At 37.0% G+C, this 60734-nt stretch overlaps 2 protein-coding genes across 4 annotated transcripts; both read right to left on the bottom strand.

Moving 5' to 3' along the window:
* Positions 1-5697: 5697 nt before the first annotated feature.
* LOC141433821 (27 kDa glycoprotein-like) lies at positions 5698-10619 on the bottom strand. Its single transcript, XM_074095921.1, has 6 exons — positions 10482-10619; positions 10189-10292; positions 9798-9910; positions 8832-8995; positions 7983-8089; positions 5698-6155 (listed from the first exon to the last, which is right to left on the bottom strand). The coding sequence occupies exons 1-6, from the start codon at positions 10531-10533 to the stop codon at positions 5964-5966; spliced, it is 732 nt and encodes a 243-aa protein (XP_073952022.1). The 5' UTR covers positions 10534-10619; the 3' UTR covers positions 5698-5963.
* Positions 10620-13880: 3261 nt separating this feature from the next.
* Positions 13881-41399, bottom strand: LOC141433511 (protein FAM13A). Of its 3 annotated transcripts, none has more exons than XM_074095575.1 (11): positions 41268-41399; positions 29341-29999; positions 25579-25670; positions 24493-24750; positions 23132-23306; positions 21921-22078; positions 20041-20322; positions 19243-19470; positions 18599-18712; positions 18242-18424; positions 13881-17863 (listed from the first exon to the last, which is right to left on the bottom strand). In XM_074095575.1, the coding sequence occupies exons 3-11, from the start codon at positions 25600-25602 to the stop codon at positions 17684-17686; spliced, it is 1602 nt and encodes a 533-aa protein (XP_073951676.1). In that variant the 5' UTR covers positions 25603-25670; positions 29341-29999; positions 41268-41399; the 3' UTR covers positions 13881-17683. The 3 variants fall into 3 exon arrangements, with proteins under 3 accessions (XP_073951676.1, XP_073951677.1, XP_073951678.1); XM_074095576.1 differs by having other exon boundaries at positions 24493-24681; XM_074095577.1 differs by lacking the exon at positions 25579-25670 and having other exon boundaries at positions 24493-24681.
* Between the last annotated feature and the right edge of the window lie 19335 nt (positions 41400-60734).

Below are 60734 nucleotides of genomic sequence, written 5' to 3'. Positions count from 1 at the left end.
GAATGTTGAACCGCTTATTTGGGTTAATTTATTTATACCTATAGTAGGTACAACAGGCAACCCTTGCGCCGGCAGCTTTCTCGCGCAAAGAATCTCAATCGTAGTTCAACGCGGGAATGCTGCCTGCGTGATGGGCACCATGCCAAGAGGCCCACCTCTCTTTTTTAATTAAAGTTTTAGTTATTTTAATTTAATAGTAGTTTTAGTGTTATGGATATTTTGTATTTTCTTAACAAATTACAAGAATTACACTCTAGTAGGTACAATGAAGAGCTTAAATACATATACCTGTATACCAGTGGAGTAGCGTCAGATATTTCCGTAGTAAAGCCGAAGTAAAGATCGCCCACATCCTTCATAAATAATTTGCTTCCTGCTGTCGTATTTTGTAAATATTGGGCAAGCCAGTGGGATAATGGAGTTCTATGGAAACTTCGCCACTGATATGTACATAACTCGTTAATTAAACGCTTCGCTCGCTACATACAGACTTCTTTTAATACTTATTTACTTGTACTATTATCTATTCTGTGACTTATTCAAATTTCGGGTAGTAAGGAAACCGTAATGTTTGCTATTTGGATGTGTTTTATTTTTTCTAAATATAAGACAACCACGGATGAGATTTTATTCTTCCGTGTAGACCACGGAAGAATAAAAACAAGATATGATACTTGTTTTTTTTTCTTCCGTGTTGTTGTAGACAACGGAACTAAAGAGACTACGAATTTAAGAGGCTAAAAGATAATACTGGTTACAGAAAAGAAGAGCACTATTATTGATACTAATTGTTGATACATATCAATAGTATTATAGTTTTTTATTATCACTATATAAAACTATCAAATATCGATATATTTTGCAACAGTTTTTAATGTTTACAATACTATCAATAATTTAATATTTATAACACTATACCACGCGCCATTAAATCTACCTAAAACTTCATAACTTAATACTCAGTTTTGACGCATTTTTGAGATACATTTTTTATGCGACGTCTTTACGTTACTCCCGGATTGTGTTCGAATCGCGGTATAATGCCTATTCAATTATTGGAATTATACCTTTATAGTTTTTGTGGTACTAGTCGTGGCAATGAACTTTTAGGCAAAGTTAGGCGGCGGAAGGTATAGTTCCGACCTCTCACACCTTTTAGCTAAAACGTTTTTACTTTATTCTACATTTTTAGCTCACACGTGGTAGAATGGCTTTATTACACATTTTTGAATATCTTGACAAATTTGTGCGTGACACTGAATGAATACCACCCTGTCGCAGTCAGCATTTGCCGCACTTATCAAAAAAAAAACTTGATAAGGACAACAAAGACTCCTTGTGACAGGGTTCTACCGAATGTTTAATGAAATAAATACGGATAACTCACGTCTTAAATCGAGTTTAGTTCGACATGTTTCGGGGTAATTCGTAGCCCTTTCTCTTGGAGCAAATTTGAGCGTGGATAGACACGTCAAGGGGAAAATGGGTTTAACGCTCGAGTTTTACACTCTGCTTTTCATTTCGATGACGAGGAAATGAAATATCAACAGTGGAAACAATTGTTCACTTACTATGTGGGTAAGGCCGCGAATTTTAACCAATGTGACATAGAAATAACATAAAAAAATACGTGACGTTACCATAAAACGTAACGCAAATTTTTATAAAGCCTAGATCAAACTGGTAAAATTCCCATTAGATAACGTATGTATGAAAAAAAAAACATGTCATATAATAAAGTGAAGTTTTTATTTTTACTAGAACTTTCTGACGATACTGATCTTAAATCTGTCCTATATGAGATCTATAGAGCTAAACATGAGAATGTGGAAGTAGAAGTACCCTCTAGTTGACGAACATCTTTCCAAAAGTGTATCTTTACATGCCTCTCTAACACTGACAATAAGGTGCACATTTATAAGCATAACGAATTTGGATGTGGTTTTTTTTTATTCGACTGGATGGCAAACGATCAAATGAGTAAGAGATCACCACCGCCCATAAAAATCTGCAACGCCAGGGGTATTGCAGACGCGTTGCCAACCTAGAGGCCTATGATGGGATACCTCGCGTGCCAGTAATTTCACCGGCTGTCTTACTCACCAACGCCGAAACACGAGGAAGATGGTGGTAGCAATCCGGGCGGACCTTGCACAAGGTCCTACCACCTAGTTGTGAGCATGCTTGTGACTTCGACTGTACAAGCTATTAAATACCTCAAAGAAATGGCAAAACCCTAAATCACAGGTTTTACCAATTTAGGAAGTAGTATCTTAGTTAAGTGGACAATGTAAAAAGATGTTTTTGGAAATAAATTATTATGATTATTAAGTTTAGGTAACAAATGAACTAAGTAGGTAAGTGAATCTCTCCGTTTGTCTCTCACTTTAAATACGCTATGCATGTAGCAGGACGTGAACACAGAACTCGCCACAATTCTCTTGTGCCGATCCCTGCACCTACAGACTAAAATTTATTTAACTTCAAATATCCATCTAACTAACTTACTATGCGTGCAGTCATTGGAAACCTAATAATAAACTGGTGTAAGTTAGAATTTTTCTGTGTGAACTTCCCTTTACCACATTTTTTCGTTACGTTATGTACAAAATACGTAGCATTTTGTAAAAATGTAACGTAATCGTAACGAAAGTGTAACGTATTTTATACAAAAAATCGTTTATCATGGTGAATAACGACATTTTGAACATAATAACACATGCCACTTACATGGAAAAGATTACCCTATCGTATGAAAAAACAACCAGTTAAAAATAATCACTACTTACCCTTAAAATCGAACAAGCACTTTCGACGTTTTTTCGAAAAAAAACCTCCGCGTCACTTTTGATGGCTGTTTGTCAACAAACTGATGAGATTTATTTATCTCATCGGTGTTGCCCTATTAGAGTATTAGTTGCCAGTGTACAAAAACAAATTTCTACCGAAATTGGCGTTAAAGGTAGCTTAATTAAGCGTCACCTAAGTATTCGTAACGAAAACGTGGTTTTTGGCACGTGAAAAGAAATAAATATAAAACATGAAATTATTTGATTATCATGATTCCGCAATCGGTAGGACTATCGTTATATCATAAAATTTTGTTTAAACAAAATCATGATCATGAGAAGTTATATAGCATGAAAATAATAAGGTATTAAGTACTCGTGGTCAAAAAAAATAGTCAATTTTCGTTACGTTTTGGACGGTAATATATTTTTATTATTTTTTTAAAAGGGTTTAAATCATTATTATCTCATTTGCGACCTTGAGAGTTTATATCGTGTCATATAATAAAAAAAAAATTAAACCTCTAGGTGTTATCAGTTTTTTTTTATCAGCGTTCCAAATTTGAAACGTCCAAATTGGTCAAAATTCGCGGCCTTACCCATGTACCTTTTATTGTTTCGTGCATCATTAGGGTAAGGCCGCGAATTTTGACCAATTTGGACTTTTCAAATTTGGAAGGCTGATAAAAAAAAACTGATAACACCTAGAGGTTTAATTTTTTTTTATTATATGACACGATATAAATTCTCAAGGTCGCAAATGAGATAATTGATTTAAACCTTTTTAAAAAAATAATAAAAATATATTACCGTCCAAAACGTAACGAAAATTGACTATTTTTTTGACCACGAGTACTTAATACCTTATTATTTTCATGCTATTTAACTTCTCATGATCATGATTTTGTTTAAACGAAATTTTATGATATAACGATAGTCCTACCGATTGCGGAATCATGATAATCAAATAATTTTCATGTTTTATATTTATTTCTTTTCACGTGCCAAAAAACCACGTTTTCGTTACGAATACTTAGGTGACGCTTTTTTAAGCTACCTTTAACGCCAATTTCGGTAGAAATTTGTTTTTGTACACTGGCAACTAATACTCTAATAGGGCAACATCGATGAGATAAATAAATCTCATCAGTTTGTTGACAAACAGCCATCAAAAGTGACGCGGAGGTTTTTTTTCGAAAAAACGTCGAAAGTGCTTGTTCGATTTTAAGGGTAAGTAGTGATTATTTTTAACTGGTTGTTTTTTCATACGATAGGGTAATCTTTTCCATGTAAGTGGCATGTGTTATTATGTTCAAAATGTCGTTATTCACCATGATAAACGATTTTTTGTATAAAATACGTTACACTTTCGTTACGATTACGTTACATTTTTACAAAATGCTACGTATTTTGTACATAACGTAACGAAAAAATGTGGTAAAGGGAAGTTCACACAGAAAAATTCTAACTTACACCAGTTTATTATTAGGTTTCCAATGACTGCACGCACAGTAAGTTAGTTAGATGGATATTTTGAAGTTAAATAAATTTTAATCTGTAGGTGCAGGGATCGGCACAAGAGAATTGTGGCGAGTTCTGTGTTCACGTCCTGCTACATGCATAGCGTATTTAAAGTGAGAGACAAACGGAGAGATTCACTTACCTACTTAGTTCATTTGTTACCTAAACTTAATAATCATAATAATTTATTTCCAAAAACATCTTTTTACATTATCCACTTAACTAAGATACTACTTCCTAAATTGGTAAAACCTGTGATTTAGGGTTTTGGCCATTTCTTTGAGGTATTTAATAGCTAGTACAGTCGAAGTCACAAGCATGCTCACAACTAGGTGGTAGGACCTTGTGCAAGGTCCGCCCGGATTGCTACCACCATCTTCCTCGCTAATCCTGCCGTGAAGCAGCAGTGCTTGCACTGTTGTGTTTCGGCGTGGTGAGTAAGACAGCCGGTGAAATTACTGGCACGAGGTATCCCATCATAGGCCTCTAGGTTGGCAACGCGTCTGCAATACCCCTGGTGTTGCAGATTTTTATGGGCGGTGGTGATCTCTTACTCATTTGATCGTTTGCCATCCAGTCGAATAAAAAAAAAACCACATCCAAATTCGTTATGCTTATAAATGTGCACCTTATTGTCAGTGTTAGAGAGGCATGTAAAGATACACTTTTGGAAAGATGTTCGTCAACTAGAGGGTACTTCTACTTCCACATTCTCATGTTTAGCTCTATAGATCTCATATAGGACAGATTTAAGATCAGTATCGTCAGAAAGTTTCTAGTAAAATAAAAAACTTCACTTTATTATATGAGATGCATTTTTTTTCATACATACGTTATCTAATGGGAATTTTTACCAGTTTGATCTAGGCTTTATAAAATTTGCGTTACGTTTTATGGTAACGTCACGTATTTTTTTGTTATTTCTATGTCACATTGGTCAAAATTCGCGGCCTTACCTTATATAATTCATTATAAATTTTTAATTTTATTGATCTATTTTGATTGATTTTTAGTTTTATATAAATTAAAAATTATAAAAAATTATGTGCCGAAACATCTTTGTTTGTGGCTGTTTACACCTGATTGCCTTGGTCTTAAACGAAAATTTTATTTTATAAAGAGCATAAAAAGTCATTTTATGTCACCTAGATCCAGCATAAATACGAACTTTACGAGTATGAAAAGTGAAAAGTATGATTTTATGGGGTAGAAATCCACTAAAAGTTAGGAGTTGTGACAGTTCTAAGGCAATACCTTCATGGCTCATGCATTTCCTAAGCGCGTACCTAAATAGGTACTAAAAGTATAAATTGCAATATTTTTTTTACCAAAGTGATCAACTTTACTGATGTCTACTGAGTTAGGGTACAGAATAACAACACTAAAATGTTGATTGACCCAATTATATGAGTGGGTCTCACGGTAGTTTCATGTTCTTCCAAATGATAGTTACAGTCAAATACAATATATATACACATAGGTACTTATACTCTTTGATATATACGTTACCAAGGCGACAAAAACATCTATACACCTTTATGCTACCAACCAAAATAAGGTCGATGTATACATATATTTGACGCTATGGCTTTATAGTTGTTTATGCCCTCGACTGTACATGCGAACTAGTCATGGTCTAATAACTAGAAATAGTTAGTTAGAGTCGCTACGGCCTTCCAGCCACCGCTTGTACATTCGGAAGGTGTCGTCGGCGCCGGCGCAGGGCATGGCTTGGCGCACGTTCGCGAACAGCGCCTGCGTCATGTTGGCGGGGGTGGGGGGCTCGCAGCCGCTCAGGGTGGACACTATGCAGTTGGACGCGTGGTCGTACACCTTGCAACGCTCCTGTGGGAAAGATATCTTTAGTATCAACCACATTATCTTATACGTACCTTTAAACGAGCAAAATTCTTGTATATTTATTTATTTATTAGTTACGGGGACCTCGGAAACTACTCTAAAGATTTCTATAGAATCGAAGGTACGGACAATCGTTCTGGCTTGGTCTTCTTGGTCTTGGTCAGATGAAGAAAAAACCCTGATTAATTTAAAACTTTTCACACATAATAAATGCTAAAAGCTCAATTTAATACCTACTCGTAAACTGCGCTCAATAGTAAACTTATTTTGTGATGAGCTTTTACAATGCAGCGACGATAGTGGCTGTATCACACTGTTTTGCAGTATTTACATAAGTATGAACATAGAGATAAGTCATGTGTCGACTTGGGATAGGTACTTTAGATTGCGCGTGAGCATAGGTAATGATGCAATTTCAACGAACATTGCATTACGCATTATTACTTATAAATACTACAGATCAGTTATTTAATAATATTGTTTTTCATCGTATTTTGTCGAATAAGTTCGTATCGAAAATACAAACTGAGACATGGATGCACAGAAAAATCAGGAAAAGAGACCAGCGCTGGGAATCGAACCCAGGTCCTCATCATTCCGTGCCGCGTGCCGTGCCATACCCCTATACACTGCCACTGGACAGGAGTACAGACACGAATTTCTCCTACGCACACATATCTCAGGTTGCTTTTTTCTACCACGCTACTTAAGCAACAGCACTAGCGACATCTATGTTTCGCTCTCGTCGAGAGACGTAACGCCCTTTCGGAACTAACTAGATGTCGCTAGTTCTGCTGCTTAAGTAGCGTTAGCGTAGTAGATCGAGATATGTGTGCATAGGAAAAAATCGTGTCTGCACTCCTGTCCAGTGGTGGTGTAGGAGTATGGCACGCAGCACGGAATGCTGAGGAACTGGGTTCTATTCCCAGCGCTGGTCTCTTTTTCTGCTTTTCTGTGCATCCATGTCTCAGGTTGTATTTTCGATATGGTTTTACGGGATGACCGTATTTGGAGTTGAAATAAAAAAAAGACTGCAAACAACCGATCAGAATAAGTTAAGTATCTTGCTGGCACAATAAGCCTCAGTAAACTTCAGTTAAGCTAGTTGAGAAAGCAAAGATAAATTTGTTTTGCATGCCTATTATTTGTAACGTACGTTCGCTCGAGCAACAAAAAAATGTTATTTCTTTATAAGTGTAAACTGTTTTGGCTTATGTATCATCTAAATTAATTTATATTCAACTGTGTCATATATGCTGTTTGTTTCCCAAATAAATAAATACGAACTTTTCAGCGATAAAGCGCGCTTGGTAGTCAAGTTGGTTATCAACCATCGACCCTGGGGTAGAGGCGGTAGAGCAACAGGGGCGCTCGCTCTAGGCGCCATATAGCAAGCGGCGCCATCTGGTTTCCAGTGCAAAATAAAATTATGACGGCGCCGTTTGAGAGACGCGGAAGCGATCTAGGCAATCTCACTCGATGTGAATGTTCCCCGTTTGTTTGATAATTACCATTAAAAACAAATCATTTTTTTGTATTTTTACCCAAACAATAATTTTTGGATTTTTATTTGCACTTGCTATTGTTTAATTTTAATAAAAAAATAATTATTCTATACCTCCTTGAGAGTGTTGCTGATACGAAATAATGTACTTACACGATAATGTATGTAAGTATGTGAAGTGATAGACCTTTCCTTTGTCACATCGCGATCTAGTCAAATCTTTGGGAGTGGAATCGTAGCTATATATTCTGCTTGCAGTACTATTACATAGGTACTAATTTTTGCTCATAGTTCAAAAAGTGTCTTACATTAGGGGCTTGGGAGGACTCAATCTCCTCAACCACGTAGGCTGTACATTTGGCAAGGTTAGCGGCATTCTGTTGGAAGCACTGCGGACCACCTTCTTGGATAAATACTGCGAAAAAAAAAACATTTATACAACTACATTTATATACAGAAGTAATAATACTAACTTTAAATCTGATTCAGAATAATAGCCTGCTAACTAGTACCCCGACTCATGTAGTATCCAATTTTTTTTTACTTAGCTTACAAGCTGTCCCACTGCTGGGCAAAAGCCTCCCCTTCTTTCTTCCACTCGTCCCTGCTTGCAAAGTCAAAGTCAAAACATCTTTATTCAATTTAGGCTATGACAAGCACTTATGAATGTCAAAAAAATCTACCACCGGTTCGGAAAAACCTCTGTTTAGTAGAATCCGGCAAGAAACTCAACGAGGTTTATATGTATAACATATTTTTGTACAGATTTACAATATTGTTTAAAGATTACAAGTATTTAGCAGAATTACATTTTTTAACACAGTAGATTCGCTATTTGAAGTAAGTGATCGCCTATGCGGGTCGGATTCATTTCTAAATATTCCTGTCCATGATATACCTAATCATTAATTTTATAATACGCCTTAGATACTAACGTATTCTTGACAATAGTTTTAACTCTTAAATTTTGTATCTGTTTGATCAGTTATATTTTTTAGAATTTTATTTATTAGTTTTGACTGTTTGGGTTCCCTGTGACGGGCACCGGAGCAGAGGCAGACCTAGGAGGCGATGGCGGGACGATTTGAACCGTTACCAGCCACACTGGCAAGATGTACTCCAATATTCTTTAAAAAATAATATTTATTGGTGCTTACAAGCAATGCGTTCACCGTCGTTGTGGCAGATGAAGCCAAGCAGCTGGTCAACCACGTTCCGAGCAGCCGGCAGGTTGGTGATGGCGGCGTTGCCCCCACACAACGCTATGCTGTCCAACAGCGTGAACGAACAATTAGCCAGCTGCGGCGCCCGGGAACAATACCTGCGCAAGCAATGAGGGTAGGCTTGAGTAGCTTAGAGACTAAGAAGTATCAGGAATGAATTCCCTACACTGGCCGAAAGGAACTAGGTAGTTCAATTGCGCGATCTGAAAAATCGATCGATCGTTTAGGTAGTTCACTAAGATCTGTAAATCGTTTGGACGAGTCATTGAGGCGGTACAGCTTGTATTTTATTTTACTACTTTGTCGGCATAACTGCTACATATATCCATGCAAATTTATAGCTTTACAGCACTAGTCTCTAAGCTAAGTGGACGGACGGACGAACAGACAGACATGGCGAAACTTTAAGGATTCCGATTTTGTAATTGTGGCTACGGAACCCTAAAAATGGCATAACATCCATCAGATTTGTATATCACTACCTAAAACCAACATGCAAGAGGACACTGCTCATAATATGCGTCGATTCGATAACGATGGCGGTAGATATCATAGCAGTCGAGTTCCTAAACTTGTGTGCAAAAATTTGATCAAAAATATCTGAACACGCTTCTACGTTGTAGAGTCGTGTTCAGATAGGTATTTTTGATCAAAATTTTGCTCACAAGTTTATGAACTCGACTGTACGACAGCTCTCGACAACTTTAAACTTCGTTGATGTTGAAAAGTTTCTAACTTGTGATAAGCTACAAGTTTGGCCGACATAAACTGTCATAGCAGCTGGTTTATTATCTCTCAGCAGAAAAAAATCCAAAAAAAGCAACAAACACTTTTGCAGCGATATTTAACCAGCACGCCACTGAAAATCACAAACGCCAAAATATTTGAAGACTGACTAACTTTTTATAGACACCGTTGAGGTCACCGTTACGGATGGCTGCAGCGACTTCTTGCAGTAGGGTTTCATCTTTGAACAAGCCTATGACACATCTCTCGTAGTTCTCAACTGCATCCTATAAATTGAAATCGTTGAAAATAAATAGGTACAAAATGGATCACGTCATCTTCAGCCTACATAATAAATGCCGGCCCTAATGTTGCCTCCTTTCGGAGCAGCTGGGGCTATAGTTCCTCCGTGGACACAGTGCAGTTTTGGAACTTCGGACATAACACAGGTGCGAAGTTTACTAGCCATCTTTTCCTTCGCTGAACAGCTCATAGTAAATTTCTGCATGTACCTTACAATTTTTTCTATTACCTTAATTAGCTCATCAAAGGTCACTTCACTTACCAAAACTTTTGGCACCTTATCTTCAGCACCATTCAAAGTGCACATTCTCGTGACCAGCTCGGTGACCTTTACGTCTTCCACCACCTCATACGTCCCCCACGCTCCTGGAATTATGTTTCCAAATAAACCGGGACGTCAATTTCAATTCAGACGACAATCACTAAATTGTTGGTCACAAGACTCACAAGACTTTCAGAGCACTGATTTGTTTAGGACGGCCTTTGTCAAGTATTTTTCCTTAACTTCATAAAAAAACTACTTAGGAAGTATTTAAGGATTCCAAAGTTACGTACCCAAAGCCATAGCTGGTATGATAGTCGCAACTAACGCAAATATCCAAACCATTTTGATTGTCAATGGACGGGAATCGTGGTTCACTACAGGAAGACGAGCGTCAACTGAGTCCTGTTGTTACTGGGCCACTTAATATACCAATGTCATTATAGTTGTGTGTTTGGGATATTCCTTGAACAGGCTAAATGTCGGCCTGAGTTTAGCCTAAACGCTGGGATAACCCCTGTGACATTAGGTAAAATTGCTATTAGGGGAAGAATATTTTATTCATAAATCGGTCTAGCAGTGTTGCCAATTTAACTGTTGGTACAGTGATCATTTTTCAGGGGAGAAATGCAGTTAGAGGTAACCTAGTCTAAACAACTACTAGTCTAAACCACTGCATAGTTATAGTTCATACGTATGTTACATGTAAACGTTATTTTTCGTTGCGACAAAGCCCTTTGAATTTTGTGGTGTAAAATAAACAAGTGATAGGAATCAGACCTGTTCCAATTAAAAGCTAGGCAGTAGGGGAGTGGGTAGGGATGCTAAAGTGACTGTACAGGTTTGACCCGAGAAAATCCGTGATTGATAGTTTTAGTGGTCTCTGGCGGTTAATAGAGCATAGAGGGATTTGAGCGACAATTCGAGCGGATATTGCAATAAAAATTGGCAACACTGGTTTAGTGGCTGGAGTTAAGATGAAAACAACTGAATGATGACAGATAGATCGAAATAATGATAGACTAAGAGATTCGATTTGTAGCATTCGAACATGGCGGGTGCAGACAATATCTAATTTTGCTATTTCTGTTTCTTTGGCTAGTTGAAGTATAATTTTGATAGTGTTTTATGCGGCGATTTACCTTAATAGTGAACAGTGATCACAAAAATCTATATTTCTCTCGTGTCTGACATTTTTTAATGCGCAAGTTGTGTCCACGTGGTTTCTGGAATTTTACTATCAAGTGGCAAAAACTAAAACCACCGTACAACGTCCCTCTCAAAGAGAGTAAACTTTGACACTGGCGAAATTGTCCTATTTATTAGGACAGAAAAGCCATATTTTAAAAGAGAAGAAGAAGAAGATAGACTAAGAGTGTCATCACATCACTATGGTTGCTTACCAAAGCTGCTTACATAGATTTGCAGCGATGAAGTGTACGTGTGGTCGACAGGAGAATATTTGCTAGTAAAAAATCGACTAAAATATTGGTGTAAGACGGTAGCGTATACTATAAAGATAGGTATACCTATTTACGATTTAGTTTTTTTTTTCATTCTTTTGTACAGTAGGTATTTATCATTGTAGTTTTCCTGAATTTAATTGAAACCGGCTCTTACTTACTGCTTGTTTTTAGGGAACTTGCGTCTAAATAAAAAAAACGGCGCCACTATACAGACCCCTATATCATACGATCACTTTTGTGTCAGTCTGTCTGAAAATGTCTGTCACAACAAATTTGCTTAGAATCTACTGGATCAATATGTTGAAGTGTGGTACTGGTTGCGGTTGTATTTGAGTGTCTTTTTTTGGAAGTGAATAAATGTCTTCCTTTTTTTTTTAGGTACTTACTTTTAACTTATTGATGACCAGACAGGATGAAGAACGGCGAGTTTCGATAACGTTCTGCAACAAGAGGACATGGCCCGTACCGCATTGGGTGCCTGATTGATGCAAGTAGGTACTAACTTTGTTTCGTCACACAGATTAACAAACCCTGTAATTTAAGACAACATCGTATAAAGTAGAGTACCTTATTTTAATTTGGTTGTTTTACTACGAGTACTAATCTGTGTCTATTTTATAACTTGGCCAATCTACATATATAATAGTTGTCTTTAAAAATTCACTAGTATTTGCATAAATTGACGACCAGATGGCCTAGTGGTTAGATAACCTGGCTACGAAGCTTGAGGTCCCGGGTTCGATTCCCGTGTCGGGGCAGATATTTGTATGAAAATGCGAATGTTTGTTCTCGGGTCTTGGGTGTTTAATATGTATTTAAGTATGTATCTGTCTATATAATTATAATTTATCCGTTGCTTAGTACCCATAACACAAGCTTTGCTAAGCTTACTTTGGGACTAGGTCAATTGGTGTGAATTGTCCCGTGATATTTATATATTTATTTATATATATATTTTTATAAATGCCCTGATTTTTTTGAAGTAATATTTTGTGAGTTAGGCTGCTATTTATTCCTAAATTACTAATAAATTTTCAAGCAAACTTAGCCATAATAGTTTTTCTTTATTGTATATGATACCGAGGTAAACTTCCATCATGTTTTGTTTTATTTTTCAAACCAATCTGGGGGCACGGTAGTGCCCCCGCCAAGACGAAAAAAAGAAGGCGTGGCACTAGTACCTACCATTTCGTCGTATTTTCAAATACACATCACTTCGTCCCAGTTGACACCAGAGAGCCCAAATTCACAGCACAAGATGTAGTTTGGAACTAAAGATATATAAAAAAACAGCAAAATTAAGAAATTTTATAATTTTCACCCTCCAACCCCTTTTAATGGGGGTGCAGGCTTGCTTTCAAAGTAGTAAAGTTATGTTATAGGTTAAGTATAAACTTCCCAAACTACAATAATATTTGCTACGCGAACTATCAAGGGCACCTTACAAAAATAAATGAGATTCCACCAAAAACGTTTAATGTAGAAATGGCGGCCAAGACTCAAGCTCAAAACTCTTTCGCTGTAAAAAGATATCAGATCCAAGGAAAAAAACAAGCTCCTTAACGCTGGCTTTCCTTACCCTACACCTTGGTTTTAAAGTGTGATCAGGCAGTTTCGTAGCTCTATTGCATACCTATCATAAAATTGAAGACCTGTGACATAATTTTCTACCTATGAACGGTATAAACTATCCCACCAAAAACATTTAATGTAATAACCTAACCTAACCAACAAAAAGTTGTATACCCCGACATTGTCACTTCAAAGTTCAATATCTCAAAAACGGCTGAACCGATCAGCATTCAAATCGGTCCACCCGTTTAAGAGCTACAGTGCCACAGACAGACACACATAGCGGTCAAACTTATAACACCCCTCTTTTTGCGTGTCGAGGGTTAAAAATAAAAATGTATTAGGATGTAAAATTGTATGAGATACATTCACGAAGTTTCAATAATCGAATTTGCAATTTTATATGAACTTTGGAGCACCTGAATGAGTGTATATATGCTAGTATACAAACGTGCTCCATCTTAACTGGTGTTCAATAAAGAGCTATTTGTGTTCATCGCGGTTGTCGTACTGACCTTCTTCTCTTTTTGCAGTGCCATATTCTACAGTAAATTAGGTAATTAAGTGAAAAAAATAACGAAATATGATTAACAAGTTAGGGTAGGTAAGGGGAGTAAGGTAGGGTTAGGTTGGAATACATTAAAACAAAGTACGTTAGATCAGTATTTTATTTTTAAACATATATGAATAATTATGGCAATTTACAGAAACCTACTTAATTACTGGCTGAATTATTATTTTGCACAATAATATTAGGCAAATTACACCGCGTTACAATGTCTCATTCACTTTTCCGGCATTTAATCTGCTATATTATTCTGGAAGGAGTATTATTTTCTGGTTATTATTACAACATAAAATACTTCGCCTACCAGTGGACGATTTACAGAGTCATATAATTTTTCATTTATAAATAGATATGTACATGTACAAACTTCACTCGTACTCCAAATACCTTGCAGGTACCACAAGCTACGCATTTATATATACTCGATATATAGATACAAAATCGCAGTCAGCATAAATTTTTATGTATAAACAGGCATAAGCCCGAAACAATTCTGTTGACTTCTTTAATTTTAACTGCAAATATTAAATTAACATATAAATCTTACAATAAAATACAATTGTCGACATCAACGACGAAGTGCAACATACGTTACTATTTTAGTCTTCAAAAGTTAAAAACAAATTTCAGGTCACGCTTTGACGTTTAAAATATAAGTCACATGTAAATTAAAATATAAAACGACAAAATAAAACATCTAATAACAACAAACTTAAACACCGATTATAAAGACACGTAATCTCTTGTCACACAAGAACGTTTGTAATAAAAATCACAGGTAAGTAGTTTATCACTAGACACTTATTAATCTTACAAGTTAATTATTATTTTTCAAGTTTCTCTTTTAGAGAAGATGCTTGGAAATATCTAGTGGTCTGACCTACGGTTAATGACCTGCACCGTGAACAATCAAATTTAAAAACTACACTTTCTGGAACTACATGACTAAAGTGACTAAGCGTGTCGCCCTACTGTCACTCTATATCTTGTATTGATTCAAAACGCATTTTGCATTCTTGCACGCACGTTTCCGCATCAAGTCCAACCCTTAAGTAAAACACCTTTCCACTTGTCAAGTCATTTTAAAATCACTTCAATTTACTTATTTTTCAAGAAATCATACCAATTGTCAGGTTTCGTACGAGATTCATATTAAAATTTTATATATTAAAGCAACATGCTTTCTGTCTAATATCCTAAAATGTGAGTCATATCAGAGGCCATATTGTGCAATGCAATTTGAATCACAATCTTTCGCTTTCACCACTTATTTTCATGAAACGGTACAGAATGAAGGTATAAAGAAATGGTGAATTTGAGCACTCCACATTAGACAATACAGCCTCAGGATTGTAAAAGTCTCTGTAAATTCTCGAGACCCAAAAAAACACATGTTGGCGAACCCGTATTACCTACCGCTATCAATAAATTTAACGGTCACTTAAGTACATGGCCCGATTTAAAAATAAGTAGTTGGCTTTTTTCTTAGAAATAGCTCTATAGGTACGTCATTAGTTAAAGTTTTAGAACACAGAACAATATTGTTTCAAATAACGTGCTACTCATATAAGTATCTATTTTGATCTATTTACAGCGCATTTATAACAATGTTAATATCTCAATAAAATTAATAAACTCTGCGCTTTTATGTTGTTAAGATCTTAATGTATTAAAAGTAGAAAATCTACCTTCGCAGTCTGAAAGTCGGTTAATTCAGGTACATAATAAATATCCGAGTAAATATTTAATTTTTCTTCGCCCTGGACCATTTAGCATAACAAAATGTTTCAATTTCACAAAAGGCTTTTGTGTGTAAAACTGAACGCCACTAAGCACCGTTATGGCTACTTTTTAAATACTTTCTTAAATTCTCGCTAAATGGTCGTTTTTTTATTACGTTGTTTTGCCGTGGTTTTTTATTAAGATGATGAATAACACTCTCTCAATGAGCATTAGGTATTATAGTTTTATTCGCCTTTAAGAGGCATAGGTATGCCCACTGTAACTTTAGAATCTATCTCATTCCAAATTTATCATTATAAGTTTGTCTAATTTTAGAAATTAGGGCCCTCGACTTCTTTTGTTACACGCAATTTTCTTTATTATTCACGGATTATTCCCAAATTTTTACAATTGCTGCCTAAATTCATGTCACCTATCTCAATACAAATGTTCGCATAACATTACATTTAGTATAGCTGGAATTAACCGATATACTACAACTAACTGAGTAAATCTTCGAACATGCGGTGTCGTCACCTTTAATTATATCAGACATATATTTGAACGGTACCGAGACTGCAAGCAGTCGATGCACAAAATACCATCAACCCGTGATAAATAGTTGCGTCGGGGTGGAATATCGGGAGTTCATTTTAGGTAACCATGGTCTACATCTTGTAGAAAATATTAGGTACGATTATTTCCTGTCCTTGAGGTAATCGAGGTAATAAGCTTTAGAATACTATGATTCATCCCGCATCCGACGTACGAATTAAGTATGATAATAATTTCTAATAACTCCAATCCCTTTAATTTTTAACCGAATTAGGTTACGCCAAATTTAAGTCTATAAAACCTAGGTTATGAGACGCGCGAACCTAGAAATATCTAGCGACACTTTACACGCTATTTATCAATACCCAGTTAAGCAGGTAATAGAGACATTAAAATAGTCGGCGCGTTATACTTAGAAGTTTTGATGTAAAATTTTATGAGTTGTAAATAATACGTAAGCTTTCAACGCATTGCCATAGGCTTTTATTAAAGGTAGGTTTAGCCTACTTTTGTGAGCCAGTAATTTTTCTGAAAGTAAAGTGTAAACTCGCTCAAGTCTCGAGCAAATAGTTCTAAGCTCCTATTACGTCTTTACATTGAAATTGACAGACTTTACCTACACTTTTTCCCGCTCTTCAAATCGTTGACAAATCGTCACTAGAAACAAATTCATTTCTGTGATTCCTAATTAATATTGCTTCCGTAAGTGACCTTTAGAGGATTTTATATTTGATGTTGACAACCATTAATCGATTTTAAAGCTAAATTTTATAGAAGCCTAAACGATATTTTGAACCTCGAAATACAGTCATGTTAGAGTGGCTTTTTTACGATTACCCTTATAATACTATTGCTAAAGTATTATTTGGCAGTCAGACAGTACAAAATGTCGTAAACAGATTAGCAAGCTATTTAAGGCAAGTTAATGTTCTAGCTTATGAGTAGATCAAGTGGGTATGACACAAAACGTACTCACTCTAAGACTCGACCGTATTCGAATTCTATTACAAGGAAATCATTCAAAATTCCAGTGTTACCACATTCAGCAAACTTGGGCCGCCAGTGTACTCGCGTATTGTACAAATTTTAAAATTAAAACCTTGCAGCAGAAGTTGTCACGATGTTTAGCTATGGCTAATCCTTTTGATGCTTTAAAAACTAGGCAATCCGGTTTACCATTAAGTACCTTTTTGCTTATATCATGAGTAACAAGCAAGGCGGAATTATTCAATAACTCTGATGCAACCCAGACAGCTCTACAAAAATGACGGACTAGTTTGTTACAGGCTCATAGCCGCAGGCGCATAGGAAAATATTGTCGTCTATCCATTTCATACTAACATACGTGGTAACTAACGCTCTTTCCCTCCTCTTTCCCCCGTCTATCTGTGATCATTGTGCATGCAACAGTGTTGACATATCTGGAGAATTAAAAATAATCTCGGTCTTTATACTGTAGCAAAGTTTCAACGCTCTTTTTCTTGAATAGCCGGTTTATTATGGTCGTATATTTTAAGTTTGCTTCGTAATTCTACATCGTAATAGGCCTCTGGCGTTAGAATTAACAGCAGCAGCTCGGTAATGTTATTTGAAAAGTAGGATTGAAAGTACTTTAGGGTTTGTTCAAAGCTTTCTGCTTGTTGATGAGAGCGTTCAATAGTTTGATCCTTGCCTTGACAGACTTGTAGCGGAGGTATTCTTCCTCGTGGCATTTCTTGTCGTCACGTTGTACCTTCCGACTGTTCTGAAGCTCGAAGCTCAGTTCGTACTCTTTGATGCTCCGACGAAGTAGCTGAATCAGATGAAAGGATTTCTTAAGTAATTGAGATATTTAATCTAGAACTACCTAGGCACTACAGATATGTGACCTATCGAAATCGTCTCCAAACACAAAACATACAATATAGAGATACATAGCAGCGTGGCCCTGTAAACACTCGATTCCTAAAGGATTGCTGTTATCTACGAGGTGTTGCATCCAAAAAAATCACTGCAAGCTATTTATAGAAACGGTGCATTATATTGCTCATTTATCCATTCCTAAATGGTTTGGAAGTGCTGTAATTTCAAATATAATTCTATATGCATTTTTGTTCTAAAAAGCAGATTCAAAATCTGCTGGAAAAGGTCACTTTTATTTTTGACTAGACTACTAGTCTCTAACACTTACACATTTCTGCAGCTTGGCCTCTCCAAGCGCCCTAGCCAGATCTTCCAGGCCCAGGCAGTGCAGCCCCTCGTTGGCGGGTGGTGCTTCTTCGCTGGTTGTCCCCGACTTGGCAGACGACGTGGAGGATGGCGGTTCTTCAACGTCGCGGGTCGGTGGTGACTGAAGGGGAGTCTCTGTTGTTTCCTGAAACGGGAAGTGTATCAGGTTATTTTTGTCATTATGTTCCAGCATCCTTAGACTCTGCTATAGTATAGTATCCAATCTTCATTGAATCTAAGTAAATACAAATTGGTATATTTTTACTTACTTTACAATAAAAGAGATAATTGCGAGATAGTAAAAGAAGTAAGTACCTACCTGTGAAGAATCGGATGGCTTTTCCTGGCTGTCACTAGAGCTGTCAACGCTGTTGAATAGCATAGCCTCGTGCTCATGGATGGTTGCAAGTTCACCGTTCGTACCGCCGATTGCCTGCAAACATTAATAATATTGGTCTTACATCAACACAAACATTTATTCGCTTTCGCTTTCGCTCTCAGGTCTGAAAATGGCCAGTATTCTCTTCAAAGAGTTTTAATCCTTGTTCAGAAAATGGTAGGCTAAAACATTGAGCGAGACAACACTGGGAAGATATAAATAATCTACTCATTGTCAGGCCTAGGCATAGCGCTTCCATCACTGTTCTGTATCTCTCGTACTTCTATATATTAGAAGTACGAGTATGTATAGGAGTACGAGATAGCGGTATACCGCTATCTGACTCTAGCAGCCTCTGGGTTAATCATTATCATCGTACCAGCCGCAGGTAGGACGCTTAGTTGGACATAGGCCTACCCCAGTTCCATTTCATTGCTTCGGTTTGAAGAGACCTGCATCCACCGTGAACCCGCGGCTTTAACCAGGAACGTCCATCTCGTTGGTGAACGTCCTACGCTGCGCTTGCCGATCCACGAGCCTCTAGGTTGAGTTAGATAATATAAAGACACGTAAAGTCAGCTTACAGCGTCAGATCTGGACATAGCAAGTGCTCTCTTCACTGCCCGGTATCTCTCATACAAATGTCTGGCGGCGCCGCGCTCAGCAGAGTGAGCCGGCGGACGACCTCTAGCTGCTTCTAGTTTGAGCAAAGCTCGCTGCACGCACGATTTCTCAGCTGCAAGCTGTGCTGGTGTACACAGAGCTTCATCGATTGAGGAGCGCCCTTCTGCTATACGACAGCCTTCTAGCCACTGAAATGACATGATCCAAGTGTTTACTGAGATTTCCATAAAGTGTGGTGTGCGAGCTGGATAACTTTCGTACGCCCGAGCAAAACGTTGTAATTTTTACAGGACGTGAGGGGTAGAGTGAAAAAAAAAAGAAATAAGAATGACGATGTTTATTTGAAAAAGATCGGCATAACAAGAAAATACAGTAAAAGATAAAACAATAGGAAAACCTTACATAATATCACAACCGTACTTATTAAAAAGAAGAAAAGCGCCGGTTTAGCGTTTGAGCCGGTGTATCGCAGCACACTGACTAATAACGGAAAAATTAACTAGCCGTTGACTAACATCCGACTATGGGTATTAGGCGTAGGTACATATAAATGATGAACAACAGCTAAATAAAAGCAGTGACTTTTTTTATTCAAATATTGGTGAAATCATCGATTCGGTAAAAGGATCATCTATGATATCTATGTATGAGACAGTACACAATCAACAACAGTAATTTTAATACACTGCACTTATCCCAGCACTCAACAGTAGTTTATGCTTAAACACTCATTCTTCAACTTTAAATTCCTCACTTACCTCTTCAATATCTTTAACTACGTCTGTGGTAGCCTTATCGCTCTTCAAGGCTTCATCTAATTTATCATCCCTTTCCTTCTGCTGCTTGGCTGCCTGTACTTTCAGCGCGTATTCAACGGGGTCAGTCTTGATGCACCGTTTCTCGGCTTGCAGTCGCTGTAGGGTTTCGTACATGCGCGTGAGTTGGACATCGGTGATGCGGTCGCTTGGGGTGATTTCGTGGCCATGCGTGGCTTCGTATTCTGCCTCGTGATTTGTTATGTTCTTTTTTAGGACGCTGATCTGAAATTTGAGAACATAAATTTATTCTGACGCGTCGAAATTAACAATTAGTCTTGGACATTGTATGGTCTCACAATGTTTTTTTCATCACACTTGCTCGTAAACAGTGTCGAAACATGCAGGCTACTTTGGTTGCAACCCCCCAAATAAAACCCTCGACCTTAATGTGCTTGTCATGAAACCCGTGGTCGGTAAATGAGTCAGTGCCCGTACTGATGGTGCTGCGCGCGCTGCTGCAGGACCACATGGAGGAGGCGGAGGGCGGCACTGCCAAGAGCGCAGCCTAAGGTATCGCCAATATTTGGAAGAATTATATTTTTTATTTTACAAATATAAAATTTTACTCGCAAATGTGATGAAAAACATTGTATGTCGCACGGGCGGTACTAGAATTACGAACATCGACTCTTCTACTGAGGGCTTCTAATAGACTCTCGTTCGTAATTACTTATTTACCGCCCTTAAGACACAATGTACTATTTCTTGACTTTATAAGTAATACATGGCTTTAATATATTATTCTGCCATAGCAACTTTTCGCAAAAAACAAACTGAGACATGGATGCACAGAAAAACCAGAAAAAGAGACCGAGAGTTTTACGGGATGACCATAAAAGTAACAAATTTGGAGTTGAAATAAAAAATAAAAAAATACTGCAAATAATAATCATAATAGCAACTTTTGTCAACTCTATGGTTGTTACATGGACCATAGTTTCTCTTCTCTTTCCGCTGTCATTTTGGGATGACATGCATAAATAAATCAAATCAAACCAAAATCAACTTGTATAATAAATTAATCTCAAAATCAATCTCAGATAAGAAATTAATATTAAAAACTTAATATTGTACCGCTTCGTATTCTGACTAATAAAAGTAATACAATAGGTACAGCAAGTGAGTTATCCTTCATTATCTGGCTCTCCTCTGTGGTTTAGCTGCTCGCCTGCCGAGACACACTTCGACGATCAACATGCTCTAACAACAAGTACCTTAGAATACAACGTGTAACACATGCCTAAAGACTGACTTGTTTAAAGCTGTGGAAGCCTTATTGATTTGCCCTATGGCCTCTCAAGTAGAGACTCATGGGTAAGAGCCCGGACTAGCACGTCAGACTGTTTCGAAATCAATGTGTAAAATTACGTTTTCACACCTCTCCTTCAGAAAAGTAACTTTTCCTCCCTGGCGAGAGGGAGCAAAGTGCAACTTTTCTGTTCAAGGCTTTTCTAAGTGTTTTATTGCAAATGCCATTTTTTGAAGTTGATAATTGTAAAGCCACGCCATTTTCTATGCTGGTTGTTCTTTAATAATATTTAGAATTATTTTTTTCAAGTTTATTAATGCTCGGTGTGAAAAGTTGTATGAGCCACTCGGGAGCAAAATTATTGTCATCTTGGGCGCTAACACTTGAATCCCTCATTACGCTTAGGATTCTACTTTAGAATCCCTCGCTACGCTCAGAATTCTATTGTAGAATCCTTCGCTACATTCTGGATTCAATTTACGCCCTCGCCGTAAATACACCATTTTGCTCCCTTGTGACACAAATAACTATTGTAACAAGTTGCAAGTTTTAGAGGTGTATTGTTTGTTACCTTCTTGTTGAGCTTGTCAAGGCGCCGGTCGGGTGCGGGCGTGTCGCGGCGCGAGTGCGGCGCCACGCTGCGCTCGTCGCGGCGCGCGCGCTCGGCGCACTCGGCCACCGACGCACCGAGCAGTGCGCTCGCGTCCAGCCTCTCCGGTTCCTCGCATACTGGAATATACATACAAAGGGTGTTAGAAAAGAAAATAATTTTATTTGGTGTAAAAAGTATGTATACATGAAATCTTAATCTCAAATACATAATAACTAGTTTCGCAATCAAAGGAGGTGCAGTAAAATGACGTGGAATTGCAAGATCCCACACACAACAGTTAACACCTCGAACGAACGAGTAGCAGGCGTCTTGACTAGGGTGAATATGTTAAAGAATTGATAGCACAAAGCCTTTGATTTGAAGAGTACTTAGAGATTGACTGGTAGAGATCCTTAAATGGACAAGTTCACCCTTGTACAAGAGCATTTGTCAATCATTTTAATTCCTTAATTTTATATATGAAAGGATTTATATTACATACATAATACTCGTATTATAATATAAACAAGCACTGGTGTTAACGAAAAAGCTTAACCGGTAATAAGCACATGAAAAAACTATGTAGTATTTTGCTCTGAGTTTGTTGAATTTACTCGAGACGTTGCAAATTGTATATTTTTTCATGATGACATTTGGTAGTTGGTAGTATCATAAATCTCGTCGGGTACAATAAGTTTGATAGACACCGTTCCGTTACAGCACGCATTTGATATTGAGGCGTCAGCAGGGCTACTACGAAACTCAAAACTCGAAGTTCGTATCGTACCGTCCCTCTCGCTCTCGTATTAAATAGTATAAGTGTCAGAGGGACCACACGATACGAACTTCGAGTTTCGAGTTTCGTAGTAGCTCTGCAGGTACCGGTAGCCGTACCCGTTCAACATTTGTCTGTGTACATCGATTCTTAACTAAGCCTTATTATTCTTCAAATTCTGTTGTACAATTTTAACTGGTTCCTCGCGTTACATTAATATCATTAATATATAATCGCCCCGCCCCCCTCCTCCCTCTTTAGCTCCGGTCATTCTTGCCATAGATACGCACTTTATTTTTGAAATAAACACGTTTTTAAACTTTATACTAATTCCAGTAAGCATGAAATTATGAACAAACTTGCACAGTAATTTGATAGTAAAGTAAATAGCTAAGCGAATGTCAAAAAAACTTACGTTGTGGTTTCTGCAGCACCGCGTATTCAAAGTGCGGTGGGGTGGTAGACCGCGTGTCATCAGCGAAGCAGTCGTTCTCTTTGGGCTGCTTGTGCTGACGGGCGGGCGCGCGGCGCCGCTTACCGCCGAACTGCGGACGCCGCGCGCGCGACAACCGCTCCGCTCGACGCTCCGACTGAGAAGTGACATTAGTTTATAGCACGAGGCAAGAAACCTGCAAAATTGGTTTTGCTGTACCTTGCTTGATGGCCACGGTAGGTGAGAGCCACGTGCTGTCTGCCAAGGGTTATCTATTGTTTGCTCGAAAGTTATGTGCCATAATTTCATTATCCCGAGCTTCACATGCCCGAAACTTCATTTGCCCGAATGTTTCGTTTACTAGAAAATTTATTTGATATATTCTTATTCAAACGCCATACTACAGTGTTTATTTTAATTATGATTGATTAAAATTGCTTCTTTCTAATCTATCTATTATCTTTATTATTCGGGCTACTATAAAAAAAATACCTAACATCGAAGGCTAAGGCGGGAGCTACGCTCCGCTTCGCTCCCTGTCGCAATTCTTACCAAACGTAATTTTTGTGATTAAAATTTACCTAATTCAAAGGCTTGTTTGACGTATGGGATTTATTAGTATATGTATAGTGCCGATACTCACCATTTATATGGATTGCAAATGATATTATGGCATATGATACTTATGGCTTACAATGATTATGAAAAATGAAATTATTGAAATTAATATTATGGGAAACAAAGATTCTGTCATTTGATTAATATGGTAAACAATGAGTAGTGGAAATGAATTTACAAGAAACAATATTATGACGGTTGAATATTATAGCACATGAAATTCGGGCAAGTAAAGGTATACCGTCTGCCAAGTGGTGGCGCGCTTAAGCATATTTCGTGGATACAAATGGTGCTTTGTGATACCAAAAAAATAGAGTGTAACCAAGGTGAGATTAAAAGATCAACTAAGTATACGGTTATAGGTAGCATTTGTTTTTCCTCTGATTAAACATTAGAATTACGCGGGATAGCAAGAACACTCTTTAAGTAAGAGTGGAGCAAAACAGAAGAGACTGCCCACCAGGCTTTAAATTATATGAGAAACTAGCTTTTGCCCGCGGCTTCGCCCGCGTGGAATTCGGTTATCGCGCGCTGTTCCCTCGGGAACTGTGCATTTTTCCGGGATAAAAAGTAGCCTATGTCACTCTCTGCCCCTAAACTATCTCTATGGCCAAAAATCACTTCGATCCGTCGCTCTGTTTCGACGTGAAAGACGAACAAACACACACTTTCGCATTTACAATATTAGTATGGATGAAGGTGAGGGTAGTTGCTAGCTTTCTCACCTCAAGTCGGTTACAGTCGTGCAGCGGTGGCGGGGGCGGCGGCGGCGGCGCACGCTCCTCGCTGTGCGGGCGCCTCTCTTTCCGCTCGTGGGTGCACCCCGAGTCCCTGCGCTCGCGCCGCTTGCGCGCCTCCCGCTCGCACTCGGGCGCCGCCATCTCGCCGTCCCGCTCTCGCGCCCGCTCGCAGCACTGCGCAGGCCACGCGAGCCCAGTTATAACCACCGGCTCGCTCGAGCACTCGCTTCGGTGCCCGTAACCCTACCAGTACAATGTATTGGTGTATCGTGCTATGTGAACTCCGTGGTAAAGCTGATGCGACTTCAAATGGGAAACGGAATCGTGGATGATTGTTGGGTGTATCAATGCTTGGAAGGTGTATTATTTGGGCAATATACATAATTATACGTAAGTAGGTATATTATATAACATTTACTTAGATACATTTTGAAGCAATTTTATTGAGCTACAGGTTTTTTTAAGATTCCAAAAAAGCCAATATCAACTGCTTTTACGTACCTACGCATAAGGATTATTTGAAACAAATGGTTGCAGGAAAAGTGTTGTACTCGTACGTGAATTTATTTATTACCACATACAAAAAGTAGAAGAATTAGATGAAAGGACGAATCTCAAACATATTTGTATTGTACACGACTCTATCATCTAAAGAGTAAGAACTTCTATATAAGGTATTTTAAAATTGAAATATATAGCCGGTTAGATACCCGTGTGAAGCATTGGAATTTTTAATTTAAAATATACTTAGTCACGCCTTTGACGAGGCAAACTTAGATCGATCAATGTATGAAAATATTTGGCAAGCATTACATACGCAACCAACCAGTTGAAATATTTCGGATATTTTTAAGACACCTTAGAAGTTTCTGAGCTTCGTTCCATTCACTACTTCAACTACTGACTTCACGTAAAATTTCTTTCATTTCAGAACAACTTTTCCGCAACCAATATTTTTGTAGGTATATCTATAGAAGCGAATATAAAGCTATCGTCAATAGAATAAGGTTCACTACGGTACTACTTAATAATGTCAAGTGAGGCCCCATCACCTATGAGTATCAAAAGTACCTGCTGAATTTCCAATTGTACCATGCTCGCTTCAGACTAACTTTAGACTCGAAATTAAATCCCCAATTTTCCAAAGGCCGTAACTGAGGATTCTGAAATTAAACCATGTATGGATCTAGTGCAACTGAAAAACGCTAGAAAACTATACTGTTTGCGACAACTCGAATTGGCTAAGGCAAGTTGAACTTTAGTTTTTAGAGTTTACGCTCGTGTAAGAAATTGTTATTATAACGGTTTAGCGCAAAACACACACAGAACGGCAGCAGGTCGGGAGGGTGGCGGGCCTATTTAAGTACGTGGGTGTAGGTACCTCACTGAGGGGTCGTGCGCGAGCGCTGCTGAGTGAGTGATGTCGTTCAAATACAGTCACGTAAATAGGCCCGCCGTACACCCGACCCGACCCGACCCGCTTCCAACCCGCTGCCGTCCTGTGTGTTTTGCGCCTTAACATCACGCGATTTCCTAATTTACTTAGTTGTACTTAGGACATTACCGATACTTTGCAGGTCTTATAGTTGCGGATGCTATAGGTACAGTTGAAATTTTAAACGTGATACAAATTAGCGTTTCAATCTCAGTCAATGCTGAACAATATAGTGCATTATCATTTGTTTCAATTAGAGTCTAATTATTAGACTGATAAAATTTCACCGTATTACTAATGCTACATCGACGTACGTGCAACGTACTGTTGCATCGCACTATGAAATTTTGTGGCGTCACAGCACGAACACAACAAGAGATAGTAACTGTCCAACAACAAGCTGAATACACGGAGCCAACTGTGTCGTTATCCGCAAGTTGGCATTTTCATTCACTAAATTTAGCGCCCAACATCACAAGAGATACCTGATTCCATATAATGCCTGAGATCGAACGGGTTATAATTGTCTGTCGAGCGTAGAGGTGAATTCACAGATTTCCTTTAGGGCCTACGCTAGCTGACGTGGTTTGCACGGAGCGGGTGGACGCGGCGCCTATTGAAAAACAGCAGGGCTACTACGAAACTCGAAGTTCGTGTCGTGCGGTCCCTCTGACACTTATACTATTTAATACGAGGCCGAGAGGGACGGTACGATACGAACTTCGAGTTTCGAGTTTCGTAGTAGCCCTGCAGTATAAGCATAGCGCTAACTGCACCGCTCCGTGCACCTGCGCCAGCTAGCGTACCTGCCCTGAATCGACCAATCACATTGTCACATTATAGTAGTGAGGCAACAATTTGGTTTCTACTATGTGTTTAGTCGATTTACTAATTCCTAATAGTACCGTACCTACTTTTTATCTTTTTATTGCTTCTTTTCTAACAACACTGCTGTAGTATAACTAATTGATAGTCTATCTACATCATGCACATTTCCCATTACAATTACTGTAGAATAAACAGTAATGGTCGCTTTATTCAAATTAAGAAATTGACTTACTTCATAGAATTGTATTGCTACTGAGTCTAATTCTAATTGCTCTCTAAAGGGGTGCTCTAATTAAATTAACGCTGTAATGTAATAATAGCACAACAGAAACAAGAGCGGTAGCGTTTAGCCGGTAAACTTTATACTAACTATACTAAGTTAAAGCCTTAAAAATTGCAATTCCAGGATAAAATACACTAAGTATTAGTATTTAACACATTAAGAACGTTTTAGAAAGTTTTATGATTGGTTGTAAATTTATGTTATTATTTAAGATTGCTTTTATGTTGTTTTTAATTTGGAGTATAATACCATCGCAGTAAAAATGGTAAGTATTTTAACAACGGAATAAATACGTCTAGTCAGAGTAAGCCATAAAACTGTTAGGTTCAAAAAATTTAATTCAACTTTAACATTACACAAATAATAAAACTATAATTAACTTTACTATACAAAAAAAATTCAGTAAATTAAATATACTTACAGGGTGTTATTGTACTATACTAAAAATTATACTACTGATTACGATACAAGTGGAAAAACTAGAAATTCGAAAAAAAAAGTTTTGTATGGAAGTTGAGTCATTAGAAGAACTGAAACAATTACTTCGCTCACCCGCTCGCTACCTTTTTCATTGTTATGGACCTCCACAAAGTAACGCCTGAATCAATAAATTACAAGAAGACTTTATCTCCATACAATATTTAAAAAACGAATTTCAATGTTTTTTTCACTTGTACCGTATTAAATAGTAACCAGTAGCCCTAATATGGGTTATAGCATAGTACAGATTTTTTTTATCAGCCTGTATGTTTCATTAAATGATGGGGGTTCGAGTATATGTACAGTCGAGTTCATAAACTTGTGGGCAAAAATTTGATCAAAAATATCTTAACATGCTTCTACGCTGTTAACAATAGTCGTGTTCAGATATTTTTGATAAAATTTTTGCTCAAAAGTTTATGAACTCGACTGTCTGCCTACACGTTTCAGCCACGTGACTTGCCAAGTTGCTTAATTAGGGTGCGAGATTTTAACATCTATATTTGTGTACCTACCTACCACATCTGCGAGTAAAAGTTTAAAACCCTTATTATGTGAATTGTATAAAATACTATGTTTAAACAACCCAGGTAGGTACTTACCTACTCTTCTAAGAAATACATTAACGCTACCGCTCTGCTTCTCATCTTGTCTACCATTCGCTTAATATTGGTGAGACATAATAAAACCTTTCAAGTACTATATAGTAGTACAATCTAAATATAATCAATTTGATCTAATTAAGTTTTACCCATACGTGACGTGAGTTATATGTTAACAACTATGAATTACAGTGTCATTGTCATTGTTAAGACCAAAAGAACCGTCGTTTGTTGCGAAAAGACGACGTGCTATTTACAAATAAAATGCTTCATTAATAAAACTACAAGATTGTTAATCTTCGACTGTCGGAGCATTTTACTAAAAAATAATATGACGACTTAACTGTGCCTTTTTTCTCTATACCAAGGATAACTTCGAAATCATCATAATCAAGACGCTTCGTCGTCATTTCGCTATTTTAAATAATGGGTCAGCAATTATAAATATTAATAGCTTACAAATACAACTAACTGCTACTTATTACGTAATATATCGAATCAGGCGTTACCTACTTCAAATAGAGGTCCATATCAAATAAACTAAAACCAATTACTTTGCTCACCCGCCACCTAAACTTCACTTTACTTTAGGTCGCAGGTGAGCAATTGCTATTACTTAATTTGATCTTAAAAAACTTCAGACCAATTTACCAAGTACCAATTTGCAGCCGCTCTGGTGTCCCATAAACCAAATCGCCTTGTCGCGAACAGTACCTACAATATCTGCGTGGTAATGTTCAGTATGATTTCATCGCTTATTTAGATTTTCCACAAAAATATCGAACATTCAAACTTTACTGCTGTATCTGTAGCACTGAGCATGAGCAAACCTCTACTCGCTTTGAGAAAAATATGGCTGTAATAATGATCGCTGTTAGGTTTATGTCACGAGCTTTAATTAGCAATGGTATTAGAACTACAAGTTTTTTTATTTGCTCTTGTTTCTAGCTTTAGCCAGGTATTTAATCGAAGCCAGGTCTACGAGTAGCTAGGTCGTCTTTTTCACTCTTGCAATGCCAAAAGACTTATCCAAGCTAATATAGGTCTTCTTTTTCTCTCTCGATATGCCAAACTTTAGTAAGCTTGTGAAATGCTCGCTCTAAATCCATCGAGAATACGCCAATGAGATGCCTCAAGACTCTAACGAGACGCTTATTAAAATTTGCATTTAGAACTAACTAAGATTTTAAAGCTTTCGTACTTACAATGCAGTATCTTGCAGCGTCAACTATGGAGTCCAATATCCTGGTGAGATTGTCTCGACTGCGGCTGGCCACGGTCGCTCGGGGCCCGCTCCGGGCAAAACCCCTAGTAATTCGAAACTAAACGCTTAACCACCGAGTTATTCCCTATCCTTTTATGTAAAACAAACTGAAATAAACAAAACGAAACGGCAGGGCGGATACGCGCGCCGTTTTGGCGGGAAATTTTACACTAAAGTATTGATTATTTCTAAAGTCAGCGTTCAAAGTTTATTTGATGATGTCACTCCTCTGCACCGACATATCTCGATCGCGGCACATACTGGTACGGCACAAACAGTCAATATATTTTGAATATTTTATGCGATTTACGGCTGCTTTAGGAAATGCGTTGACACCAGTCTGTAATTTAGCATTGAAGGTGTGAACGTGGGTAGAAGAGCTGGTTAGCTTACAACTTTACTGACACTTCCCCATTATTAATTTTATTCTTGCACTTTCACTGGTATTTTAAATGGCGCAACAAATTTTTTATGCTATTGAATCGTTTAATTATCGTCTATCATTTTGACTTTTGCGATTGTGACACTGACACTGGTGTTGGAAAACTATTTTCTGAAGAGGCTGAATTTTGGATAGTTCCTTTGTGCTGCCGATGAAATCTGAAACAAAGAATGAAACCTTATTCATAAATGTACCTATTTTTTACACCTCGTCGTCGTAGCCCACTCCATGTTGCGGTTACAAATAAAAGTTAGCGACACATGAAATCTACATGAAATTTTGCAGAGTTCGTCGTACGACGTAAATGAAGGCCACGACGACTTTTTGCAAATTCAGCAAAATCCCGAAATGTTATCCGACTGCCACAGGTGTGAAGCCACGGGTAAAGCCTAGTAAATAATGTTAAGACACTACATACGTTTCATCACAAGTAAATTTTATTTCTAGTTAATAATTCTATCTCTTAACTGTAATCATACCGTAATATACCCTTTCTGCACAAAACCTTAAAAACTCCAAAGTTAATCGAACTTTCGCAGATAGCTTCCTCATTATGACCTTCGTCAAACTTAACGCCTGTAAGAGCGTGTTTACATTATCCGATCCGATATCGGTATCGGACGATGATACGATATCGGGGCAAGTAAAATGTATGAAATATATGTTCGCGGCACTATCGGACGCCCGTGGGCTGTCGGACGATAATGTTTGTATGTGTGTATGCGTGTATCTAAATTGTCGCTGTGTGCGCAGAGCCCGATGCGTGGCGGCCATTTTGAGCCGGCCGTATCGGAACGATTTTGTCGGAAATATGTGAAAACAGCACATGGTGTCGGCTATCAGGTGTCGTCCATCGTCGTCCGATACCGATATCGGATCGGATAATGTGGAAACGCTCTAAGTACTACGCCCCATTAGAAGAGGCGTGATGCCCGACAGGTTGGTTTATCTTGATGGATGGCGATGAATGTAGCTCGTTTACGCCGTACTCACTAAGAGGTCATTAGCTTTGAGAAATTATTGGAGCGGAATCATTGAGCCAACGTCAGGCATCTCACAGACTTAGCAGCAAGCTTTAGTTAGTTAGGATGTTTAAGTTAGTTTTAGAAGGTTGGAGACTGAAAATCAGCGACTCGCTGAGTGTCATTTCCTAACTGAATAATGTGTAATAATTTCGTATTTGTGTAACTTTTGTAGGTATGTGTAAGTAATTTTTTTAATTATTTAATTTGTAAATTTAATATAATTTATAATTTAATTGATTCAGTCCTTTTTTTGCTTATACCTCCGCTACGTCACAATCTGCGGACCCAGTACAAATATAATTACCGTATGCCTAAGGTCCACAATAAAATTATGTTCAAAAGTGCCTTCATTGCCGCTGTGCGAGCTTTTAATAAATTACCTGTCGAGATTCAATCACTTGAAAATATAAAGTTTAAGGGTAGCCTAAAACGTTGGCTCATCAATAAAACCTTTTTATAGTTTAGATTAATTCACTGATTATTAGCGCATATTATTGTAGTTGTGAAATACCAAAAAAAAAAACTAATATCATTCCTTTTAAAAAACTATAGAAGTAATATAAAAAAACACGACAATGAATATTGAATAATTTATTGGAACAAGTACGACATTATTGTGTTTAATATACAATAAAAAATGAATAAATTATTAAATCGGTCACGCATGGAGAAAGTCTAGCCTTGACATTAACACACGTAACTATACAATTCGAGCTACTCATATATATAGAATTTCTTCCTGTTTTTAGGGCCCGTTTCATCACTCTCTGATTGGTAAGGGATCCGAAGTTTCACAAAAAACTGTACCTTTTCTTTTTTTCAATTTTAGAAAAAATATGGTTTTTCCTATTCAGAATCAAGAGCACAATCGATTCCGATAGTTTAAAAAATGTCCCTAACAAGAACGTTAGTTTTGTGTCATTTTTTTCATACATTCGGTGTGGGCGTCACAAAACTGACTCACATCATAAAATTTTCATGAAAAAATTAAATACATTTTAAAAGGATTTTTTTTAAAACCCCTATAAGAACCCGATACTTTATGGAGGTAAATTTTGTCTGTCACACTGTCTTTGTTATTCCAATAAAAGATAGCACCTGGGAGACTGAGCTTAAAACTCACAAAACTAGTCATCACGTGTTTTTCTAAAGATAAAAAGCAATCTAAATCGATTGTTGTTGCCCTAAAACTACCACATAACATAAGTACTTATTTCAATCAAATCGTTAGAGTGATATTCTTATTTGTCCACTCATTTGTTTTAAACATGATATTAGAAACTCATCCGGGAGTATTAATACCGACCATCAGAAGATTTTAACCGGCTTGGAAAAAAAAGAAGAAAATTTTCTTATTTACAAAAAAATACTTTTAACTGTTTACCTAAATGTATTCCTACTTTACTGCTTTCGGTAATTGCTTACTTCCGACATTCTACGCAAAGGTCACATTACTGTTTTATGTTGAACTCTGCAAAGAACATTCATAAATTGTAGAGGTTCCAATTTAACGGTAATTCGTCTATCGCACGCGACTATAAATCGAACGTCGGCGTGAACTTAAGTCAAGACGTGATTCGTTAATGGTACCTTGCAAACATTTTATCATTTTATGTACAACTTGCGGCTGACAGTATAATAGTTATTTGTGCAACAAGAGAGCAAAGTCGTTTTTTGGTGCGAGTGTTGATTTTGAATCCCGAGTAAGCGAAGGATTCTACAATTGAATCACGAGCGACAGCGAGTGATTCTAGGTTAGAATCCTGAGATCAGCGAGGGATTCAAACACACGAGATGCAAAACAACTTTGGTCTCGTGTGACACATACAACTTTTCACCTGAGCAGCGAGAACATTTAAATTAAAGGTTAAATAAAAGCATATATATTTAGAAGACAAAAAATATCAAAAACTTTAAAATTTAATCCGATTGTTAAAAAATAAATATAGTACTTACTTAACCATATTTAAAACTTTTTCTCAAAAATGATTCATACAGTCGCCATTACATCTTTAAAAAGCCACTTAAAAATGCCAGACAACGATCAAAAGTCTCCGGTAAGTAGACAAGTTTTGAATATGGAACGAAAAAGTATCCAGTAGGTATTTTTGTTTATAAAAATAAACCTTTAATTAAATATGATTTTATTAGGATTTCTATTATTTGAAACATTAATATAAATAGATTACTTGCAAATTCATTCAATTTGACAAATATTTGATCCAATTTTTAGAGATAGGCAGTATACGGAACGATTTTATTAAAAAAAAAACAAGAGCAGCTGCTTTCGTACAACTAGGTTGCAAACTTTATTAAAAGAGTGGGAAAATTGTAACATTTCGGAAATATTTCGCTGTCATATAATTCACTGTTTTTTTTTAAATTTCACCACGTATTTTTGTCTTTCAATATGTCCTTATTATAATTAATCATTATTGACGTACCTATTTTTAATGCTAAACGTCAACACAGTATTTTTTTATTAGGTTGGTATAATGCTTCTTGCTTAATTAAAAAGTAAAAAAACTTAGAAAAAAGTAAAATTGAGCAGGATATTCGTTCATTTATGCTCGTTTTGTTTGCTAATTTATCTTTGTTGTTTTTTAGTTTATATTTGAGAAAAGCACCGTACAAGTGTCAAACAATAAATACTATGCTAAATCCCTTTAGAAATGCACTACATATTATATAACAGACGTTTCGTAATTTTAAAGTTATATGTGTGCCTTAGATGAATGATTGGTCTCGCGCGCTCGGTCGAGCGAGCGCGCGCGACCAATCATTCATCTAAGATGTGTGCATACGAACATTTTTGTTTGTTTCTTTTTAGGCCTACAAAACTTAGTATCGATTTTATCCTATCTCTCGCTTTTTTCATATTGAAGTGAAAGTGACAGATCAAAATCAAGTTCAAATATTTGGAATTCAGTGAGTGGTCCAGCACATTCCACAGCATTTAAAAAAAAATTAAAAAGCTTCTTTGTCTCAAGGAGTGAGTGACTGACATGAAAATACCGGCCCTGTTTTGTGTACCCGCCCATAGAAACTGAAAGGAGCTTCTATGGGCGTGTATACGAAAAACAGAGTCGGTATTTCCATCCCGGTATTATCCGGGTCGGGAAAGAGTGTCACCCAAAAGAAAATTGTCTTTTTTTCCTTGTCTTGCTACATAAAAAATCACAACTTTGTTTGCATTACGTAAGAACTATTTCAGTAGGATGAAAGTATAGCGAAGGCTTAATGTTCAGTAAATAAATTGTCGACTGTAGCGCTCGTGTAAGTTTTTAATCGATTGTTCGTTTATTAATCGAATTTATAAATCGAATGTATACGCTTTCGAGTAAGTACCTAGGCTTTCGACAACGTAATGCTCGGTCACCGTTCGAGTGAATGAACAGCAACTTACTTCGAAAGCGTATGTTTGGGGACTAACCATTGCGAGTGTAAGTATCAATTTTCACATTCGTAAGAGTATAGTGAGGAGCTCGCTATTACATAAGTGGTATTTACTGATCGTATAAAATAGGTGAAAGTCAATATTTCAGAGAAAGAATTTTCCAAAGTCCTGTATACAAACAAAGAAACTTAATTTTTCAATTACTTCATTATAGACAAAGTGTTCCGTCATTATAGGTATATCATTAAATCATTATACAAAGTAATAAATTACATTAAAATATCTATGACTTATCTACTCGCCTGGTTTTGGCCTCAGGTGACCCCAGGGCTGGCACTTACCTCTCGCAAAGATTAGGAATAACAGTTCAGAGAGGTAATGCTGCCAGTGTCTTGGGGTCAATGCCTGGGGCAGAAAATTTGGATGACGTTTTTATTTTGTAACATAGTTTAGTTTATAAATAGTTTTAGTCTTGGATGTTAGATAGTATTTATTGTACAATATTGTAGGATAGGAATTCATGAATTTCTATGTATTAATATGAAATGCAAAGAAAGAAACAAAAAACAAACTTATTCGCTTGTCACTTGGTGTTATTATTATTTTCATCACTGAAAATAATATGAATGTACCGCCAACCTCAGAACAAAGGAGATGTGACCTAGAAAATTACGCAGTAACCGAGGGCGAGCGTTCTAGCTTCTAGGTCTTATTTAGGCTAACGTTACGACGCTTACGACAAGAGCCTTGGGATATAGTTTTGGCTTTTCTTCAAGGAAATACGTAGTGAAATCGCTAGGTAGCTTCAGGCTTCTGATATAAGAGAGAATGCGGGTACGCCTCTAATTAAGAGCGTTTATACCTGCTGAGTTGGCAACTTTGAATTTTTGTTAGTTTTTCTCGATTATTCCATAAGACCAGTTGCCAGCTCAGCAGGTATAACCGCCAAAAGTAAAGTTCACAAAAAAGCTTATTTCAAAATTTGAATTTTATCAAAAACTTATTTAGCACTCTATCCTGTAGAATACAATAGAATATAGAATGAACTGTACTTGTAACTAACAAATAATGCAATTAATCTTGCAGCAGTATTTTTAACTTGAAATTAGGTAGGTACATAACATAATATAGACATCAATACTAGATTTTGTGTTAAAAAAGAGGTAATAATACAATTTAAAGTAAATCAGATTAACCACCCCTGCAGGGTGACTAGATCTGCCAGTCAAGCCTTCCAAGTGCTTTAGCTATTTATGTTTATTTCCAGTAGCATTATATTTGTAATCTACCGTCTGCCATTGGTTATTATTATTTAATTATCAGTGTCAAAATCGCAAAGCTGAAGTGGGACTGGGCAGGACATGTCTGCCGCATGCATTCGGAGCGATGGGCACGAATCGTTACCAAATGGTTTCCGAGGGATGGCCAAAGGAGCAGAGGCAGACCCAAGTCCACATCCTTTGAAAGTGAATTTTTCGGACAAATGTATTGAAAATAAAAATGTTAAATTACAACCGCGAAGATGAGAGGCATGATATTTGGCGCGGGTTTTTCTGTGGGACAATAATGAAATTCCCTATGTACTCGTAACTTTTAGGGAAACCAGGGAATTTACGGGGCAAACCGGAATTTCATTTCAGTATTCAGTATTTATTTATTTAATGCAACACCTTTTAGTGATGCCCTGTTGGGGCGAGGCAATTTTAAAATTAATTAAATTTATTAACTTATACATAACATATTATGCTATGTTAACATTCGTAGATGTTAATCACATGTAATGTTTAGGAAGAGGTTTAAGAAACACTTATAGATTAACTTTATGTAAGGTATCTAAATAAACTATACATTCATCTAGTAATAACATAAACTTAGAACTTATGTGGTATCACGGAATGAATAGATATAGGACTAGTAATACCTAGTGCAATGAGATCATCCTTAATTACAATAATAATAATAACAGGTATAACTATTTTTCTTTATTCTTCTAAATATTCATTTATACTGTAGTAACACTGAGTTAAAAATCTTTTAGTAGTCGTATAATTTTTTATATTTTGTTTCTGATTTTATTTGGGTAGGTAATTTATTGTATACTTTTACAGACATGGCGTAAGTACCATGTGAATGAATTTTGAGATAGGCTGGAGGCAATTTTAATTTATTTCTGTGGCGTAGTGAGTAGGTGCTTTGTTGATTATCTCTCTAAGTAATCAGGGTAAAGCCGTTAAAAGCCACCAACCCGTCATGCGGTAGAAAAGCAAAATGGGATAAAAGTCGCAGAAAAGCCACCCGTCTGATAAACTAATCGGGATAAGTCCACAATCACAGGTAATTTAACTCGGTAACTATGAATAAAAAGTGAACTTTTTGATGGCATTTACTGGACCAGGCTAAGGCCTACCCGCGGCTGTAATGCCTGAGATGGTGATGATGATTTTGATAGCATGTATCTTTTGTAAGCTGCTAGGCAGTCAAACAATAATACCTAACTGACTGAGATAAATCTAAGTCCACGCGGATGAAGTTGCGGGCACAGATAGTGTATAAAATAATTTCACTACTTCTGTACTATGTATTACTATTAAATTTTTTTACTATAATAAAAATAGACTACTCGTACTTTGAAAGTTTGGTTATTACGGTATAAAAACACATTCCAATAAAACACTTTCTTGTTTTCTGAATCTCATCTCTGAAATGAATAAATCCCTTTCGCTTACGTAAGAACGTGTAACGAAAGGGAACTGCGTAGCACCTACTGCGTAGCGGCGTAGCGCGTAGCACCCGAATGTGCTACGAGTCACGTAGCAGTGCCGATGTACTTATTCAATCCAGCAGAGCTACTACGAAACTCGAAGTTCGTGTCGTGCGGTCCCTCTCGCTCTCGAATTAAATAGTATAAGGGGCTGTTTCACCATCCACTGATTAGTGTTAACTGACGGTTAAATGTGATGCCGTCTCCGTCTATTCGAAGAAAACAAATACAGACGGCATCACATTTAACCGTCAGTTAACACTAATTAATGGATGGTGAAACAGCCCCTAAGTGTCAGAGGGACCGCACGACACGAACTTCGAGTTTCGTAGTAGCCCTGCTGGGCACATTTCGCACGTTCGACTAAAGCAGCGCTTCCACCAATAATGTGCGAGGATATGTTGCAAGGAATGTGTTTTCCATTAACCAATAGGAACGCTTCATTTACCTCACCTCGCTCCGCTCAGCTGTTTCCACCAGAAATGGGCTTTCTGAGGATGTGTAAATGAAGCGTTTCTATTGGTTAATGAAAAAAATATTCTCGCACGTTATTGGTGGAAACGCTGCTTAAACCAGGAATTCCCAAACTTTGTAATATGACTCCCTTTGCAGCATAGGTCCCCGAGCTATCTTTTTAGTAGACCTTAACCCAATTATTCAGTCTACCGGCTTACTTAACAGGTATTGGTTTTTAAGCGCGGTGTGGGTTCCGGAGTAACATCTGGCAAATGGACGTTTTTAAAAAAAAGCATACTAGTGACTCTCCTTGAGTAGTTGGTACTCATGGGCGGTGGTGATCATTTCCCATCAGATCACCCGCTTGCTCGTTTGCCTCGTTCTAATATTTTTTTATTACTGTGGCATTGTACGAGATGGCGGCAATAGGCCGGTTGATGTGTTTTAATTCCCTGGAGGATGGGCCAAATGGAGGACACGACTTGTGTTGATACGTCCTTGCTTCCTCAAACTTACAGGGAACCACAAGAAATATTGGCGCAAATCACCAAAGGTGACGTGAGCAGCAGGGCTACTACGAAATTCTAAAATCGAAGTTCGTGCCGTACTGTCCCGTCGATGCTTATATAATTTAATACAAGAGTGAAAGGGACGGTATGATACGAACTTCTATTTTCGAATTTCGTAGTAGCCCTGCAGGTCCAACCCTACCAGACTCAATTAGTTAAGGCTACTATGTCGTATAAGTAATAGTGCTACTAACGTTATTTTCTTTAATGTTGAAAACAAAAAGTATTACGTTATTTACTAAGTTCATGGTCACTCTGCAATTAAAGGTGTGAGGGTTTTTCTTAAATATGATTGCGAACTATCCATTATCAATTACTGAGGGTGTGAAATAATGAGGGTGAGAGGGTCCGTCTCACGTCTCCCGCCCGAATCAACCGGTACAGTATAAATACTAAACATTTACAATCCGTCATAAATAAAGTTGTCTTACACAGTTTATAGCAGGTTTACGAGTTCGCGCTATACAGTTTATTAGACAGTAAATGAAACTTCCAAGCTTTAATAATGGTTCGAAGTTCGAACGAAGTTATTCAACTCAACTTTTGAGGTTTAAATAAAAATTCTGCAAGTAAATTTGTACGGGATTTATGGATTGTCCCTCTGTATGAGAAGTTATAGATCAAGTGACAAGGGTGCTACAGCTTTTTGTTAAAAAAGTTATCTATAATTTAAATTTTTTGGCTCTTAGTGTTTGCTGTTGGACATTTGATGCAGACTAGAGTAGAGCATATAGATTATTTATTTGACAACAAGCGTAAATTAAATAGTATTATTCAAATTCTCGACATTTTTTTAATTTTTTTTATTCGACTGGTTGGCAAACGAGCAAATGGGTCTCCTGATGGTAAGAGATCACCACCGCCCATAAACATCTGCAATACCAGGGTTTGCCAACCTAGAGGCCCAAGATGGGATACCTCAAGTGCCAGTAATTTCACCGGCTGTCTTACGCTCCACGCCGAAACACAACAGTGCAAGCACTGCTGCTTCACGGCAGGATAGATAATGGTAGCAATCCGGGCGGACCTTGCACAAGGTCCTACCACCTGTAAATAAGGATTACAACTAAACAGTCTTCCGAAAAGACTGAAACTAAATAGATACCATAGATATAGTACTCCAATTGTAATCGTGAGTTTAGTTATCGTAATTTCTATATAGGTTGACAGACTAAACACAGTGACTTTATTTAATTAAGTTGAAATAAAATCTTGCTGATTGAATTTCACTCACTGTGTGATTGAATCCACTTGAAATTTGGTACGGATATGTACAGGTCGATTCACAAGAGCTGGCATGAATGGATTGAATGAGTGAATGAAAGTATGTGTGTGTTCCTATTTGAATACACTGCACCGCTTTCGTTCAATCCATTAGTACAGTTCTTGTGAATCGACCTGTAGACAGAATGACAACGCAATTACGCAAAATATAATAAGCAAAGAAACTAGTATTCAAAAATATTTTTAATTTCTCGTGCTCGTAAAGTTCGTGCTTATGCTGGATTTAGGCTAGGATAGGATCTATGAAATGATTTTTTATGTTCTAGTGCATAAAAAAAAAGCTTCATCTAAGACCAAGTTAATCAGGTGTCAACTCAACAGCCATAAACAAAAAAAGTTTTTATATATTTCTTAATCATTTTTAATTTATATAAAAATAAAATCAATGAAAATTAATCAAAATTATTAATTAATTATTTGTGCTGATTCCGGTCCAACACATTAGGTGCAAAGATATGAAGGTGTTGGCTGAAAATCAGCGCTGTAGTAGGCAGCATATTATTATACTCAATTCCTTTTCATGTTTTTATTTTCTGTAAATTATGTATTATTTTAAGTTCGATGTCGAAATAAAGTTATGTCTATGTCTAAAATAAATCAGTAAGACTAAAAATGTATAATTATAAAAGGTACCTATTAAGTAAACAATTGTTTCCACTGTTGCTATTTAATTTCCTCTCAATCGAAGTGAAAAGCAGTGTAAAACTCGAGCATTACCTAAACCCATTTTCTCCTCGACGTGTCAATCCACCCTTGCCGTATCGGCTCGGGCGGCTATATGAACGCCTCGGGTAAAAGGCTCGTTTTATGATCTTGTTGTACTATCAACTATTTTAACAAAAACTTTTTGAACATTACAAATATTTGAAATCATAGTGGATAATATAATGTTTATGGTTTTTAATTGTTTCGTTTAAGTCTTTTGTTTTAAATCGCCACCTCACCTCGCGGACCTCAGATGAGGATCAGTAGTGAATCTGCGTAATGACTTTCTTGGGGAAATAATATGCTGATTTCCCCTTGCCTCCCACACCGCAGAGCTAGAGTATGGAGTATTAACATAGAAAGCACTTCTGGCCACTCTCACATTAGGCCCTTTATTGACTCCACTATTTTAATCGTTCCCGGCACGTGCCAAGTAGGTTTTTTCCCATCAGACCTCTACCTGGCTGAGTTTCTTGTCGTTTCTTCTCAGCCAGGACTGAACGTAATCTTTCCGAAACGATGTAGCATAAAAATTCCGATTGCTTGCATAACTCTCCCTTAGCGTCCAAAGTCCGAGGTCGGCTCCATAGGAGCACCCTTTGGAATGCAGCTCGCCCTCTCTCCGGTAAGCTGTAAAAGGCGTCTGAGGCTAACAACAACAGTCTCTCCTAAAAATAAAATAAAAAAGGGTCCCTTATTCGCCTTTAACGACATTCACGGAAAAAGATAGATGTCCTATTCTAAAATCGGGCACGGTACCGACACAGACCTAATATTCACTGGTAAAAAATTTAATAGTATATTATATTTAAAATTCACTGAACCGGTAGTAGATTGACCCGATTTCGCCGAGCCGCCGGGGCGTGTCCTTCCATTGTTACGAAGCTCTTAACCCTTGTCTTAATCTACCACGATCGATAATCATCAATATATATCAATATCAATAACATTTTTTAAACAGTAAGAAAACTATTCGGAATATTGGCTTGACTTTTTTTTTATTTGCGTTACCAAAGACGCGGTTGGTTATTGTTCATGTAGATTATAGTAGCAGAAATATGCGCTGTAATTATCAGTATAAATATTTACCAAACAATTATACTGTCGACTAAATAAAAAACAAAAGATCGCACATTATTTACTCCGGAAGCGTCGTAACAAAAAACGTCCTTGGTTTCGAGGACTGCGAGATGTCAAGATCAAACACAAATCCAATGCTTGGAACTCACCGGGTAGAAGTGCCGTTAGCTCCGTGTGATGTAACAGTGTTAATGGCGATTGTCAGAATGTGATTGTGATAGCTCAATGGCCGCAGAAAAATCCAAGATGGCGGTTACGTCCGCACGCGAGCACCCGGCTACACCGACTGAGGGCTGGGCCGGGCTTGAGTAGGGAAGAGCAAACGTTCATATCGATGAATATATTTGAGATTTTTTTGGTTGGCCTTAAGAGCCAAAGACACTAGGTCCTTTGTTTTTATTTACTTGATTTTAGTTTTTAAATATCTAATATTCTAAAACGAGTAAAGGTTAATGTTATTTTTACGGAAAATGATAAAAAAGATATTAAAAACTATTGGTTTTAATGGACGAGCTAATTGGCAACTTTCAAGAGTTTTGTTTGAACGTGTCACACGGTATACTGTTAAAAAATGGAAATTTAAATGTTGCTATGCAAATTTCATAAAACAAGTACTATTTATTATAAATATAAAATAATTACAAACGATGGTGTACGGAGATCAAACAATGCGATACCTATTAAGTTTTTAGACCCGGCACGTATTGGACTGGTTTCTTCATAAAATATGCGTTATTTATATGTAAATCCCTTATTTCTTTATTATGCGCTAGTAAAATAGGTACCTATAGGTAATAACCTACTCTTTATTGTACATCACATAATAACCAGTCTAACATTAAGAACGTTTACATGGTAAGTGATGAACGGCGTTGTCGCTACAGACAGAGCAATATCGTCCTGACAATGTACAAAAACAGAAAGAGAAAGAAATAGATTTAAGCAAGTGTTACTATTTTTCAAAATTTTAAAAATAGGTACATAAAAGAATCACATTACCTACAATACATATAAAATTATATAAATGAATAAATACATTCTAAAAAATATCTCTTTATACATGTGTTTTCAGTACTGCTTACTATTTGTTGGTGTTCAATAAAAGTAATTGTATTGTATTGTACATTACACTTTTAAAATGCATTCAAAAATGTAAGTACAGGACGACAAATAAGTAGTGTTGCATAAGCATGGATAAGTCCATGCTTATGCAACAAAATAGACAAGAACTTAGCTCGCCCTAAGTTTACGGGTAATAAAAAGTTCCACAACCGTATCTATTACCTGGACAGTGATATAGTTTGTATAAAATTTATTAAAAAAAAATTAAACATCCGAGAAAATTATAACAATAGACATCGATATCGATAAGGCACGCGTCCATCACTCGCACGTAAACATGTAGAAGCGCACGCTTGCCGGCCGGCACTCAGCTCGTGCCGTACCTAAAGATCGCGTCAGTCTCTCAATATAGCAATAACTTAGTAACCCACGAAGTCAAATAAATTACGAGTATGCTCCAAATAAGGCCGTCTTTTTTACAAATTGCTCTGGTACTTCTGATCATTTATTCGGCGTTGCTCTTTTGTGGTACAGATATTTGCCTTTTTATTTTATATTTTTGGTGACAAGTAAGCGCGCTTAACCGCATCTTCTGACATAAGTGCTAAAAAAAAAAATAAGTGCCAGTTTTACCACTCATTGACAAATTTTATGTGACAGATCTATGTGACGCTGTCTCTCTTTAATTTGTGGGAATAAACAAAGACGGTATCACATTTATCTGGCACTTAAAATGTATCAATGAGTGGTGAAACCGGCCCTAAAGCTACTATTTATTTATTTATTTACGGATATAAAACTCGCTCAGCAATCACGCGGAGAGAATAAAACGAGGTCATTTTACTCTATAGTGCGAGTATTAGCCCATCTCACTAATAACCCACAGTCACTTTCTTATAGACCAGCAATAAAACTATCCGAACTACACACTTAAAGTAAAAGTATCTTTATTCAATTTAGGCTACAATAAGCACTTATAAAATGGTTAACCACTCGCTGCTTACTGCTTGTCGATTCGTAGATACGAATTAGTAAACTAAACTAAGTAGTTAATACGAGAAAAGTTATCAAAGCAGGAAAAATACTTTATTTTAGTCCTAGACGAAGTGTTTTTTTTAATTTTTAATATAATCTTTGTTGGCTGACTGCACTGGAACATCCGGCATGAAGCGTTGGCCTCCCACCAGGTGGACTGACGACATCGTGAGAGTGGCGGGAAACCGGCGGATGCAAGTGGCAAGTTGTCGTTCATTTTGGCTTTCTAAGGGGGAGGCCTTTGTCCAGCAGTGGACGTCTTCCGGCTGATGCTGAATGAATGAATGATGACTGGAACATATCCATACCAAGTTTCAATTCAAATGCCATCTGTTGAAAAGTTCCGTCCTGCGGAGATGATCCTGGCCGGAATACCAGAATTTAGTGATACTCGTAATACTTAGGAAGTCAATTAACAAAATATATATATATTCATGGTTTTTTGCAGTCGGTTCATTTTTTTGTTATAAATATTTTTTGACGCTTTTAAGCGTAAATATCTAAGATACAATAGTTTAATATCAACTGCTCGTCAGCTTTTACGAAAGATTGCTTTTTCTGATGCAGAGACGTTCATTATTGAGGAGTCCTGGTGCTTCACCACCCGTTTTACCATATGCATTACGAGGAGCATAAATTGCTTAGCAACTGTGTTAAAGTAATTAAAATTCAACCAGTATATACTTGTTATTGAGTAGTAACTCCGATGGTGAACTGTGGTCTTCATCATCAGTGCCACTTCACCAAATGATGATTTTCAAGAGCAAATGCCACGAGTTATACTAAATATATCCAGTTTACTATAGGTGTTCCTACATCATTTGAAGAGTCCCCTCAATTTCCTTAAGATCCAATCATTAAATCCTGATTTGGTGCTTATGGGACCTAATTGAAGACATTCCTAGACGAACGCAAAAAAAAATTCAAATCGGTTCATAAATAACGGAGTTCTGAGGTAAAAACCATAAAAAAAATACAACCGAATTAAAAAAGCCTGCAAAGCCTGAAAATAGCTTCGTGTTACGGCCATTGAAGGTTTATTTATTACGTAGCGCCTACGGCGTAGACCCGCTACAAGTGCTACGAGTTTAGAGCGCCTACGTTGCTACGCCTCAATTTCCCCGATGATAAAAATAGCATGACCATTAGTAGACTTTTGGGATTGATTTTTTTAGAGATATTTCCTGTTTGCGAGTCTTCGAAGGTAGTTAAGGAAAGTTGAAAGGTAAAAATAGAATCTGGATTGGTAGGCTTCCATTGACGCGGAGCGGAGACGTGAGAATCGACCAATCACGTTAGTTGGAATTCTCATCACGTCTTTATTGCATTAGGCCTAGTTTTTGTATCTGTTGATAAAGTAACGAAAAATTGTGAATTGGATCATTGGTAATCCACAGAATAATGGGCAATCCATAGAATTTTTTAAGCAAGCAATACATAATAGTTACATATATTTTTGAATGTGTTTGTTTTGTATGTTTTAAAGCATTTTTTTAATCGTCACATGCATGTATATCTTGAAATTTTGCTGAATATTTAATTCTAAGAGGAGGCTGAACTGTGTGTTTCCTGAACACTACAATTTGGCCGCTTTCAAGTCCAGGGTGAATGAGCATTTACTAGGCAAGCGTGCTCCATCGTAGGCCTCATCCTCGCTTTCCATCAGGCGTGATTGTGGCCAAACCCAAGCCTATACTGTATAAAAAAGGCCTGTGCCCAGCAGTGGGACGTACCTATGTAGGCTGGGAAGATGATGATGATGATGATTTCATCCACTTCCTGATGTCCGATGGAGCTGAAATTTGGCGAACTTATGTAAGTTTGGTGACAGTAAAATAATCCGGTAGTGACCGTTTCTACAGGACGGAACTCTTCAACGGTTAATGATATGTTGAAACTTGGTATGAATGTGTTGACTGTAGCCAAACAAATGAACAGACACCAAGAAACTCTTCTGTTAAAGGGATTTTTGTACAGCCTTATTTAATTTAGCTTAGTTTTCCAGTTTGCATAATAGATGAGCTAAGCGCCAGAGTACTTTATTATCAGATATATTATTTAGGTCAACCAGAATTAGCAAAGGGCGTGGGCGGGAAGCGGTCACTGCACTGTAATACTTTGTTTACTATTACAAATTTAATATACATGTATTTAGTACCTATGTACGTGGATATTTTTTGTACATTCTTAAGTGCTTTATAGCCTAAAATGAATAAAGATATTTTAACTTCGACATTGATTTTAAAATCGTGATAATCTAGTGGTTTGATCTATGATTTCTCAAGCAGAGGATTGGGGGTTCAAACTTGGGCTCCCATCGCACCTCTAACATAATGTTATATTACTGCAAACAAGGAAAGATAACTAATACACTTTTTTTAAATTAAATGCGAAAGTTTGTAAGTCTGTTTGTTTGTTACTTCATCACGTCTAAACCGTTGAACCGATTTAGATGAAATTCGGTATATACAGATGATTTGCGTCCCGGGGAAGGTCATAGGATAGTTTTATCCCCGAAAATAGCATAGTTCCCGCGAGATACTGAAAACCACCGAAACTGAACTGAAAACCGGAGTCGCGCGTAATGGCTAGTTGACAATAATAAAGATGTAATATAATAATATGTAATCTAAGTAGCCACGAATCAAGCAAGAAACCAAAACCGCGTTAAAAAAAAGAAGTACTTAATAAAAATAAAGTAATTATGTTAAGAATGGGGTATGTTCATATTAGGTATAAAATATGTGTGTGTGTGTGGGGTGTGTTATGATGATAAAATCACCGAAACCGAAACCAAAATGTTCGCTCGGACTCTATATTTTATTATCAGATGTATTATTTAGCTCAGCCTGAATTAGAGGGCGGGGCGGGACGCGGATGCTGCTACATAACATCTATTTGGTTACTACACATGCTTGCTTGTTAGGTATAGCCGCTACTCCAGCTGCCAAGCAGCAGTGTTTGCGATGATAAGCTTCTCGCGTCGAGCGTAAAGGGCCGAGCAACAGATTTTCATCACGAAGATTTTCTCGGGCGATAACTTTACACATACGTGGGAGGCTACCGCTGCTTACCCACCCGTGGAACCACAGCTGACGTTCACGGAGCTTCATGTTCGCCCGAGAGGAAAAGATTGACAAAATTCATACCTGGCTTGTGGACTATAAGGCAGCCGGTGAAATAATTAGCATATGAGGTACTAGCCACCCGCGGTTTTGCTCGGGTAAATCATTATCAGGCTTCCGAATTGAAATTCTCATCGGAATTCCCGCATTTTCAATCGCGGTCTTGGTATGAAGAATGGGTGCCCTTCGCAAGGTCTAAAATTTTTTTTCCTAAAATCTTTTGGTCGAAATTGTTTGGTATAATATTGTATAGTATACTTATTTTTTTGCATGAAGAAATTTTTGCATACAAGATTTTTTCCTAGAGCACTTTTGGTCTATAATTGTTTAGTTTAAAAATGTTATTACTAAAATGTTAAAACCATAAAATTGTTAGCTCTAATTATTATTCAGTCTAATATTCAATGTCCTAAAATTAGAATACTGACAGCATTTTTATTCCAATTCGACAAATTAGCTTTCATTCGCTGTTCTTATGTTTAAGCGAAAAAAAAACAATGTGCAACATTTTTACGTTTATTGCGAAAATTAAAAAAATTAAATAAATAAAAATTTTATGAAAACCAATTTCGACCAAAAATTTTAGACATTTCAATCTTTAGACAAAACGTTGTTATGCAAAAAAATATGTTACGAAACAATTTTATGCAAAATAATTTTAGACCAGCGATATACAACTATGAAGAATATCAGGACAATTTCATGCCTCTAGATTAAGCAGTTAAGAGTTTTGAGATTAGATTTAGAAATTTTGGGATAAAAGGTAGCGTACATAACATACGTGTTTTATTCGAGATTTCCGGCTATCTACATACCAAATTTCATCTAATTCCGTCTGGCTTTGAAAGACTAAAAACAATTGCACGCACACACACGCACACACATCATCGAGACTGATTCTTAATCACATTAATTCTCGGATGTGCAATCTCGGAGATAAAAGTACCTACCCTATATTTTTTTTCCAGAGTCCCAGACTACCATACCAAATACTCCATACGAAAAGGTAACGGACAAACAGATACATATGTAGATTATTAATAACACAAGTGATATGTAAAGTATAGATAAGCGAATAACTTGAAATTTCATTTTCTGAGTTTGACATAATATAGTATTTTAATGTGGTACAAATCAATAGTTTATAAGTAAAATTTGCATGCTTGTTTAAGTAAAATGTACCTACGCACTCAAAAACGCTTCTCCAACTGTATTTACTACTACATTTTCGCAAATAAATATTCTTATTCTTATTCTTCTTAGATACTTAACTGTTTGTTTATACAAAACGTACCATACAAACAAGTATGTATCGAAATCGTTAATGTCAAGTGTTATTAGTTGCAGCAAGTTTGTGTGACAGTAATTTATTAGCCGAGCGACTTTAGTAATTGGACTTCGGGGAACATTGATCACAACTTTGATTGCGTGTAAGACAAAGATCTTTTCGTTGAGCTTAATCTAATACAAGATACATAAGTTTCCTGTGACGTAGGTACACAGGTACATAGTGTTCTTCTTTACTGTGCTTTGCTTTCGCATTTATATAATATTAGTGGGATATCCCACTATATCGAAGTTTGTAAGTCTGTTTGTTACTCTATTACGTCTAAGCCACGGAACCGATTAAGATGAAATTCGGTATACAGATAGTTTGAGTCCCGGTGAAGAACATATGAAAGTTGTTATCCTTGAAAATTCCATAGTTTCTGCAGGATAACGACAGGATAGTTAGCTATAAATCTGTCTAATACCTTTAAACGAGCAATTCTTGTACATATAGAGGCAAAATATTACGGCCTCTTTTATAATTAGAAACTTTGTAATGTAAATTAACTCATGTTTATGCAAAAAAATAATCTTTTATCTTAAAATGTCATCTTAAATATTATTATATTGAAATATTATTGCACGATTGAGTAACGAATGTTTTCACAAAGATTCACCCTTATATTATAATTATAACTAGACTGTACCCGCAGCTTCGCACACGTAATAAGTACATTGGATCCGATAGTTGTTGAATTTTAATTCCGGAATTCCACTAATTAATAGTAATCGGAATTCCCAAAAATTACATCATAGTTTTCATTGACGTTGCTTTAAAAACAACCGTGCCACACGACTCTAAACCCAGCGGTTGAGATTTCAAGATTCCAATTCCGGGGGAATATTGCATTTATAATATATTACAATAGGATTAGTGATAGTTATAGTTAGTTAAGTTTTCTTAGGTTATTTTTTTTTGTTTTTATATGTATGTGACTTCTTAAGTGTACAAAATAACGTAAATTGAATAATAACTATATGTAAGATTATAAGTATGATAGGTTAGGATACTGTGACTGAAAAACAGCGTCTGTTTGCCAAGAGACTTTGTTCTGCAAGGCGCAGGCATAAGCCGAGTCGCTTTCCCTTTCGTTTCCTTATTTTAATAGTTTGTACTTTTAAATAGTTTGATTGTATTCTTTGTGATGCATAACTTGTAAACAAACTATTGAATAATTAAATCTCCTTTATTTATTTATCTTAACTATGTAAAACAATTATTCAATGCGACAAGACCTTAACGTCTAAAACGAGACTGACTCTTTACTTTCACTCTTTCCACAGAAGATGAATTACGACGTTCCGCAAACGACAAAATGGAATAAAACGAATTCAGCGAAAAGCCAACAACGCACCCAAACGCGCGAACTGTTATTATGTATTGTATGGCATCATTCGTGTTTACTAACAGTCTGGGCTAAAATTTCCACGCAGTTTTCGTCCCAGAAAGAGATAAAGTAAATCTTGCGTAGCTTCATCCCTGTCTGGCGATCGATGTGACCTTGGCAGTGGCTGGGGTACGGTCAGCCTAATAAGTAGTCAATCAATTTTAAACAACTTATAGGTATGAAATTAATGAATAAAGTCGGATTTTTAACTTGACAGACTAGTTTATTGACGTTATTGTTTCATGACATGCTAACGATAGTCAACTTTGGGTGGTAAGTCTTTTTCTTTTTCTTTCTTTTTTAGTATGTAAGAGTGTGTAATAAGGTTGTCTTATTTTTAATTGTATTTTTTTTTCTTTTTGCTGTGCCGAAATTTGGCGAATAAATTTATTCTTTTCTTTTCTTTTTTTTCTTTATATTTTGTTTGGCTGATGATACATGTGTTTTTATAGTTATAGGTAGGTGCGTGTAATACTTTAAGTGGTACCATTAGGCTAATAAAAGTGGGAACAAAATTCGAGGTAAATGGTAATAACATTTCATGGGCGTAGTTAAAATGATTAACGTATGTTTTTGTTTTGAATTCAGTAGCTTAGATCTTATTTGTCTAGAGAAAATTCTATTTATAGCATATAGCAAAAAGTCGTAAAGCATCTCTGAGTTTTTCGAAATTCATGTGCGGAATTACATTTGAAATTTACCACGAGCTTTACGGTGAAGGAAAACATCGTGAGGAAACCTGCACAACCAACCTGCGAAGCAATTCAGCGGTGTGTGTGAAGTTCCCAATCCGCACTGGGCCCGCGTGGGAACTACTGCCCAAGCCCTCTCATTCCGAGAGGAGGCCTGTGCCCTGCAGTGGGCTGGGATGAGCGAAAAGCAATATTTTCTTTATTATTAATTTCAAAGATTTCCAAGTAACTCATTAATTATTATAAGCAACACTTTTCTGTGGGAGCTTTTAAAGCAAAACAAACTTCGGTTAGGCAACTTTCTGTGTACTTTCAAACTTTCAATTATTTTAAGTAGGTAACAAGACACACGACTGCCTTAAAGAAGAAACACATAATTTTCTTTTAATCTATGGATAATGTCTTATTCAATAAAAGTGCATGATGAGGATCTAAACATAAACATAACAAACTTTTAACTTTTAACTTTAACTTTTGCAGGTGGTAGGACCTTGTACAAGGTCCGCCCGGATTGCTACCACCATCTTGCTCGCTAATCCTGCCATGAAGCAGCAGTGCTTGCACTGTTGTGTTTCGGCGTGGAGAGTAAGACAGCCGGTGAAATTACTGGCACTTGAGGTATCCCATCTTAGGCCTCTAGGTTGGCAACGCATCTGCAATCCCCTGGTGTTGCAGGTGTCTATGGGCGGTGGTGATCTCTTACCATCAGGAGACCCACTTGCTCGTTTGCCAATCAGTCAAATAAAAATAAAAATAAACTATTGTTAGTTATGACGGTCAGTCGTCTCAAGTGGCGTGACCTCCGTGTCACCTATGTTGATGACATTGTTGGCGAGTTACCCCATTTTTTGATAAAATAATCTATTATGTCTACCGGCTCGGGTAGGACTAATGGGAAGCACGTTCGACAAACCTTTTCTCTGTTCATCGCGTCTCTCACCCCAGCGACTTTCTCACAGAATGAAAGAACTTGGTACAGTTACCATGCGATCCCAGAGCGGACAGGATCTTCACACACACACCATTGAAAAGCTGATTAAATATCATATGTAATACGCGTACAAAGAATTAGTGGTGTAGGTAAGGTATCTAAAACTATGTATGTACCTTTTTGAGAATAAATAAAAAAAAGTTAAGGAAAGGTACATACATAGTTTTAGTTACCTTACCTACATCACTAATTTCGCCAAACTATGACGTTTATTGGCGAATACTGCGCTCACTTTTAAAACAATTTTACCCTGCTTAAATAAAAAACTAAACTACTTACCTAATGATATGCCTACGGCCCAAGACCGAGCAGTGCAGTCAAGTCCGCACCGCATTCTATTGCAATACGGCGGGCGGCGGGTTAGTTTTTGGGGAATTGCTGTGGGGGCATTTCTAGATTTAATTTAGTTTTCACTTCTCGTGCTCTAAAAGTAGGTCAATATATAGCCTTACGTGGCGGGAGTAAAGTGAGTACTTTAGTCCCTGGGGGAGTAAAAGTAACTTTTTTTTTATTTACTTCGAGTGACTTAGATAAACTCAAACAGCCAGTACTTGCTTAGTTATTGGCATACAATTAGATTGTGTGGACCATTTTCATGACGAAAATGTTACGTTCTTAGTCTACGTGGTCTTAGTTCTACCCTTTTTCCGCATAGAAGGTGGCGCATTTCTATTTATTCCAGTTTGTGTATGGACCATTTCGCCGAGGCGATTTTGTTATATCTGTGTCTGGTTGGAAAAAAAATACTTATCGCGAAAACTTTGAAATTGTTGTAGAGCGTAAATCAGAAACGATTAAAATAAATTGATTATTCTCACAATGTCATCAAGTGATAATAGTGAAAATTATGATGTCGAGCAAAGAGCAAAAGACATAATTGATAATCTTTTGCCGCCGAAATCTAGAAAGATTTATTAAAAAACCTATGAAAGTTTTATGGACTGGAGGGATAAGAAACGCATTAATTCTTTCACAGAAATGACTATTTTTTTCTCGCAATCGAAGTGAAAAAAAGAGTTTTCACCTCGAGACTAAAAGTCAGTATAAACCCTTGGATAAATAGACACCTCGCTAAGGCTTGGGTGGCTAACCACCTCGGGTATATATTGGCTTATTTTAGTCCCTCGGTAAAAATTATACTATTTAACTAAATAAATAAAGAACAGGCTAAAAAAATAGGGAATTTAATAAAATATAATTTCAATTCGACTGCTGGATTGGTTTAAGCGTGCGAAGCGGGTAAAACACTAAATAGTTAAAAATATTTTTTAATCATTATGAAAATTGGCAAATGACTGAATGTTCCCATGGTAGGTATGACCCTTCTCTGAGGTTCGAAAAATAGCGATCGAAAGAGCTTGGTTTATTAAAACTTTGCATTTTGCACTGGGAAATCTATTTTAGGTAGCGGGCTAGCCTACAAACAGCCCGGTTGCCCGGATATTGATTGAAATAACTAGAACTATTGCCAATTTTGTTTACAGTGGAAGCATGTTTACTACTCGATATTGCCTGTGAAGTGAATTTTACTTGGTTGGCTGCAAACACAAATTAATACAGTTAAATAACCATAATTAAAAATAAAATAAGGTAAACAGTACCCACCCGGTCTTATCACTTAAGATATTAGATATTAAGGAATTAAAAGACGACTTATACCTTACAAATACGTATGTTACATTATTTTTTGTCTTATGATGTATTCATATCTCATCTGCTTCAAAAAACCTCGCTGATGCTACTCAAGATTACATTATTATCAAGACAATCTCAAGGAGCTCATTAAGCTGTTGGTTTTGAGCTGAAACGCAATATAATATGCGATGAGCTCCTGAATTATAATAATTATACAAATCGTTTAAAAGACCTTGAGCTTGTCTTATATTTTATCATAATACTAGCTTTTTCCCGCGGCTTCGCTCGCGTGATATTCGGTTATCGCGTGCTGTTCCCTCGGGAGCTGTGCATTTTTCCGGGATAAAAGTGGCCTATGTTAGGTACTCTCTGGCCTATAAACTGTCTCAATGCCAAAAATCACGGCGATCCGTCGCTCCGTTTCGACTTGAAAGATGGACAAATATACAAACACACACACAATACAATACAATACAATACAAAGACTCTTTATTGTACACCAGAAATAATAAGCGATACAGAAAACAGATACAATGAGAAAAATTACAAGGTAAGCAATAGATACACACTTTCGTATTTATAATAGGTAAATAAATTAGTATGAATTTATGCGGACCTTTGCCCTTGTTGCGTCAACCTGAGGCCTTATTGTGTAACACGTTTGGAATCACAATCGTTTTCACTACTTCTTTCTGTCACACAGAGACAGAGTAGGATCTCGTAAAGGTATAAAGAGATGACGGATGCGACAATTCGGCCTCTGATTATACTTATGCCTTGGATTTAGCACGGAACTAATAAAAATTAGGTATAGTAGGTATAATTCACTGAGAGTTAATAAAAAAATTGGAAGCAGGGGTTTTTTAACATGGGAACGACAATTATGCGGCCCGTTATTTATTATTTTTATTAATAAAAATATTATTTTAAACACTGATTAACTCTATAAAACAGTAAGCAGCACGCGATCGCTCAAACGACACACGCAGAGTATTCCAGAACTGAATGGCAATTAGGTCGCTGCGTCCGCTCGCCCGCCTGGCGCGCGCTTGACAACACCACGAAACTCAGTAGGTACGCGCGGTGATAAGCAACGCCTGTCATATGTACAGTTTGCGATAGTATGAAAGAATTAATGTACAAGTTTTTACGCTAAGTATCTCAAAAATCTACTCTAAAATATCTACGCAGCTCTCAAAGCATTGTTTTTATTAGGTACGTGACGTAAACCACAGAGTACAATGCCTCGTCCTAATTCCTAAACACAACGTTCCCCGAATAAAGATTTTTTTTTTTTTTTTTTTATTCGACTCGATGGAAACGAGCAAGTGGGTCTCCTGATGGTAAGAGATTCTTAGATTCTTTCTTTCTAGTTGCCTTTTGTCAAAATCAAAATCAAAATATACTTTATTTGCTAGAATACAGTCAAGTGGATGTTGATGTGTATTACAATTTGTGTGCAGTGTATTCTGCCTGCTAATGGGCATGCAAATATTCAGTGTTAATTACAGTTAACTTTAATAAATATTATTAGGCTTATAATCTAAGTATTCTTTTATAGAGTAAAATACATTTTGAGTCAAAAAATTTAATAAAAGTTTCTTAAACTCTTGCCTTTCGGATGCTCTTATAAATTCAGGTAACTTATTATACAATTTGGGTGCCATACCGAATGCACTTTTTGCACATAAGTTTGTGTTCGTAAAGTTTTCATTAACCTACAATATTTTACGTAACAGGCACGATCGCATCCACATAATAGTTATTTTTTTCTTTAAATAGGACTCTTTTAGGTATCAAGGACATTCAGTCCTTACAAATGGTGGAGGTGCGGCTTCCTTACAGTACCTAATTTGTTAACGTAATTTTATTATGCTTCTTACTATTACGAGTTGTTAAGTTCTGTCGCATCGCATCACAATGGGAGTCTAAAGTACCTATTGTAGTATGCTTATATTTACTATATCCTTTCATCCTGCAAGCACTACTTTCAGGTTTTAGTTGGAGGGAAAAGTGGGGGTAGTCGATACGCTCACGCATGCGTACTTCTTGCGTCAAATAGTACGTAGTATGTTAGCTTCACTTGATTTTGTGTCATGAAGTTAAAATTTTAAGACATGATTCCGAATGACGCTAGTTTGCAAGGGTAGGTAACACAAAGGAGTTGATAAATTGGATTCTGGAAACCGGATATTGAAATTAGTGGAGGGTTTATAATACTATGAGATTGTTGATCGGGTGCAGTAGTTATGATGAGTTTTATCTTTAACTCCTATCTCTGTAGTTCAATTGGATAGGTAACATTTTAACGCTGTTAAGTTACGTACTTGGAATATTAGATAGATTTGCGTTTAAGACAGATAATAAATAAAAAATATTTATTTCAGGCAATTTAATCGCGCAATATATACGCTTATAAATATAAATAAATTAATAGTAATAAAAGGGGAGATATACATATATATGTCAGTATTAAAATACAATTAATCAATTAAGGACAAATTCGATTATTCCTAGGGTAGAATCGAATTTTAGTTACATTAGGTACCTATAAGCTATTTACATATCATAAAAATGAAATTCTTCTTTTTCTTATAAATTTCAATGTAAAAATCACTTCCGTTCCAAAATCTAAATATTCAGATGATAATAAAATTAGTCACCTTTGTAAATGGTTTTGAAAGCTCCGATACAAGACAACATTCTAAAAATAACTTGTAAATTGTGCTAATTTTTATATTTTTTTACCTACCTACTACTAAATTGTGAATTTGCAAATAATACGTCAACAAGCTTCTTCAAAAACAAACACGCACTCTTTCATTGTTATATTATTGAGCAAGATTGCGTGTCAAATCTAGTAAAATTTTCATCTGCTCTGCGTAAACACGTAAGTACCGTCCTACTTAACTAAGTACTTAGAAGTTTGAACATAAAACTTGAACTTTGTACTAGACTACTTAAATATTAATTCATTATTATACCTAAATACCTACCAAGAAGTCAAAATTATCTGTACCTACTCCTTTATTCTTATAACCACAAGGTCGGGTTATATGTATATAGGCATTTGACGCGATTTCCATAGGGATATTTTATGACCTGTACAAATAATCAAGTAGTGCTAAGTACGATAGGTTGCTACCGTCAAGTACCTACCTAGATGACGGAGCGTGGGACTCAAAAGAATCTATACGGCAGGTCCATAAGTAACCCCTCCTTTTGCGTCAATAGTTAATAAACAGAAAAAGTAATATATTACATAGAAAAATTTATTGTTTTATCGTAGAACCTAAATTGTTGTAGGGTCATGTCCACCAATGAAACACATAAAATTCAAAATCTCATAAATTATATTTTGTTTTGACAGATAAAAGTCTGATTTTTTTACTGTACTTAGGTAATTTTATTGGGTATCGAGTGACATATACAGTAACTCTTTAAGAATGTATAGTAAGTCATCAAAAAAATAAAAAGGAAAAAGTGGGAAAATTTTCAACGTGTCCACAGTGGTGTACAGAATGAAACACTACATATTTAACAATGAAACGTGAAAACTAATACAATCTGTTTCATTATAATTTTGGGACGTATTTATGTAAGTAATAGGTTATTAAAAAAATGCACGATTATAACTAATCAAACAGTTCTAAATTTTTTTAACTTTTAATCAGTCTAATTAAGTGTGTCCCATGCATAAATGTTTCATTGTTGATTACCTAAGGTATTTTATATTAACCTTGAATTTTTGACTGCTAAATTGTGCCACTGTACCACGTGATCTAGTCCACGATAATCTATGAAATACGTTTAATATAAAAAAAATATCAATTATATTGAATTTATAACCATAATTTAATGAAATCTCCAAGAAATGCTTCAAATCCTTACTTTTGTGTCAATAATATTAATGAATAAGCTCCGTAGACACGTGACGCCAATGCATACTGGGGTACAGTGGGGGGTTATCATGGGTATCCTTTCGTGTTATAGTGCACGATCTGGCAAGGTGGCACTTTAGAAATAAGTTTCATTGTTGGACACATGAACCTACATAAGGACATTGCGACGTCTCAGCCAATTTCCTGAGGCAGTCTGGACAAATTACCTTCACGACATTTTGGAGGCTCTTACTGGAATTCCGCCAGGCCGTAAGCATTGTAGGAATAAACAAAATTATCCCCTCGCCAAAAATGGCCAAATTCGCTAATTGTCTCCTCGCTCGCTATTAGTATTTAATTATGCCCTCGTGTTGGCAGGTGTCCATGGGCGGCGGTGATTGCTTCCCATCAGGTGACCCACATGCTCGTTTTCCCCTTAAAAAAAAATACAGTCATATACTTGCTAGCTCTAAGGCCGCTCGCCCACGGCGACTTTTTGTAGCGATCTTGTCGCGCGTTCGCATAGATACAGTCGCGATGCGGTCGCTAGCTGTGTACCCTCGCCTACATAACCACGATTCAGTCGCGATGCAAACGCGCTACTGTCGCGCTTCACCCTCCCTCCGTTCATTCCACGATGTCGTCCGAAACCGTCGCGCGTTTGCATCGACAGTCGCGACGCTGTAGCGCGTTAGTAGCATTTACAAAACGCGCGACAGCATCGCTACAAAAAGTCGCCGTGGGCGAGGGCCCTAATCCTTGGCTTTGCTCATGTGCTAAGTATTCATCATCATCCCAGCCTTTACACGTCAAACTGCTGGGCACAGGCGTCTTCTCAGAATGATGGTTTGGGCCGTAGTTCCGGGCGCAGTGCGGATTGGGAACTTCACACGCCCCATTGAATTGTATTGCAGGTTGTGCATGTTTCTTTATGATGTTTTCCTTCACCATAAAGCTCTCTCTCTCTCTATGTGCTAATTCATTTTTAGGGTTCTGTAGCCAAAATGGCAAAAACGGAACCCTTAAAGTTTCGCCACGTCTGTCTGTCTGTTTATCCGTCCGCGGCTTTGCTCAGTGACTATCAATGCTAGAAAGCTGTAATTTTGCACGAATGTAAACTATGCCGACAAAATGGTACAAAAAAAGTAAAAAAAAAAATGTTTTTTAGAGTAAGTACCTCCCATACATGTAAAGTGGGGTATCGTTGGATAGGTCTTTAAAAACCATTAGGAACCATTTTTCTATTCAGTGATTTGTTTGCAAAATATTCACTTTAAAGTGCAAAATTTCATTAAAATCGAGCGTCCCCCTCTAAGATCTAAACCGGTGGGTGGAAAAATTTGAAAAAATTCAGGATGGTAGTAATTATATCTACCTTACAAGGAAAACTATAACGGTTAAGTTTTCTTGAGAATTATTAGTAGTTTAAGAGTAAATAGCAGCCGAAGGTATAAAATATACCTAAACTTGGAATATTCCGTACAAAATACGAAATCCTTAGAAAAATATTACTTAATTTTTTCGTAATGTCTACGGAACCTTATTTCGGGCGTGTCCGACACTCTCTTGGCTGGTTTTTCATATAGGTACTAGCTTTTGCCCGCGGCTTCGCCCGCGTGGAATGCGGTTGTCGCGCGCTGTTCCCTCGGTAACTGTGCATTTTTCCGGGAGAAAAAGTAGCATATGTTACCATAGTAAGAGGACAAGAGTAAGTCCCATAAACATAATATTACTAGCGTTTGTAAATTAGTGGTATATAAGTTTTACGGGATGACCGTAAAAGTAAAAAAAAAATGGAATTTAAATAAAAAATACAAAGATTCCAAAAACCCAATCTTATAACTATATTGTTTATAGGTAGGTATGTATCTATTATTTTTTTATGTATTCTTCCACGAAACTATTACAATACACTTATATACCACTAATTTAAAACTATACCTAATACAAAAAATACGTAAGTACGAGTACGCGAACGTAAAAGGTGATCATCTCGCGAAGCGAGCGCAAGACGAGCGAGCTAAAATCGAAACTTACGGCACCGACGGCAGCGCAGCCTTGACCAAAGAAAACTTAATCCTCCTTAAATTATCAGTGTGTGCGTGCGGCGGGTGCGCACTCATTTCGGCACACACTCGGTGGGTTTTTAGTCAGTGTTGACTCGTTGCAAGATGCAGACCGCAGTGCATCGATCGCTGCAGCGCCCTACTTGCAGGTCACCGCGGCTTCATTCAAACTGACGTAGGTACCTACTGGATAATGCATTTACGGTGCAGTGGGACGTCAAAAGTTATTGACCGAGCGAGAGCGAAGTGTTCGTATCAACTTGGACTTTATACATATAAACCGTCTGTCTGTTCTTCATAGGCTGGATTTGTCAACCTATTCTCGTGGAATTTTGTGAGCAGGTTCAATATTGAAATAGTACAGCGAAAGTTTGCACGGTTCCTTTATAAAAAACCGGCTAAGTGCGAGTCCGACTCGCGCAGGAAGGGTTCCGTACCATCATCTATACAACATTCATTAGATATTAGCAAAAAACGGCAAAAAATCACATTTGTTGTATGGGTGCCCCCCCTTACTGCCTAACTATCACGGTTCATGAGATACAGGATTTCCGTTTTTACCCTTTGGGTAGGGATCCATTTCTTTACCAATCGCTTTTTGTAATAGGAATGGTTGGGCTCGATACCCTGAATTACAGATGAAAATTATTGCCGTGCATTATTGTCTTCTCCTGAGGAGGGGGAAAATTGATAACCCGTTGGCATCTATTTAGAATAAGTACCTACCTAGATGCACAATCGTAACAAATTGACGGCTTTGACGTTTCAAATGAAGATAGGTACTTATTGAAATTAATTTAAAACAAAATGTTTTTAATGAGTTTGAAGGCGTACTTTGCCACAAATTCACTACATTATAAAACTATTAACTAGTACTTAACGAAAATACAATGTGCCATCCTTTTTAACGTCGTTCATACAATACAATACAATATAATACAATAACTCTCATGTATTATTTTTGCGCTTTTTTACGGAGCACATGTTGATCCAATAACGAAGCACGCGTTACTGACAACGCAACTATGCTTAGAATGTGTTTAAGCACAGTTGTAGCAAGACACATTTTAAGCGTTAGCAGGATATCTAGAGTATTCTAAATCGATGCCCGTTGGCGCTGGAAGGTTCGTCTCCGAGCAGTACGTGCGCGGCCTCGCTGCTCAATGACTTCGTGCTGACACGGGATGCTGACGTATACGCTGACAGCTGGCGCTGGCTGACGCGTTACGTCACAGTTTTTTGTAACAAGTACATACTATAAAGTCCTCAGAAGTGGGAAATTCGCATCATCAGTTGTTGTTCTTGGCCTATAAATCCTCTCATGCTGATTTGCCAGAGTGACTATGTCAAAAAATGCCAACTTAATTCGGTAAACGGCTAAAGAAAATCCGAAACAATTAAATAGAAATAGTCATTTGGGTGTTACGTAACGTTTAGGAAGGGGGAGGGGGGCATAGAAAAATGTTACGACGCGTTACATGGGGGGAGGGGGTTAAAAATCTCCAAAAATTGCGTTACGTCTCACTTGAACGCCCCCTAAGGTTATAATTGTAATTTTGCGAATAAATTATATATATTATGTAGGGCAAATCTTGGCTTATATCGGTTCTAACTGTTCCTTAAATAAATAAATACTTGGTACTTATACCTAGTGCCATCCACGAAGACGCGTGATTTTGTCAAAATTAGACATTAATTGTAATGTAATTTTTTTTCCTCATCTAACCTTATAGTGTATCGTTGGATAGGTCTTTTAAAACCATTAGGGGGTTGCTCAAACGATTTTTCGATTCAGTGATTTGTCTGCAAAATATTCAACGCCCCCTCTAAATCTAAACCGGTGGGTGGAAAAATATGTACTTAATGCGACGCAACGACGCTTACAATAAAATATTCTACTTGTACAACTAATCTCCTTGAGTATGGTACTCATGGGCTGTGGTGTTCATTTCCCATCAGATGACCCTCTTGCTCGTTTGCCTCTCTCTCATAATAAAAAAATAGTAAAAGTTCACTTCCAGTATATACACCTTTAAGGTGATTCTCCACCGGCGAGGCGAGACGAGTCAAATTTGTATGGCGGCACCCGCGGCGGCTCGCGGCGGGCGTGCGAGAATGCATACAAATTCTCGTCTCGCCTCGTCGGTGGAAAATCACTATTGTTAGTAGCAACTCAAGTCCTGAGGCCTTATTGTCCCGAACGTCAAGAGCGTGAGACAATACGGCCTCTGGTTCCATAGCACAGGTAAAATATATTTATTTATAGTATTTTGCTACCGGTTTTAAGGCCTGGTGCTAAAACACAAGTAAGAATATATAACTAGCAGCTAGCGTTTCTTAAAATCAAAGATGAATACGGGATGAATTGGCTTATAGCTGAGCTATATAAGCTAGTCAAGCATTTTGTTGAGA

This window comes from Choristoneura fumiferana, chromosome 12 (genome assembly GCF_025370935.1).
Source record: "Choristoneura fumiferana chromosome 12, NRCan_CFum_1, whole genome shotgun sequence".
NCBI lineage: Eukaryota > Metazoa > Arthropoda > Insecta > Lepidoptera > Tortricidae > Choristoneura > Choristoneura fumiferana.
Note: the sequence above shows the minus strand (reverse complement) of the source record. Positions and strands in the feature narration are given on the sequence as shown.

Coding starts and splice junctions, on each gene's coding strand:
- LOC141433511 (XM_074095575.1), bottom strand. CDS start 25,602: ATGGTACAATTGGAAATTCAGCAG. Junction 20,323..21,920: donor TTGACAAGCTCAACAAGAAG/GTAACAAACAAT, acceptor CTCAAATTTCAG/ATCAGCGTCCTAAAAAAGAA. Junction 18,713..19,242: donor CTATGTCCAGATCTGACGCT/GTAAGCTGACTT, acceptor TAATGTTTGCAG/GCAATCGGCGGTACGAACGG.
- LOC141433821 (XM_074095921.1), bottom strand. CDS start 10,533: ATGGTTTGGATATTTGCGTTAGTTGCGACTATCATACCAGCTATGGCT. Junction 8,996..9,797: donor CTCAACGGTGTCTATAAAAA/GTTAGTCAGTCT, acceptor TTGCTTGCGCAG/GTATTGTTCCCGGGCGCCGC. Junction 8,090..8,831: donor CGACGGTGAACGCATTGCTT/GTAAGCACCAAT, acceptor TTTTTTTCGCAG/TATTTATCCAAGAAGGTGGT.